The sequence below is a fragment of the Amaranthus tricolor genome, chromosome 10 (assembly GCF_026212465.1).
Source record: "Amaranthus tricolor cultivar Red isolate AtriRed21 chromosome 10, ASM2621246v1, whole genome shotgun sequence".
NCBI lineage: Eukaryota > Viridiplantae > Streptophyta > Magnoliopsida > Caryophyllales > Amaranthaceae > Amaranthus > Amaranthus tricolor.
In genome coordinates this window covers 7,208,298-7,265,823 of record NC_080056.1, presented here as the reverse complement: position 1 = coordinate 7,265,823, position 57,526 = coordinate 7,208,298, and the positions used below count along the sequence as shown (strand labels likewise).

Here is a 57,526-nt window from a genome sequence, read left to right as displayed (position 1 = left end):
TTTGTGGCACTTTAATGTTTGATCTAGTGGTGGGTTTAGGACAATCAATTATGTTTTGTGATAAGTCAATTTACTAATAATTGAGATCAATTTACTGTAAAAAGAGAGATTAAATGTAAAGAAGGATTCTTGATTAAAGTGCGACTTTTATAAGTCAATGAATACGAGAGGAACAATATTGTGAGAGATAGAGTGAACGGGAACAAGTAGGAGAAAGGGAGAAAATCATTAAATGTTGACTCAATAAAATAAAATGAATCATGTGCTAAGTATGTGATGATTAACAATCCAACTTAATGGTTAATAAACAGAATTAATAAGTAATATGTCATGTAATCCTATTTATATGAGAAACAACATTTGAGAACAATTTATGGGACCCAACTAAAATGCGATTTTGAAAAGTAAAAGACAAGCTAAGAATCAGAACACTAGCTCCATTTTTGTTCTTCCCATTTCTCCGGTGCTTTAACTCTTTGGAAAAAATCCTTGTTGCTCTACAGACTACAGGTAAATTGACCCGTTTGTTTCTTTCCCTCAATTTGATCCATAAACACTTGATTATAATCCAACATTTTAGTCACCTAGTTTTTGATTGATCTCCATTGATCATCATATCATCTTCGTAGATTTGAAACTGATTCTCTAAACTCCGCATTCCTAATCGAAATTTATCTTTTGCATGTTTACTTTCTCTTATCATTGTTATTCTCTTTTCGCATTTCTGTAATTTTCTCCTTTTTTGATGTTTGGATCAGCTACGCTTCAATTCTACGATCTCTGCTGAAAAGGGTACCTTTTTATCTCAATCATATTACATTAATTTGATTTTTAAGCTGGGATTCTAAGTCTAATTCTTGATTGCTGTTGAAGTGTTCATTCTATTGGATCTGATAAGATAATTGTTCTTTTTTTGTAGTACTAATAGAATTGGGTTTGAGATTTGAATAATTTTTGATGAATTATCATTGGGTTTTGTTTGTACAGTGTTTCCCTCATTGTTTTTAGCTTTGATTTAGGTTTATGATTGTTTTATGATATGATAGTATGAAGGCAAATTTGATCTTGATGGTTAATTTTATGCTTAGTGTTGGAACTTGTAAAGCTAGTTGTTTGATTTATTGATTCTGTGCTATAAGAATGTGGTTACTATAATTGTGATTTGTTTGAAAGTGTTGATGAAGCCCTCTTGCATTTTTCTGCTGGTAAGTTTTCAACTAAGAATAGATCTACAGGTTGCCATGGTGCAAAACCAAGGTTGCATCTGTCACGTTGTAAATGTTTTCAAAAAATATGAACCGATATTTCTCGCGTTTTAAAGGTGTACTTAAAATACATGTTTGGGTAGATTCGAGGGATATCTTATGATTTGGCCGATATTTGGGGTTATGATAACTGCATCACTCTCGCAACTCGTTACTGCATCACCGCTTACCAAATTTTTGCACTAGGGAGTGTGCTTAGAGTTTTTCTATCTCTTTTGGCATGTTTCAACTTTTGAATGATGAATTGGTGGATGCATTGTCTGATATATGGTCTTTTTTATTACTCTTAGGAAAGTTGGATTCTTTATGATTTCATGTCATAAATTGCTTGTATCCTGCTGATTTTGAGCTGTTGATGGATCTTGTTCTTCTGGCCTGAATAAGGTTTTTATTGATCAAAGCTTCATGATGTTTGCATATTGTGTATCTTTGTAGGTCATAGGTTATGTATATTTGGATTATCTATTCCTTCATAGTTTCCGGGGCTTGTTACGGCTCATCTTGGCACAAGATGTATTTTTTTTTTCATAAAAATGCTATGATTTACAGCTCTACAATATCCTTGTCGATGTCTTGAGCCTGAATGATTTGCTATCTTAGTAGTGCTTTAAATTTCTATTAAGGAAATATTGATTTTCTTACTAATGTGTGATGTAATTGCTTGGTACAGTTAAAGAAAAAATGGCGACAACCGTATTTACCCCAGCTTTAGAACAGATTAAGGAAGTGAAAACTGTGGAGGGAGACATGTTGACGAAGCCTTTCTTGGATGCTTGCAAGCATATCCTTCCTGTCATAGGTCTGTTAACATGCTGTCTTGTTTTCACTGTAATGTATTTTACAGGAACAACAGAAGTCAAGTGTTTGATTTGCTTATGCTAGCTGCTTGTGCACAAGTAGTAGCTTCCATCTTTCAGTTCAAGCTACTTCTATATGTAGTACACTTCATTATTTTTGGAGTAATGTTTATATTGTCCCAACTCCCAAGTACCAACCCCTGATAATTAATGAAGGATACACCATGATTCTTTATGACTCTATAATGGGATGTACATCCCCACAATTTCTCCATTCCTCATCCTACGTAACATCATCATGAAAATTCGCTTTTAGTATAAACAACAACCTTGTTTGGAATTTGTGAAATATTTTATCTGGAGGGATGATTATCTAGGAATAAATGAGTTGCTCTTTGCTGATCTTGTTCTCCTTAGTGACAACATATCTGTTTATGAAGATCCTGTTTCTATATTAATTGCTGTTTTTTAAGTTATTAGCTGTTGTAACAGTGTATCAGAGTGAAGAAAGAATTTTTTGTGTTTCTTGTTTGTCTTGTTACCTCATGTTCCCAATGTTAGGTTGAATATTTATTGAATTGAAAATATTTTGTCAAATGCAGATAAGTTTGGTGCTGCCATGGCATTAGTAAAATCTGATGTTGGTGGAAATATTACAGTAAGCTACTTCTCTCTGAATTCCTGTACAATCCCACCCCTCTTATATAATCTACTTTTTCAATCTGTTATGTAGTTGCTTAAGGTTATTACTTCTGTAGTCTTGTCAAATATGAGGTTTGTTATCTGGCAAAGTGGATTATTGGCATTGCAATTTTGTTAGTTAGATTTGTATGTACTGTTAGTCGTAAACGGAAGTGACCCTTTTAAAATTTTGGTTCAGTGTAATCGCCTTCATACGCCTTTTTTAAAATGTTATTTCTGTTTTGATCTCAAACCTGTTTTGATCTTGAAACCAAGTTGAAATTGACAAAAACCTGTTTTGTTCATGTAGTTGACCCTTATGTTGGGATTAAGATTAAGGCTTTGACATTATTGTTGTTGTATATCTTTCTCAAATTGGCATTGATTAGGCTTTTTGTTGCAGAGATTGGAGAACAAGTACAACTCAGATCCAGACAAATTTAAGTTTTTGTATAGTATGGTACAGGCAGAGGTTGAAACTAAGACAGCTAAAGGCTCATCCAGCTGTACAAATGGTCTGCTATGGCTGACAAGGTATCTTGTTCTATGTACTTACTTTGTTGCCTCTTAATCTGAAGGATACTTAATAGTCTAATTCAAACTGATGAGAGTTTATTAGTTTATTATGTTTTACTCCTTCCGTCCACCCTGATTTTGCTCCATATATTGGGGGTGTTTGGCAAAATAGCTTATAAAGCAATTTTAGCTTATTTTGATTCAATTAGAGGGTTTGATGGTCAAACCAGCCAATGCTAATGTTTGGTAAACCGGCTGGTTGAAACAACTTTAAGCTGTTTTTGAACAAGCAGCTCATAGCAGCGGTTTCAAAATCAGCTGGTCAAACCAATTAATAAAATTAGCTAGTCAAATTAGACACTAATCAACTATCAGCTACCAGCTATCAGTCATTTGCCAAACACTCCCACTATTTTGGTCCATCCCACACGGTTTGCCTCATTACCCCTTTTGGACATAGTCTCACCTACAATACCCCACTAAAACCTACAATTTATTTCTGTCTTTTATATTAAAACAATAAAACCTATATTTACTTGTCTAAAGGACATGACCTCCCCCACTAGAATCTCCATTTTCTCTCTTCTCCTTGGTTTGTGTACAAACCTCCATCGGAATAATTCCATTGATGATCCATTGCAATCTAGAAAGCAGAAATGTAATTGTTTTTTGTATTAATAAAATTCAAGAAGTACAATGATAATGATACAAGCGTTTGAGAGGCTTGGACTCTCCCAAGAATGAGTTAAGAACTCAACCTAAAAGGCTAGAATGTATATACAATATTTCTGATGTCTTTCCCCTTTCCCCTCTTCCTTATTTATACTATTCTATACTAACTACCTAATACTAAAAATACCCATGATATACACAATGTCAGAGGAGTACATGTTATACCTTTTTATATTCACACCAAGGTATTGTAGAGACACGTGCCTGTACCTCACATCCTTCACCCTTTACTTTCTCCATTGATTCATGCTCTACTGAATACAATTGTCTCGATCCTTGCTACTTACGTTCTATAACCTCCATGTGACGAGTAAATGGAATATCATGATAATAAGAATAGACTTCTGTTTATCCTGTGCTCTTTCTTTTACAATAGAGCTTTACGATATTGTGTTTATTTTGTAGAGCTATGGATTTCTTGGTGGAACTATTCCGCAACTTACTCGAGCATGCAGATTGGTCAATGTCTCAAGCTTGTACCGACTCCTACGGAAAGACCTTGAAGAAATGGCATGGGTGGCTTGCCAGTTCAACTTTCACTGTAAGTTTAGAAGCCTTCTCCGTTTTCCATTTCCACTTTCATTCTATGGAGTTTCTTGCCCTCTATGAACAATTGTCTAGTTGAATGTTACTTCTTGATTTTTTTTTGTGTAGTTTCTTTTAAGTGAATGAAAAGTTTTATGCTATTCGATAAATATTTGATACTAAATATGGATACAAAGCTTCGTTATCATTGGCACACACCCCCACTATATGGTAGTATGCTTTTCATTTTACAAATGCTTTCATATAGCTCGGCCGAGAGAACTCGGCTGCATTTTCTTCCTTGTTCACGATAACCCAAGTCTCCAATTTTATTGCAATTGCACCCAGGCTGAACTACCAACTGTTTATTTAATCTTGTTCTTATTTCAGGTTGCTATGAAGTTGGCTCCTGATAGGAGTAAGTTTATGGAGGTCCTGGGGGGTGATGCCGTCAAGTCTGATATTGAGCAATTTTTGACAACCTTTACCCCACTGCTTCAACAGAACCACAAGTTTTTGGTTAGTTAACTGCAACAACTTACAATTTTCTTATTCTGAAGTCAATGGGTCTTTCGTTCCCGTTATTCAATAATATACACTGACCGTAGGTGGACGGTTCCAGTTCCAAGCGGTCTAGCTAGCGAGTTGGACCGTCAGTTCAACATTTTGATTTTATTTGCTTTAAATATAAATATAAAAACATTACAAAATATTAAAATAAACCGTGATATATCTTTGTTGAGTATTATCGAAATTCATTGCATGTCAATTGTCATTTGAAGATTGACTAAAAAGAATAAAACAAAAATAGTTGTTAAATAAAAGACAAAAAAATGATAAAGTTGATTAATTAACAAAAAAATGAGGACTTGAACCTTGTATCCCAAAGGAATACTAAGCTATTATGTAATTAAGAGGATTATTGCATAATCAAAGATATTAATTAGAGAGAATAAGTAGGGAGAAGTAAAGACTAAAGAGAGTAAGAGAGAGTATAGAATGGATGATCTAATTCATCATATTTATTGAACAATTCCCAAAGGCTAGTTTACGACTCTATTTGACATTTTCAATGAATCGCCCGGTTCAGTTCCATGGGGCGGTTTCGGTTTGGTTCACCCAATTCGGCGGTTCACGGTTTTGGTTTTGTTAGAGTCCTATCAGTTTTATTTTTGGAACCACCCGTTTCCAGTGATTCGAGGTCGATTCATGGGCGGTTTGATGGCGGGTAACTGCCTGCCTCATGGCCAACACTAGTCATTGCATTGCCTCTATGCTACCAAGTTGGCTCTTGCTTAGGTGGGGTAGGATTTTATTTGGGGAAGGGGTTTGAATCAGGACTGTATGTAATGTCATTCTTGTGTAACATGGAGATTGTTTCATGTTGAACCTTGATTACAAACGCTGCATACGTAGAGTACTTATAATTTGATGAGCCATTTTATGTCAGTCCACTACTATCCCAAACTAAGGTTTATGTTTTGTACGTTTCCGATATGATTTGGTTGAATGTTTCTGATCTAATAAGAATAGGTAATGGAATAGAAGGGAAATTTATTTTAACCGCAAGCACACAGTGTACGTGTAGCTAATAGGCTAGAATAATAATTTTTACTTCTCTCCAATTTTACAAACATTATAGAAGAGTGGTATCTAAAACTGCTAAAAACTAGAATTAATTGGTCGTTCATATAATATGGCTAAAGGTTTAGGATATCGAGAAACATCCAATTTGCATATAGTCAACAAACTACCGAGAAAACCTTAGATATGGACTGGAAATAAATAAAAATCGGCTGATCGTGGGATGTATACCGCGAAAGCGTCCAGAATCGTGGCAGCTTAGTCGCCGCTTCTGCATTACTCCATATTGTTGACTCCAGGAACTAAGCGGCGACTTGTGGCTTTCTTTCTGACTTTGATCTTCTTTCGGCTAGTTAGCGTTGAGTCGTGGTTTTATGGCTATTGCTTAGCGGCGACTCGCTGCCTACACTTTAATTATCTACTCCCCTTATCTTTACATGTTAGGGGTCTTAGACTATTTTTCCATGCCTTCACCTTCTTATCATCGGTTAACCTAACATATGTTCCCATTTCACCTCAAAACAATGACGAGTTAGAAAAATCATCATCAAAGGTGAAACTACTCAAAACTTGATAAAAATTATACAAGAAAGCTCAAATACATCACCAAAAAGGAGGGTAAATGCCATGAATGAGTGCAAATAATTGCACTTATCATGGAGAATCATGTTTTGTCTCATTCCAAGCATGTAACACGTTTCCCAAGAGATCGATTCTCTCTGCCCTTCCCTCAGCGTATCCTTTACCCAAAAAAAGTAGTGAAAAAAAGAATATGAAATGAGTGATAAGTAATAAGTCAAAAGATTATTGCCAAAAAAGGTTAAAAGATAACAATTTCATTATTGTGAAGCTTTGTTCAAGATTTTTGATGTTGATTCTTTCTTTGTTGCAGGCTAGTGTGGGATTGGATGAACTGAAAGCTTCTTAATGGACAAAGGAGCTACATGTGCTAAGTTAGAAATATACTCCCTCTGCCCCTTTACCATATAACTCAAATATGTAAGAACTTTTTGAGTCAAAGTAATGGAGGGAGTATTAAGCTGGTAACCTAAGAGACTTTACCTATGCGATATTGTAATTCCTTGTTCCTGTTTAACATTTCTCAGTCACTTACCGCTTGTTTTACTTAAGATAATCAAAATTTTAGCGAATGCACTTTGAATTATGTAATATGAGTATATTACCCTTCACGAATCATGATTATGAAGTTCAGCGAAAACTTACATAGCTGCTGAGAAAGTGGTTTAGTTGGGTTGTCGTCCCCCTGTCCTGCAATCTCGATAATGAGATCTGAGTTTAATGAATACAGAATGAGGAGGGCAAACTCCTTGTTGGGCGTAAGATTGATCTGATTTGAAACTGAGCCACAAGACGAATCCATGATAATATTATAGAGTGGGCTGAACTACGCATTTGTGGAACCAACTCGATTATCATTCTTCTATATTATAGTACCTCCTATTCACAAGTGTCTCTTGCTTTTGGACACTATTTATTTTTTACTCCTAATTTATATTTTATTATTAATCTATAAATTAAAATATAGTCAAGTAAAATCTTGTTTGATTCATCTCAATGCAAGAATTATTTATATCAACTTTTTATAATTTATAATTATGCATAATTAGAGATATTAAAGATTGAATAAGTGCATTGAATAGAATGCAAAAAGCATAATAGAAAGGAATATAATAATATGATTTTTATTTAAATAATCTAGGCTATGACGTAAGCACACATTTCTCCGTGTACCCAATTGAAGATATGTTTCTAAATATATGCGCATGCAAAATCAATATTAAAAAGGGAAAAAAAACCCTAGATGTAAAACCTCAAAACAAACGCAATCAAATAACACCAAAGTCAATGCATGTTTCGTCCTTCCTAGGCATTCAAGTGAAGATTTGAGAATTTTTTGTTGAATCTTAATAAATAAAGATAATAAAAATGGTAATTCTAGCTAGAATTGGAGAAGAAGCCTAAGACTAAAGTTGAGATTATAGTCTTACGATGAATTAGTATTAAAAAAAATCTAGTATATTAGGGCTATTTATAATGTATAACCTCTTATAAGTCATAAAATAAAAATAGAGCCACTCAAAGCAGGAAAAAGCAAATTGATTTTTTGTTGGCCGCCCGAAAAACAGATTCGAATTTTATGTACGAAACTTAATCTTTGAAAGTCGTGAAATGCGGAATCGGCTTTTGGTCCACCCTAAGATAAAGTCGACTCAACTTTATCTTGTGGACAAAAAGCACGAATTTTTCTCTTTCACTTCTTTGTATCCCTTAACTCCTGAAAGTTAAGGCTCATACATAGCATTAACACATCTGATACCCACACCTAAATCTCGAACAAATCATAAGTATTTAGTTTTTTTTAAAAGGATCAGAAATACATAGTAAATTTATACAATATTTTTAATGTGAATTACGCTATCAAAAGTCTTTGGGGCTTTTTAATAAGTATAAGGTTCAATCAAACAGTAAACAAGAAAATAATTTAAATTTTGAATTATATAAAAATAATAATTATGTTATTAAAACATTAATTTTATATAAACTGTCGCCAAAATAATATGTACAAATATATATATTATTATTATCTTTTATTTTGTTACATAATTTTTAATTTAAAATATCTTATTATACTCGATACTCACTAATAAGTATTTTTTTTTCTCAATAATAACATACTATTTGAAATTGATTTATATTCTCATAAACGAAATTGGGCATTTGTTACCAAATCTTGATAATAATATAATAAGAGGGATATTTACAACTTTTTTTGTGTAAATTGGGCATTTGTTATTCTCAAATAGAATTTACGAATTTTTGTGTCAAACTTTGATTACGAATTCTCATCAATCTATAAGAAAAAATATATTTATGATGAATTTTATTAAATTCGTCTCAATATATACTTTTTAAATATCAACTTCTTAGAATTTTTAAAAACACAAAAACATTTGAAAACAAATGGGGGAATAATTTTAGTTTATTTCTAAGAAAGCTGAAACAAATAGTTTTTTCTTTCTAAAAAAGAAATAATTTTTTCCTTTTTAATGTTCAAGCTGTCAATGCAAATTGAACCAAATAAATTATTATGAAATTCAACAAAATGCCCTCCATTATTTTGCATAAAGTATTTGAAACAATTTATTTGCATTTTGATTTCCCTACCTCTTTTTAATTACTAATAATTATATGTTTTGTCTATTAATAATAATAATAATAATAATAATAATAATAATAATAATATAGAGTTTGCTTCTGTTTGTTCCAAATTCTCTATGTGCTTCCATTTTATCAAAAACAATTGTCCCTATTCTATCAGTTTTGAATAATTTTTAATACTTGAAGGTTAAAATATATAATCAAATCTTATTTATTTGCCAATTTAGGGCAATTTTGATCATTTTCAAGGTGAGAATGCCACATTTTCATTTTTTTGCATTGCTATAATTTATTTTTCTAACATTTTCAGCATAATGACATGACAATCATTTTATTAGAAATGCATCTATCAAAAGCTTTTTTCATATTTATTTAATACAAAAGATTACATAAATGAACATATTTGAATAAAAAATATATAAATTTTTTGCATTTTTTTTGTTTCAGGTACAACAAACGAATCATAGAAGGAATGGCGAGAATCTAATCCGAATTCCTTCTAAATATAGTGGTATATATTGGTAATAAAACTTGATTCTTTAGCATATTATATTAATTATTTACATAGATGATTGTTTATATGCTCAATGAAACATGGAAACACATTTCATAAAACAAGGAAAAAAATTAATAAGAAGTCAACCCATAAAAACAAGGAGAAAATATGTAGGAAATGTTCAAACATCTCCATATTTTATGAAAAAGTAAAATTTTAAATTTTCTTTAAATATGATTTAATAATTCTCTTGAAAGTCTTCGTGGATTCCACTCCATAAAAATGGAATCAAATAATCATAAAATATCTAATAAAATCTATTATTAGAGATTTTTGCTAACATAACTTGAAGCTCTTTCATTCATTATTACAAGATCTTGTTTGGTTGTAAGGAAAAAAATTAATTTTTTTTAATAAACCCAAGAATATGATGAAATTTTCTCTTTTATTTTGCAGGATTGAGATTAATAATTAGTAATTTTTTTTATTGAAATTAAGAAAAAATAAAAATTGGGTATTTTGTTGATCAATCAAAATGTCAATGAAGATGAAGGGACTTCTTAGAGGTCTAAGATACATTTCAACAATATTTGGTATGTATTAATTTTTTTGTTTTATTTTAATTTATTTTTTTAATAATTAATTTTATTTGTTTTTGCATGATATCATATGGAAAATAATTCTGTTATCAGGAGATTTTACATTTCCAAAAATATTATCAAAAAAATGCAGATGAAGAACAAGAGCAAGAAATGCAAATTGGGTTTCCTACTGATGTTAAGCATGTTGCCCATATTGGATGGGATGGTCCAACTGCTAATTCTCCTAGCTGGGTAATTATTTATAATTTATTTCAATTTTATTTTAAATCATAAATAGATTATTTGTGCTTAATTATATGATTAATTATAAAATTTTCCATCATTTATTTGTTTTTTTGTAGATTAGTAGTTTTAAAGAGGGAGATTCAGAAGGAGGAGGAGGGGGAGCACCTGTAAATGGTAAGGAAATTATAATCAAGTTTTATGTTTAATAATAATAATTAATACAAGTTATGTTCCAATTGTTATAATGGGGTGTTTATAAGTGATTTAACCGGCTTATTTTGTTGAGTTGATTTTAAACACACTGGTGGTGGTAGCTTATTCTAAATCAACTTATTCATACCAAGAAGTTGTTTCAACATAAATAAGCTATTCTAAATTAGCTTCTTTTCCTTTTTGGGTAAAATTCACCGCATTCCTCTAGTTTTCTTTGAAGGGAGGATGGATATGGAGTGTTTGCCATCTTTCCTCACCTAAATCCTGTTTAGAGACGGGATACTGGATTGATAACGATGATGACGATGAATGTAGTCAGAAACTAAAATTTGATAGATTTATGTCTAGGTGATCAACAAAATATCACTAGGTCGAGGGACCTACGGCCCTCAATAGGCATAGACACGCCGCCCCTTGACTCTCCCTCTCGACGAAGGTCAGAAAAAGTCAAAGGGTCGAGGCGTGCCAGCTCATCCTCAACTACTGACTCTCCTAAAAAGTCAACATCAGAAAACAAAACAAACCAACAAGTGGGTTCTGGCTTAGAGGGTGACTCAACCTCATCAGCAAGCACAAAGTCCACCACACGGCGGAAGAAGCCTAAGAGTGGCCCATCCAGCGGGCAGTCCTCTTCTCGGGCTTCAACCCGGTCCAAGCCATCCAGCATTTTGAACTTCTCGGATCCTGGGACCGGAGGAGGAATCAGCAGCAGTAATAAGCCTATAAAATCAGCACCAGGCGCAGAACAAACCGAAGGTCGTAGGAATAAAGGCAAGGACACATGCCAAAGTTCTGTTCTAAAAGTTTCATCAGAGCAAGAAGATCAGAAGTCATTGGATGATATTTCTAGAGGAATTCATGCTATGTGATGATATTATTAGTTCTTGTGATATGTATATGTTTTTGTAGACCAAAAAGAAACTTATTTTTGTCAAGCTTTGGTGTAGATTCTCAACTATTGCTTTGCAACAAGAGATTGATAGTTGTATACTTGTATTCTTTAATTGAAGAAGTAAATAGAAAATTAACCATCTTAGGCATGACTCATTATTCATTTAAAGCACATGTAATTTTCCCACCGAGGGTCATTCTTGAGTCGAGAATCTCACTGACCGCAACTTGATAGAATCATTCTTGAGTCAAGAGTCTCACTGACCGCAACTTAATAGGGTCATTCTTGAGTCGAGAGTCTCAATTACTGTAACTTGATACGGTATACTTTGCCATCATCTCCAAACCCTAAACATCAACGATCATCCTGTTTTCCTTCGTTACTTTTTGCTTACTTTCAGGCACAGTTATAGACACATTACGCATCAAATTGAAAGCTTTTCATACGTAGGTTAACAAATTCAAAGGGACAGTGAAATTAAGAAACAAGAATGTAATTAGAAAGGTAGCCAAAAGGAATTATATAACAAAATACACTTCACAATTCACTAGTCAGTCATACAAATCTGTCCATACAGAGTACATAGGTGTATGTAACTCTTAATATCGTCGAACAGTGATAAAGGGAGTGGAACCTAGATTAGAGTCTTGGCCAGGTGATAAAGACTCATTAACCAACTTTTTCACACAAGAAACTGGGGTTGTAGGAAGCTTGTTTTCCAGGGGAGTGAAAGGATGAATACTAGGAGTTTGAGCGCCCTTGGCCGGCCGCAAACATGCCATGTGCCCTCCCAGTTGGTTGTTGCATGTCGGTAGTTTACTCGCTTGAACGGTTGCTTCCTTTTCTTTCGAGATTGGGGCGCCAGTAGGGTCCTACATATACACAGATAACATGTGGTTTTGTTAGATCAAAGTAAAGCATGGCCGTCGATTTGCATGGACAAAGCGGTTTACCGCACAGGGCCCTATTATCAGAGGGTCCAAAAAATCCATTTTATACTTATTTGATTTACTATTTTAATTACTATGAACACATATGTAAACTTTTTTACACGAGCAACCAAGTAATAAAGAGTCGAATATTATTAGTGTAACAAATGGAGAGATTTTATCATCATATACACATATAACATGAAATTTTGTTGTTAAGGGGTGTTGTATGGGACGGGCCCAAATTTAAGCACTTACCCGACCCATTTTTTAAGGGGTATGTGCGGGCCGGGTTGAATACGAGTCAAGCTTAATACGGGCTCAACCATTAATAATATGGAGGGGCTGAAAACGAGCTTTAATAAGGGCTTGAGAGAGACTAACATTCAATTAAAACAACCCAATTTGATTCTAACACTCGTCTCTTACTTCGATTTTCCAAATTAAGAAACTAACAAAACTTTAGGGCTTGTTCTCATTGTTTTTATCACATTAAATTTTGGTTCAATAATTACAATGATGATTTTTTTAGTTCAAAGATTTTTATGTACTCCTAGTTAACTTTAATTCTCCGAAGATTTATTGTTTATTACTTTCTGTTTAGTAAAAAATTACGTGAGCGTTATTGTTTATTACTTTCTGTTTAGTAAAAAATTATGTGAGCGGGCCCAGCCCGGTTTGGGCACAATGGACCCGATCTGTTTTAAGTCATCGCATTTAACAAAGCCCAGCCCAACCCAACCCAACTTTCATTTAAGCCCTTAAAAATCCGCCACGATCCTTATCCGGCCCAATGCAGAGGCCTAATGTCCTTCAACAAGAACAAAAGGAATCAGATAATCCATGAATAAACGTCAGTAAAAACAGGAAAAACATACCCCTAACAACAGAAAGGTGAAATCCTGCTTGTCAACCCCAAGATGGATATCAATAAGTTTCCTCAAATCAGCCAAGCTAGCATCCTTAGCAATCTTAAGTTTGGTGATGAATTTTCCTGGGTTATCCTTAGTTACCTCCCACTTAACATATACCTCAATCAGAACACCATTTTCAGTGTTCGGTAATGGATTCAAGTTTTCCTTCATAGGCTCCGGTGTGGTAGGATGTGCACGAACAGGCGTACTAGCAGGAGACGCTTGTGAACGAACGGGTGTAATAATCGTAGCATTATCATTCTCGGGTGTCGATTTTTCTGATAGATTGTGTTGTGAAAGTTCCCTGTAGTTTCCACACAATGTAAAGATGTTCTGAATTCGGGTTTTCCTAGACGAGGGCGAGAGGTGAATCTCGTTCGATATAGGAGATGACGAGACTTTCTTTTCGTCGATTACATTCTTTTCTACCTCGTCATCCTCTTCCTCATCCTCCTCAAAAACCGTGCTAAGATACGTTTTATCACCAAGCATTGGAGTGAACGAATTGTGCACCCCACCGAGCACATTCGAGGGGTACTGCCCGATGATTTTCACTTCGCAGGTATAAGATTCTTGATCGCCCGTGTCCAAGTCCATCGACTTCTCCATTCCGAAGTCTTCCTCAGCATACACTTCCTTTAGCCTTTTAACAAGACTAAGGCTTTCTAACTCGACCCCGCTTCCATCACTACTTCCACTACTTCCGTCCCTAGAACGAGATAGCTCAAGTTCCATTTCCTCTAACCTTCGCCTCAACATTTCGACTTCTTGTTGTTGCCGTTGTATTTTTTCTTCCATTCGTCTTTTCTCCAACTCGACATATTCGTTAGCCATTCTTTGACACTCTTCTAGTTGCTTCTCGAGTTCTTTTCTCATCACCTCCATACGCTCATTCACCTTTTCGTTGATCTCCTCCTCACTAGCACCCGAGACTTTTACTCCTGCCATCTGCTCGAGTTTTATCCTTAACGTTGAAACCTCCTCTTCTTTTTTCTGAAGCAACTTCTTCGCTTCACTGCACTCTTCCTCTCTCTGCTTGTTTTCAGTTTGTAGCTTCAGAATAAACTGATCCATTGCAGCAATTCGTGACCCCATAATCACAGCAGAAGAATCCTCACCGTTGATCTTATCATTCACAGGGGTATGTGGGCCACGAACGATGCATTTTGCTTTCGCTCCATACTCGAGTGTAGAGATTGTTTTATGCATTTCTTTTGGGTCTGGATTTGCACATAAGATCATCAATATCTTCGACTTATCGTCCTCGAATGAATCCTACATCAATAGAACATAAAACAATACCAAATTTCTTTAGGTGAATATTGTGAACACGAACCAATATTGCAGAGGCGTATCTAGATTCGGGCTGGCATGGGCCATGGCACGGGTCATGAGAAATAAAGTAGTATGTTAAACTGATGTTCAGTGTTTGAACCCACGACTTTTTATGCGCTTTGACAAAGGCGGTTCCAGCTAATTACACCAGGCCAATGAAAGGTCATATAATATTGGCCCAGGAAATAAATATTTCTAGATTCGCCCCTGCAATATTGTGAACACGAGAGAAAACAGAAAAAAGTTATATTACCTGCAAAAGCATAGTCAGCTTGCTGTCTCTGAATGGTACATGGGAATCACCATTGGCAATAGATTCGACAACTCTTTTCAACGCTGTATTACCTTGATTAATCTTTGCGGTCTACACAAGTACCCGAGAGACTTAAATTAAGCAAGCAGTCGACATTTACTCCTTCCGTCCCATTGAATTTGCTACACAGCTTTGATTCACGTTATTATGTAGCAAAATCCAAGGGCCGAGGAGTATTTAGAATTTTAACACAGAAATTTATATTCACAAATCTTACCTGCATTTTGGCCTCAAAGCCAACCTGACCAGCTTGTTCTATGTTTTCTGATCCTGCCATATCGACAAGCATCAGCCTTCCACCAACAGTCGGGGCATCCAAGATTATCTGCCACGGTTAATTTTACAAGAAAATGTTCATAAACTTGGTCGAGCAAAACGAATTACACAACAAATTGTATAAACGGTGTGTTATAAAGCATACAAACCATGCAGTGGCTCCGTGAACTTCTGTCGTTGCAATTTGTGCTTCGGACAATCCTTCGCTTCTCCACTTTCTGAATCTCCTTCACTATTTTTCCAGCCTCGTTTCCAGATATGAATGTTGCATTTTTAGCTTTCTTTCCCATCACTTCTAGTTTTACCTGGAATCAGGGTTTTCAACATGAACTTTTATTTCATGATAGCAGGACAAAGCATCACATTTAATAGCATGATTGAGTTAAATACTATATGAAGACCTTACTCTACACTCCTGATTTCAATCCGATGAGATCCATCTCATGATAAAGTTACTAATTATTAATAACTAGAGTTGGGTCGTCATCAAATCCTTCTCAGACCATGATCATAAGCTTCTATGAGTGGAAAATACCGCGTATGATGATGACGAATTGATAATGTTACTAACATAAATCACAAATAACGCCTAATAACCAAGGCTAAACAAAAATAATTGCACCAAAACATAGCATCAAGTCTATGTTAGTAAACCCTTCTCAGACCCTGATCATAAGCTTTTATGAGCGGGATATACCGAGTATGAAAATGATGATGTTACTAACATAAATCACAATTCACACACACCATTCTTATAACAAAGGCTAAACAATGATAATTGCACCAAAAACATAGCATCAATTCTATGTTAGTAAACCCTTCCCAGACCCTGATCATAAGCTTTTATGAGCGTGGATATACCCGTGTATGATGATGATGATGTTACTAACATAAATCACAATTCACACAGACCATTCTAATAACCAAGGCTAAACAATGATAATAGCACCAAAAACTTAGCATCAAGTCTATGTTATGCTACTAACATGACTCACAATTCACACACCATTAGATCATACTATAACAAAATACTACAAAGCTAGCCTGCCTAAATAAACAATTCAAAGTTATAATCAACAATTCAAAAGAAAAGACAAAATTTTCAATAGAATTACCTTAGAAGCACTGCCTTTGGACCAAAGATTAAATGATCCACCACCTTTATCACAAGACAGAAGATCATAAATCTCCTCATTGTAAATCTCTAGGACAGAAACTTGCACAAACATTCCAACTCCATTACCATTTTCTTTCTCCTGCAAAATATCTTTTAAAGACTTATAAACAATCCCAGGTTGCTTCAAGCACCCAAACATGGTGTGACTTTTACCCGAACCCGTTGGCCCGTACATCATTATAGTACATTTAGCACCCATTTTGACCCCAAGAATCCTACTCTCAATAAACTTCTTATAAAACCCTTCAAGATCATCTTCCTCAGAGGAAGAAACTCCATCAAGAGTAAAATCTCTATACCCAATTTCAGTTTTGACCCGAATAGTCTGGTGATCTGGGTTTACTTGAAAGACGCTAGAAATGGGTTTTTCATCTTTAACTGATTCGGGAAGATTCCTAATTCTTCCGATTACTTCAACAGGATGTTCTGGCGGTGGTAAATTAGGGTTTTGATTAGGGTTTGGTGAAGGATGAGGAATTTTTGAGGAATTGAAATTTAAACGTTGTTTAGAATGTGGAGTTCTTATTTGATTAAAATGGGTATGATTTGATTTTGAAGAAGATGATGGTGTTGGAGCCATTGAATGCAATTCGTATCACCAAAAATAAATGTTAAATCTTTGTGAAAGTTTTTGACTAAAACAGCATTTCAAGATTGATTGTAACTGTTCAATTGAATTGGGATTTTTGATGGGTCAATGAAAAAAAGATTCAAAGATTGTTTATTTGAGTGTTAATGGCGGAGAGAGAGAGAGACAGAGAGCTGAAAGAGTGAGAAGGGAAAGAGAAATGATTGTAACGGCAAGATTTGCATTACTGGAAAGAGAAATTGTGAAATGATTTCCTTACCTTATTTTGAAACAGAAAATAGCCGTTAAGGTTTTTTCTAACGGCTATATTTTTTGGCCATGTTTGTTTGAAGAGGGTAATTTAAACATGTTCTTCGCGGTGCCCGTGTGTGCCTTTGCTTTGCCGGTGCACCTTCAATTCATTTCCTTTATTTTCTTAACTTTTTTTGATAAAAATTTTTAAAAACCTAATTTTGTTGCATAGTTGGGTTTAAATCGACTCAATGATTTAAATGTTTTTAAAAAATCTCATCATTCTAATTTTTCTCAAAAATCATTTATCTATTTCTTTTAATTTGGTATTAAAGGATACATGTTGTGAGAAAAAAAAAAATAGTACTTTTAGTAGTAAATTCAAAGAGACCGGGAATATATAATATATATTTTATTTTTTAAATTATTTTTAAAATATGATCAATATATCGATTTAGATACTTCAACAAAGAAATATTGACTCAAAATACGAAAATAGACTAGAAATATAAAAAAATGTTCACACTCAAATCGATTATACCAACACGCTCGAACCGTACGAATATTGTCGAATCAAATAAAAGTCTATATTGAAAATTGTTTCGATTGAAAAACCAATTGGATTCGAGAATGAACCCTAAATTTTTATAATTATCCGAATTTGAATTGGACCTATTTGAATCAGCCACTCGAAGTTCACCTGTTGGAAATATGTCGAGATCGAAAATAGCAAAAATCGAATTTGAACAGAATAAACTACCCAAAATATTTAAATTAAACTTGATTTTTTAGTAATCGAACCTCAAGATGAAATGAATTTGATCATCAACCCTAAAAAATATAGCTAAATTGGATTAACAAAAATTCGAAAATGTTAAAATTCTCTAAATTTGAAATTTTGATCTATAAGTTTTCTCAAATTGTGTAAAACAAATTTTAGCCTTGATAAATAACAATTTACATTGATTATAATTATTAAGAATTCGAAAAAAGGCTCAAGAAAACAATTTTTTAAAAAATTTTTCATTGTTTAAATGTCATGCTTTACTTATTTTCGAGGATAAACCTTTAATGTATTAATGTAATTTTTAGGAGATTTGGCAATTTCCTCCCTTATGACCATGGCCTGGCCTTGAGAAAAGGTATATATGTATGACTTTGTATAGGGTTTTGAATGATATGACTTGAGGATTTTAGGCTTTGAGAGACAATGGGTTCTTTAACCATCACATCAATCAAGTATTGAACTATTTTGTGTGGTAAACTCTTGACATACCTAATCTTTATGCTTTAGACCATGTTTAGGCATAACGCATTTTATTGTGCACTTGGGGATAATGAGAATGGATTGAATTTGTATTTGAATAGTCACTTAATTGAGTATGGGGATGCTAATTTCTTAGCCCTTTCTTCTAATTCATTCTATATTATCATCGATTAGCCTAGTGATGATGAGAATGAGTCAATTTGTGAGTATAAAGATTTTAAAGAGTTTTGTATGATACTGACTCTTTTGTTGAGACCTTGGTGGATTCTTTTGTTGGTGGTGATCCCTATGAGTCTTGTGGTCTTGTGCCCCTTAATGATGAGACTCACATGAAGAAGCCTTACACATCTATTATTGATGACCACTTACAGAGATGTCTTGCACTTTAATGTTGCATACGTGATTAGCACTCTAAAATAGGAAAAATAGAATTCAAGGTGGGCTATATTAGCACCTCTACGTTTGTTGCGTTGCCAATAAATCTAGAGGTACCTAAGACAGTGAGGATGAAAAAATAGAAAAAGCAAAAAGTTTTAAGAAAACTTTTAAAGAGAGATAAATTTTCTTCTCATTAACTTTCAACGACTTCCTTCTTGGAGCTCACTTTAATAACATTCTAAGCCATGATTTGTTTGGTGTAATTATACAAAATGCGTCTTTTTGTTTACTAATTAACCGTAAGAGTAAAGTTGTCTTTTATTTTTCTATGTAAGTTATGCTTAGTAAGTTTTTATTAAGCTATTGGTTAAGTAATTTTTATAAAATTGCAATCTAAATTATATAAACCTATCCAATTACACTTGAAATTTCTAGGAATTCATTAATAAATAAAAGAGATAGCGATGTTATATCATAAATATTAAAGGTGTGCAATGGAGCAGTGCCAATTAAAAGGCCATAACCTAGCCCGTTTTCAAAGGGTTGATCCCGGAAAATTATCTTCAAAGGTCGAGCTTTTAATCGGTTGTACCGTAAAAATATTAAAATGTCTTTTAACTAAGATTATAAAAAAAATTCATTTAGCAAGGGTCTCGATACAGTGGTGTATTTGCTAGTTATTGTCGAGTGATTTAGTAAGAGCGTCAATAGGAGAATTTTGTTAATGACTGATTTTGCAAGTCTCACCAAGTGCATTCTCTTGATGTTGATCTCAAAATTTATTTCAAATTCAGAATTGCATGCAAAACATGTTTTTGAAATGGTAATTTATTTTCCTCCTAATCTTGCAGCATTTATTTTTGAATTGCAGATCACAACCTCAATGACAAAATGGATCACGAGATCAATTTATTTCTCGATTGAAAAATGAATATATATATATATATATATATATATATATATATATATATATATATATATATATATATATATATATATATATATATGGGATGGGCTGGTCAAAATATTTTCTTGAACTGGCCAAATTCGTTAGGAAATTGCCCTGACCTGGCCAAAAAGAGAAAAGAGAAAAGTTTTCATGCAATAGTTTTTTTATAACAAAGCTAGCAAATTTAAAGAGGAAGGGGTATTTTGGCTCTTACTGCTTTAATGAACTGAAAGGCTGAATTGAACAGAAACAAGAGTTACCCTAGTCATTGAGTAGGGCAAAAACAATTATCATAACCAGTTACAATTACAACATCGTACAAAATTTGGTCTTGAACCCATGGCATTCTCTGTACATTTGTATTTTGAGAATTATGTATCTCAAATATATATCATACAAAATAAATATACATTTAACATTTTAAGCAAGTCGAGAGATTTATTACAGTTCTATAGTTTAAGAGATGACGAATACTCTAAGCTCACCTCTGTCTCCTCTAGTGACACGGGTATCTGCATCCATATACGTGACCTCAAAATCACCACTTCCAGGGTTCGTTTGAGGCCGGAGTGCATCTGGAATACGAGGAACTTCTAGTGGAGGTAGCTGCGACAAGTTTCCAGTTGTCTTCACGGTTGTTTTTTCAAACACGATCTTAACCTTCGAGGATCCTAACCACATGGAAAAAGTATATATCTTTTCTTAAAACACAACCTTTACTTGAAAACACAAACTTGATTTAGATGATGTTTAAGAAAAACAACCTATGAGTTCGAATTTGTGTGCTAATGTGGCAGTCACTTCAAGAGGTGGTAATGGCCATGGAGCGCCTAGTTCAATCTCGACAATATTGTCAAAATCTTTGCTAACTACATCGATTCGTTGAAACACCTACACAGAAGAACAGCGAGTAAATGCAACGAAGTACAAGCTAAGTTTTGACTCAAGTACAACACCAAAAGTTAGCAATTTCACACTCCTTCACCCTGGATAAATGATTACATATGTAGTATCATATCAAGATGTCCTTAAAAGTTCACCTTTCCTGGAATAGTTTTGGACATTTGGTTTATCATAAAATTTCCGCTCTACTTAAGCAAGGTGATGGAGAAAGGATAAAAATTGGGTGTGTTGACTTGAGTTGGCTTTTTTTGCAGGCTTTTAGCTTTTGATTTTTTAGTTAGTCAAACATCAAAAAAAATTATTTGGTAAATAGCTTGTAGGTCAACTGAAAAGTTGATACCCCAAAACAAAAGGCTAGTATTAGTATCCTTTTCATTAGCTTTTAGCTTATTGACACACTTTTTGTTTAATAAATAACTAACAGCTAACAACTAATTTTTACCAAATATCTCCATAGTAGTTGCTTAAACAGTTGACTTAATAGCCTACAAATTAGTCAATACACATCCAGTCAACTGCAGTCGAAAGCCATCGCGAGCAAAACAGACCCGTAGCCCATATACTACACATATGATTTTGTACAAGCACGTCATATTTGTAACCGGAGAGACTGAGTTTGACAAATGACAATAAATTCTAGATTAAGAATTTGAAGAGTCAACCCTACTGGTCTATAAAGAGACAATTTAGCAGTAAAATGGAAGTATGACTGGCAGACCTGACCAAGGGTGATCGGAAGAAGCCTTCCAGTGGGAGGTCCTGGACGGCTCCCACCTAAAGTGCGAGATGAGAAAGCACTGCTATATATCAGTTTCCATCTTCCTTGGAGTTTATCAAGATCAGATGTGAGGTCTAAAGGTCCAGCAGCAGCTTCAAGCTCTCGTGCAGCATCATCTGCCCTCCTCAGATCATCCTCACTAGCAGCAAGACCTCTATTGAGCCCAGATACAGCACTCTGTAGTAAATAGTAAATCATACACAAAATGAGATTAAAATTAGGCTGTCAACCTTACAAATACATATGTGAATTGGATGCAAGAGGTGATCAGGCACAGACATAGAAGAGATTGAATACAAAAATTCAGAAAACTCTAAGCAATTGTTCACGACTTTACGCTGTATATTGATCTTGTTTGAGAGCGAGTGAGACAAATCACATCCCCAAGTTTCTCGAGAGTGATCCAAGTGCTTTTGTGAAAAACCAGATGAGAAAACAAGTTATTTCTTGGGTTCAAGCCATTGATTGAAGAGAAGTGTTCCTTCTAAAATTACTTATTTCCACATGTATTTTGAGAGACATCTCTCTGAATTCGGTGCAAAAGAAAACCTCTAACCCATTTCCTTGAGCTTGACAACGGTAAGGGTCCTTCAATTCTTGGCAACGCCAACAGGTCTCAACCCTTTTATATGTTCTTTTATGTTTTCTGTGTTCACCTTATGTGAGGGTTGTGCCCCTGTTTCAGTTTCCCGTCTGTAGTCATCTATTTGATGATTTGTCCCCTCGGTGATCTAGACTTGTTATTTTAGATTTGACTTGTCTTTATCGGAGTTCTAGACTTTTTTCATCTTGGTCTAGGATCTTTATTGCATGTCTCTAGGTGGTCTTTTCATTTGATGAAATTAAACAACAATCGTCGAAGCTGCTGGAGAGTTTCTTAATGTTGCTCCCCTTACTTCTTAATTCCTATCATTTGTGCTATCTTGATGAATATTTGAAGGACATCTGCTCTCAAAGATGAAGGTCACTCTTTTGAAATCAAAGAACTCCAATACAGCTAAACTTAGTTACATGAATTCCAAATAATTTTCAGTGTTCCCCTTGTTTCGTTTTTATGAGGTGAGATAGAAGATTGTGATAAAAAAATTAAGAATCATATAGTAAGATATTTTATTATTTCTCTTCACTAATATTAGCTGGTTCATAAAATGAAACTTAACTTTAAGGTGGCAATTCATCTTGATCAATAATTTTAAAAATTGAGAAGACAATGTCCAAGCCCTCCGGAAAGGTTCATTATTAGCCAAACTTGGTAACTTAACAAAAGCTTTGAAGATTTAAATGTGGAAGGGATTTTAGACCCTATAAATTAGGACATTGGAAAGGAGCTAGCATAGTTAAAGATGTTGTCCTCAATATCAAAGGATCCTAATTTAGGCAAAGTGTTGATCTTGGATTCCTGGGATGAAGCTGAATAGTGTGAATGTTCTGCTTGACTTGAAAAATGATTAGTCTTTATTCAGAAGAGCATAAGAATTAGAGGCTTAAAGAGGATTCAGTAGGAACTAGGAAGTGAATCTCGATAAAGGGAGCTCAAAACAATGAGAAGTTAAAGTGAAGATAAAGTTAATGAGTCGCATGACATCTCTTTGTGAAGCATATGGTGTGAAGCACTCAAGAACAGATTTACCAATTAAAGTCAAGCCAAGACGTGGCTTTGTCTAATAGCAACATCTTAGCCATTATCTAACATTTGAATATGAGCAACTAGAATTACTTATACCAGTGTCTAAAAACTTGGTTGACACCATATATTGGTTTATGCAATTAGATATTATTCTTTAACTAAGAACAACTAATTAATAACATTATTCTTGTTCATTGCAGAGAAAGTAATTATTTCTAAATTAAGAACCTCTTTGCTTATTTACCTTAGCATAGTACTGGTTAATGAGAAGGGGTAAGAAAAATGTCAAGGACATCAATATTTTGACTTAATAATTTCCTACTTTATCAATTTCTTTCACATATTAGCTACCAAAAAGACCAGAATAGCCATAATGGCTGAGTTTGTCAAAGAGTTCCTTTAGACAACGGTTGTTGTACATCATCCCCGAATGACACTCTTAGTCAACTTCAAGGACAATGAGTGACCAATTTGTGTATAGATACTCCTTAAAAACCTTAAATACTGACTTGAATAGCCAATAGCATCGCCATGCCTCCAAGAAATATGAAGCCTAGGTTTTAGGTTTTGGGGCAAAATTGAAGCCCAAACCTGATATACATAGGTTTTGAGCCAAGCTATAGCAACTATCGGTTGTTACTACCATCACATGGTTCTCTAATCTCCTCATGAATTGCAAATTGAAGAAAGAAAACTAATGGTCGGTTATGGGCTACTTTGGTGCAATTTTGAGTGAATCGTGAATTTAAATACCAAATTAGCCGGCAAAATATGTTAAGTTGTTTGTTATAATCCCTCAAATTCAAATGGCCCAACTAATTACTATAAAGCTTTTCTTTCTCCTAAACCCACTAGCTCATATTATTGGGTTTTGTCAGAATTTTTAAGGAATAGGACATGAAAATCCTTATCTGATAAATTGAATTTACTGGACTTCTAACTTCTTATCAATCTTTTTTCTTGCCTGAAACTTGTTTTTTCAAAATGATAAAAATTACAAAAGAACAAAGCATCTTAGATGATAGACCAAAACCAGCATCACAACTGCAAAATCAGCATTCAACCTTATCAACTTTAGACAATATCAATATTACTATACATATTTAAACCCTCCTCAACGAAAACCAAACCCAGGTCCTTCATAAGGGAAGTGGTACATGCTCAAACTTCACAAAAAAAAAAAATTAATAAAGAAAACATCTTAAACCTGATTGAATAAATTAAGTAAACCATTATCATCACCATCCCAAAAACTGAATAAGGTCTGAAATTTCAGAAAAAACATCTAAACCCTAATTGAATAAATTAAGTTAACATCATCATAATCATTAATCACAATCAAAAAAGTAAACAAATTAAGTGGAAGCAGAATAATTAGATCAAAATGAAAAAAAAAAAAAGGAAAGAAAATTACCAACAATTTGAGCTTCAAAGAATCAATGAGTTCCTTGTAGTCAGGAGAAGGAAGCGGCGGCGGAGGAGGAGACTCAGTTACAGATACTTGAAGCTTGGGATAGAATCTTCTTCCATTTTGAATGGTACTCACTTTAAACGATTGAAGTTTTCCGCCATAACTAAGAAAATCTCTAGAAGGTACTACAGATGAACTTGAAGAGGACGATGAGAGAGTAAGACGAGTCTGAGAAGCAGGAGAGAGGAGTAAAGCCATTGTTAATGGCTCTGTAAATGACAAGGTGGTTATAGGCTTATAGCGTTATAGGAGGGTTCTTGATACGATTTAGGATATCCAATTAATTTGATCCATGAGTTTCATTCATTAAATTAATTTTTATCGAAATTTCTTGTTTTTCTGGAATGTTCTAGGTGCTAAAGATACTCCCTCCTTTTTAAATGAAGTTAAGGTAAACCCATATGAATTAAGAAAAAAATAAAATTTTTTAATAGTAAATATATTATTTTATTAAATAATAAATTTAATTGAGAAAAAAGTAGTAACTATAAATATTAATAAATATTAAAAAAAAATTAGTGGAAAAAAACATGAAAATCACAACTATTAAAAAATATTTTTGTAAAAAGGTGTTTGGCAAACGGTTAATAGTTGATAGTTGATAATTGATTATAGTGGCTGATTTGATCAACTGGTTTTATTAACTTGTTTGACCTGCTGATTTTGAACCGCTGTTATTAGCAGTTTGTTCATAAACAGCTTACTTATAACAATAAATTGTTTCAACCAGCTAATTTACCAAATATTATCATTTGATCGTTTGACTATCAAAATTTTTATTGTACCAAAATAAGTTAAAATTGTCCAATAAGCTATTTTGTCAAACGCCCCAAAAAATTAGTAAAAAACATATAGAGACCGCAAAGTATATAAAAAGTGTCAAAATAAAGATAGTGAAAAATATTTAAGAACCATAAATAATTAAGCATTATTAAAAATTAAAATGAATATGAACAATGCAAAACCACCGCACCAAGTTCATTGGTTGGTAGGTTAAGACTTAAGCAAGATAACGCATCTTTCTTTGTAATGGGTCAAGTGGTGGAAGCTCAGTGTATTTTCGAATGGTAGATCAAAAGAAATTTAAAACCAACGAGCAAACTTATTTTCCTAGATTAGTTTTTTATAATTCATAAAGAGGTTTTTACATAATTTTTGAGTTTAGTATGAATCAATATTTAAAAACGTACTAACATATTCAAGCAATATCAAGTATAAATAGCTATCATGGGAGGTCAAGTACACCTTTTGGGATTGTATTTTCCTCATCCAAAACCTAACATTTTATGCTCTAAGTCAAAGAAGTCTTAACCACTATGTACTGATCGCAATTCGCAACACATGTCATAACAATATTAACAAGCTTAAACATCCTGTAACACACCAATAAACCATTAAGCCCTAACCCTAAAGACTAACTCTAAAATTTCATTGTAAATTTTTTTATTTATGTAAGAGTAAAACTCTACTTTAGACATCAAGATAATTACAATGAAATCTCACTTAATTATGAATTAGTAATATTTTTTTAAATAATTTTAATTTATGAATCATGAAAATAAAATTGCTCCTTTCTATTCACCCTAATACTTCCATTTAACCTTTGACACTGTTTATCAATCATTCTTAACTTTTATTTTATTTTTAATCTATAAGTTATAACATAATCAAGTGAGATCTTGTTTGATTCGTTTTAATGTAAAAAAATTCATATCTACGTTTTAAAATTTCTAATCATGCATAATTAAAGATATTGATGATAGAATTCTATCGACAAACATGCCAAGTCAAATGATATTATTAGGGTGAACAAAAGGTGTAAAATACTCTTAGTTCTGAGCATAGATATGAACTTTGAAGTGTACGCCCTTCGTCTCACTCATTTTGCACTAAGTAACATTTTGGTTCATCTTCACTCATTTTGCATTATTTATAACTTTTGCTAATAACCCATCACTTTATTTTAAGGAAAAATTACCGTAAATAATACAACATTTTGTTAATTTTTCTACAATAATACCAACTATTGATTAACTATGAATAATACCAACTTAAAGGAGTGTTTTTCATGCAAATCTCTAACATGTTAAAAATCAAATTATAGGTGATTATAAGCTAAAAAAAATTGGTAATTTAGTTAACAAACTAAAATTGGTATTATTCTAGGAAAACACCCCCTAAGTTGGTATTATTCATGGTTAATCAATAGTTGATATTATTGTTGGAAAAATATCAAAAAATTAAATTATTCACGGTAATTTTTCCTTATTTTAATCTCATTCATATATTTATTTTCAAAAAAAAATCTAATCCATATATTTCAACAACTTTTAATTTCATAGATAGAATTAATTAACTTTCTTTATTTATCATTAATATCAATTTATCTCTTTAGTGGTAATGACCAGATCGAGAACATAAAGGGGTAATTTTTTCAAAAATCCAATTATTGTTTTGTCTTGATGGTCAAAAGCTCTTGCTTCCACCTGGAGTTGAGGAATTAATTAATGGTCAAAAATTTGAAAACCATCTTTAAAATTAAAAATAAAATTACAAAATTAAAAATCGCGGTATTCTTTAAATTTAAACTCTCAAAAAACCCTTAATCTCCCGCTCCTCTTACTCCAATTCACTCTTTTTTTCCTCTTTCCTTTTTCTCTCGCCTACTGTTTAGTTTTTACCCAATTTCTCTTCTCCTCCACAAAAATCCCCATTATTCTTCTCCATTTTCTTGTTAAATCCGATTCCCCAAATTGATTATTGATAACGAACCCTAAATTTAATTAAAGATGTCAGCAACATCAGTTCGGCGAATCAAAGAACGGGGAGGTGCTGGAGGAAAGATCGCACTTTCAGTACCCACTAAATCCAAACCTTCAACTCCGAATTCCGAAAAGTTATCTGTTATTACAAGTGGAAGGAAATCAATTGGAAAGGAAAATCCGAACCCTAATCCTAGATCAGTTGCTAGAGTTTCAGGTACAGCTCAAAAGCCGGTGATTCGGCAGATGCCCAGAGTTTCTGATGTTGAACCCAGGTCAAGATCTCGAGGTAGGAGCCCTAGTCCTTCTGATTTTAATCGAATTTTGTCAGATATGCATAGAACTAGGGTTTCTTGTAGTGAAATGAAAAAGGATGTTTCTAGTTTCAAGGGAGGAGATGGATTTAGGGTTTTAGATAAAAAGGGTTTTAAAGAAATGAATAAAAGAATAGTTGAAAAGGGTGTTAATGGAGGTAGGGTTTCAATCGACCGGAAAGATAATAATAAAAGTATTGGTAAAAAGGAGGGTAATTTGCCTTCCATTAAACAACCTGCTAATGATATTAGTAATTCAAGAATTGGGCGTGCTAATGAGATTAATGAAGATGGAAACTTTGATGCTATTGTAATGGAAAATGTGAATCCAAGTGTTGTTATGAAGAGTAATGGTGGTTTGAATATGGAGAAGTGTGGCGCAGAGTTAAGCGCAAAAGGGTTGAGTGTGAAAACCACCATTTATTCCAAAGGTTTGGATGTTTCTAAAGAGAAAGGAGTAAATGAGGAGGGTTCTAGTAGTCGTATCGGTAATAAGAATGCGAGTAAGTTGCATGAGAAGCTCGCGTATTTAGAAGGAAAAGTAAAGAGGATTGCTTCGGATATTAAGAAGACTAAGGATATGCTAGATATGAACAATACTGATGCATCTAAAGTGATACTTTCGGATATTCAAGAGAAGATTTCGGGTATTGAGAAAGCCATGGGGAATGTTATTGTTGATTCAAAAGAGGTTGTAACAGCTGATTGTTCTATTAATTCTGATGATTTGAAATGCAATGAGAGTGATGGGTTATGTAAAACAAATGATGATGATCACGACGTGCAAGCTGATTCTTCACAAGTACCTGTGAAAGGGTTAAACAGTGAAGAACTCGAAGCAAGGCTTTTCCCTCATCATAAATTGTTGCGAAATCGTATCACTCAGAAAGTGGCACAATCTAGTTCCCAGATGGATAAAATCCATAATAATGGGTCAAATTCCATGAAGGAATCTGAGAATCATGTTGACGAAGATCCTATAGAACTCGCTTTCCTGGCATCCTTAACTAAGATGCAGCCTGAAGTTGATGTAAAAGAGGTAGAAGTTACAATGGATTGTAAGGAAGTTCAGGAAGCAGGTGATACTGAAAGTTCAACTGCACGAAAGCGTTCAGGTTCATGTAGTGTAAAAAATAAGGTTGAACTAGAATTGGAAGCTGATGAGAAACTCGATGAATTTGACGAGCAAGAGAATAAGCAGTCGATGATGGTCGACGAGGACAGGGATGACGACTCAGTGTCCCAGTTAATTGAAATTGGGCGCAAGACATCTACAGGAGGATGGTTTGTCTCAGAGGGAGAATCAGTTCTTTTAGCTCATGATGATGGTTCTTGTTCTTTCTACGATATTGCTAACCACGAGGTATGCCTTCAAAACCCAAAAACTCAAACTCAAAACTTTTCTTTTGGATAATACAAAAATTACTGATTAAATTGGATTTTCAGCTTTTGAGTATAGCACAAAATGCAGATTACTTGTGGATACTTACTGAAAGTGCCCTTGATCTTTGTTAATTCTTGAATTTTCAGAAATTCCAGTAGTCTTTTATTTTAGCCGACTCCGATCATTTGGGGTTAATTCTCTGGCATTGTTGTTATCGGTAGAGGTGTTCATTCGGGTCATTGGGTTGATTTCGGATTAGTTGTTTCGGTCTGTTCAAAATGGGGTTTTGTGTCCACGTTAAATTTTACATAATTGTAAATCCATTTTTAAGTCAGGTCAAATCGGGTTCGGTTACAAAGTTGAGTGTATTTCGAGTTATTAGATTTGTTTTGAACACCTCTAGTTGTCGGTAGTGTGTCATTTGAAAAATTTTAACTTGGATGAATATCTATCTCTTTCCTTCTTATTGGAACATGACAGAAAGTGAGCAACACTCATGAGTTACATAATTGAACAGCAGTGTATGAGATGCTATAATACTGCCATTTTTGCAGGAAAAAGCTGAATATAGGCCACCAGCAGGAATTTCGGAAAACATGTGGAGGGATTGTTGGATAATTCGTGCCCCTAGTGCTGATGGTTGCTCCGGAAAGTATGTGGTGGCTGCATCTGCTGGAAATACCATGGACTCAGGGTTCTGTTCATGGGACTTCTACACCAAAGATGTGCGAGCTTTCCACATCGAGGACAACACAACCAATCCTCGAGTAGCACTAGGACAGTTAGCTGATAACATTATGTACAGAAGGAATGCTCTATCAAGCGGCATGTCTTCTGAGAATCGACAATGGTGGTATAGACCTTGCGGACCCTTAATTATTTCAACTGCAAGTTGTCAGAAATCTGTTAAAGTGTTTGACATCCGTGATGGTGAACAAATTATGCGGTGGGATGTTCAAAAGTCAGTACTACCGATGGATTATTCTAGTCCATTGCAGTGGAGAAACAGAGGAAAAGTTGTTATAGCTGAATCAGAAGCTATTTCTCTGTGGGATGTGAGCTCACTGAATCCCCGAGCATTGTTATCTGTTTCCACTTCTGGTCGTAGGATATCCGCTCTTCATGTGAATAATACCGATGCTGAATTGGGTGGAGGTGTTCGTCAAAGGTTTGTATCATACTAATTTCACCAAAAATTTCTTATGCATAAGTCGGTATTTCCATCTATTGCTTTGTCATGTTTGTTGAGTAATAAACTCTTTTTGGAAAATACAATGCATCGAGTTATATAGAGATAAACAAAGTGTCAACTTATGTTACTTGGACTCGGGTACTGATGTCGTATACCTGTACGTGTCCAGTGTCAGATCGTCTAAATATTTAATTTTATGCCTAAAATGAAGTCTCTAACTGCCATACCAATGTCCGAGTATCAAGGTTCAGACAGGGGTACGTGAAGCAAAATGAAGAGTCCGAATAACATAGGTATCGACTAAATGTGTATTCTATAACCAAACTTATCAGCTAAACTTGTATATAAACTCACTAAAGTATCGATCTGATGACCTGATCTGAACCTATTGAAACTTGCTGGTAACGCTTGTGGAAAGTTGTCTTATATAAACTCGCTAGCCCTAATATTCAATAGCTTAAATTGAATCGGTGACTATTTGGTGTGCAGAGTAAGTTCGTCTGATGCAGAAGGAAACGATGGAATCTTCTGCACTGCGGACTCCATCAATGTCCTTGACTTCCGTCAGCCATCTGGTATTGGACTTAAGATCCCTAAGATTGGTGTAAGCGTTCAGTCCCTCTCCTCTCGAGGGGATTCAATATTCCTTGGCTGCAGTAGCGTTATCTCAGCAGTAAAGAAACAGGTGCAATCACAGGTTTTACAATTGTCTTTACGTAAACAAAAGATCGTGAGCACGTATAAGTTACCTGAATCGAATGCTCATTCCCATCACAAGGCACTGACTCAAGTTTGGGGTAACTCTAGCACGGTTATGGCTGTTTGTGGACTTGGGTTGTTTGTTTTCGACGCTCTAAAGGATGATGGATTGCCTTCATTTGTTAGTGACTACACTAGTCCACAGTCTGCCATCGAAATTCTAGGACCGGATGACTTGTATTCGCCATCATTTGATTGTGTTTCTTCTCAAATTCTGCTGATTTCAAGAGATCGTCCTGCAATGTGGAATCACTTGCAATAAACACGATGTACTATAGAGTATCTCACTCGTTCTTGTAAAATAAATCGTGTATTTTTGTTGAGTACAACTGTGTTATTTAGCGTTCGTGTTTATGAGCTGAATGAGATTTTAACGACGTTTGCTTGTGAGTTTTTAATACATGGCTAGTGTCTTGATTGATGTTTTTTCATAACTCGTTTCGAGAACTTGTGCGAGACGATCTTTGTTAAAGAGTTGGGGTCATCAACTTTCTCTCTTAGGGGGTGTTTGGTATTGGAAAGAAAAAATGTAATGGAAAGGGAATTGATAAAGAGGGGTAAGGGTACAGGTATGGATTATGGTTATTTGCTGTTTGGTATAGCCATGTAAGGGAAACACTTGTTTACCTTTCCCTTGTTTTGTTTTGATATTTAGTTACTTGCTTAAATTTTTAGCGTGACATTGTAAGTAACAAATCAAATGAACAATATATATCAAAAAATTATACTAAAGCCCCACATTTTCTTGCTTTCTTCAAGCATTATCCTTCATTTCCTTAATAAAATTCAACATAATTCAAGCCTCAATAAAATCAAACATTATTACAACACTTCAACTATTAATCTGCATTATATTATAACTAGTACTTTTCATTTTCAGAATGCAAAAGTGTATAAACTAGAAAATAAGCACCTAAATACAAGCACAAGCACAACCATTAATGACAACTATTTAACTCATGTATTTTAATAAGACCATTTTCACCTTTTTTTAGAAGATCGAGCACATATTGTTTCTTGAGGTTTGAATGAGCTTGATAAAAGATTTGGAACTTGTGCTCTTAGGCAATGAGAATTGTAGCTACTTCTAAAGTTTCAGAGGGTGAGACGCCATCTAATTTCATTACCTCTTCCAAAACTTTATTCACTTTTTCATCCATCTTCTACTCTCTCTCCTCGGCTTTGGCCCATGCGCTAGCCATCGTGCCAAGATTAGCATTAATATTTTCAAAAAAAATTTCGAAATTACTTGTAGCATCATGGAGAGAAGAAACCAATTTATCAACATCACTTTGAAGAGTTTTCTTTCCCTTTAATTCCTTGAGCTTGGGTTTTTTTGAAGATGTTGAGTTATCCTTCTCTTGTTTGATCGAATGCTTCTTGGATTGTATAGAGTGAGTAGTTGACTGACTTCTTGAATCCGCATCATCTTCCCCATCACTATCTACAAAAATTGGCTTCTTTGCAACTTCAATATCTATAGTGTTGATTGCTCCCACAAAAGACTTGCTCTGATCACCCGTGGCCTTATCTTTAACATAAATCTCCTCAAGAATGTCATAGTAAGGAAAAGGTACTCCATACAATCCTTTAGCTTTCTTATGAACCTATTCCATAAAAATAATGAGATTGCACAGATTTATAAATAATGAGATTACACAAGAAGTTATCAAATACTTCCAACATTATCTTAATTGGATGAGATGATTATTAAAACAACTATTGTTTTTCACTCTATTAACTGAGCTTAGGACTGTTCTTGCACACAGGATATAGAAAATGTATCATATAGTTCCAACATTATCTTAATTGGATGAGACACCATAAATCCAAGAAGGCCAATTCAAACCAACAACCAAAGCAACATCAATAGACAATTGGTGTAGATAGCAAAAAAGCCGAAGTAGATAGCAAAAAAGCCTAGAAAACTTTACCTTTGCCCATTCATCAAACACCTTGCAACATCTTCTTGTCGGCATCCCACCCAAAACCTGAAGTAGATAGCATCTCAGCCAGTGCACTATACTTCTTTGACCAATGTTTGATTCTCGATTCGATGTGCAAAAAAACCTTCAAACCATAACTAGGAAGCTCACTGTTAATCAACTCTTCCAACCTACTCATGTAACTATTTCTAAAACCACCATCACCTTTCCACTTAGAATCAATAGACAATTGGCGTAAATATTTTATTAGCATCGAATCTTCTCGACACGTCCAAAAGCGCTTATTCTTGCCCCTCCTTCTACTACTTTCCTCTTGGCTAATAGTATTCACCTCCATCTTAAATACCAGCAAAATACATTACAAATTGTCATTTTCAATTGTTACAGTTAGTTATGGGTAGAATTTAAAAGGTAAAAATTCATATCAAGTGAATAAAAGTTTGGTACTTTCATACCTACTTCATATGCAAAAAATCAAACAAAATAGGACATGGGTAACCAACTAATAGTATCATCAAAGTAATTTGCATTTTGTTTATCCAACATGTTTAAAAATCAAACAATCACACAGTACCAACCTTTTCTAACTCTTGCCCTCCAAGCATTAAATAAATCTTGAGCTAACGTATTTCTATAAGTAGTCCATTGATCAGAAGTTGCAATTCTAGTAATGTACTCAACTTCATCATCAAAATCATCATCCGAATCATTATCGCTCAATTCCTCTTCCTCTATATCATTTGTGGGCATTACTTTCCTAATTAAATTGTGAATAAACAACAAGCCATCACAATGCGACCTTAAGTTCGAATAGGAAAAATGAGGGGCTTCTAAGTATACTCCATCTTCCTTTAAGTAGCCCAAAACACCTCTCAATTACATTTCTTGCTTGAGCATGTTTCATATTGTAATACTCTTCAGCAGTTTGCGGTTGTTTATTTGTCCATTCCTTAAGATGATATCGTTGCCCTCTATATGGAGCAAGAAAACCCTCACAATTTGTATACCCCCCACCAACCAAATAATAATAACCTTCAAATTTGTTAAAATTGGACGATTAAAGTGAGTTTTATTAACTATATAATTTCTTTTAAAGATATAGATTACCTCTAGGAACTCTAAAGCCATGTGGCCTAGAAAGAGCATTGCAAAGGACACGGACATCATGTGCAGAGCCTTCCCAATCCAGAAGAACATAGATAGATAGCATTTTGGGTGCACAAACACCCAACACATTCGTAGCAATGGTACCTTTTCTTGTCCGGTATTTTCCACGTTCTTGGGAATGTGCATTTACATTAATGTAGGTACTATCTGAGGCTCCTAAACAATTCTATAAAATCAAAGAAAAAAATTACTTCTTTAAACACAAATAACGTTATTGTAGGTAAAACTTAGATTTTAAGGCGATAGTACCTTAAAGGGTTTCCACCTTTCATCTTCACATTCTTCTAATATTGGTGTGGGCTTGTAAAGCAAATGATCGTGCAACTTAAGTATAGCCCTTAAACACAAGTTGAATTGATGACTCACAGTTTCTCCACTTCTTATGAAAAAGTGAGCAATTGATCTATTTTTTTTATGGTGAGCTAAAGTGTACAAAATAATGGCAACTATCTCTTCAAGAGACATATTTTTTTGTCCGAGTGAGGCCTCCAATCTCCTTAAGCATCTCACAAATGATACTAAAAGTTCGCCTAATAACACGAAGTTCACTTTTGCAATGTATGTCACTCTCTCTAATTGGATGATACATGATTATTAAGCGCAATCTTTTTCTATCTTATTTACATTCTATCAAGCGAATACCCCTAATCGTAGAAACACTCGTCATGTACCAAACCCAGTACATCATCATAACTACAATAACATTTAAGATAATCAATTGGAGTTGTTTAAGGCTTCTTTTTCTTCGTATGGATTGTGTAGGCATCATCATAACTACAATGACATTTAAGACATATAAACATATAGGGATGGTAGTAATAATCATCAAAATCCGAGAGCATAAAAGACAATTTAAATAGTAGAATAAGTAGTAGTAATAATCTTAGTTTAATAATCTTAATTTAATAATCTTCATTGTTATTAACAATGTCAACGATTTTCAGTTAGTTGTATTCCATGCTATATTCTGTGTGCTATTCAATCAACTCATACTCTTGGTTACTGTACTTTTGAGTGTATACCCATCAATAGACAACAATCTTGGTAATGTATATCCATTAAACTCAGCATGACAAATTAGATTGAAAGCATGACATATAAATTTTAACTAGAAATCTCAAATAGGAAAACAAAAAACAAGGCAGTACTATTTTGAAAAGAATGACATTCACCAATTTCAACTTCCAACACAATAACTTCTTTATATGGCTGGTATTATCTCATGTTCTACACAAAATCTTACTCAATTAACAAGCCAAAAATGAGACCAAATCATAACATGATGACCATAACACTCTAATCAAACAGTGAGAAATCCATATCTTCATCCTCAAACCGATTAAATTCTCTTAATAGCATCATCTATTAAACGAGATAGAAGAGGGAGGGGGAGAAGGTCAAGCCACTTCCTAGCTGATTATAACACGATTGAAGTTGAAAGGAGCAACAGATCCAAGTGAAAGAGAAATTGTCTTCACCGATTAAATTCAGCATTTTCAATTAAATTGAACAAAAATTGAAGAAAATCAAACACTTACATGAGCTGTGAAGACTGAAGAAGGAGAAGTTATACTAATTGCTCTTTAATACTCTGCCATGGAAGATATAGAAATGAAAAAAAATGAAATTATGTAGTTTCAAATTATGGATTTCAATTATGAAATCATAAATGATAAGTTTGAGAATGACAAGGTTTGGGTAGTCGTTCTCAAATTCTCAACTTTAAGTACTTTAAAAACAATGGTGTGACATTGATCCAAATCCAAATTTGAAAATTTTTGATTTGCCAAATAATAAATTTGAGCCAATTTTAAATTTCCAAATGAAATCATTGTTCCCAAACATGGCATTAGGGATTTAAAATTGAGAGTTCAAGAAGAGGAGAGAGAAATTGAAGGTTTTATGATCTGGAATTAGGTATTCGAAGACACAAAATGGGCTGAAATAAAGTGTTACCTCTCCATAATAGGCTGAAACATTTGAGGGGATGAGTTACTTGTAGGAAACGGATTGGGTTTTTAATTTTTTATACCAAACAAATTGTAAGGGATTGAGTTAATCTATTCCATTACCAAACCCTTAAAAACCCATATTCATTCCATTGGGATTGCTCCATTCCCTTTGGTTATGTGAGCTTTTCACATGATTTGAGGCATTTTGTAGTTATTTTCTTCACAATCTAGGGGTGTTTGATAATTAACTGTTGGTTATTTAGTTTGTTTGTTTGACCAGTTTTTAGCATTGACTCTTTTATTAATTACTCTTTGCGTTTTTAAATGTTTTTCCATCAAGATCATCATCTTCATCTTATCCAGTGTATCCTGCTCATAGAAAAACTATGAATAGGGTCTAGGGAGGGAAGGAGGGAGACTACTCATATTCATAAAGAAGAGCACAGCCAAAAGAGTCTCCCGGCTCGAGAAATGTTTTTCCATTTGGAATATTTCACCTTAAGGAGTGAGAAATTTGATCAATGTTTTTGAGACATATTTAGAAGATAAAATATATCCATGTGGGATCTCGTTAAATTCGTCTTAATGTATACTTTTTATCATATAGTTTTTGTAAATTTTTTTTATGCGTATTAAGAGTAACTAAGACTTAAAAGTTGCTTTGAAAATTATGCAAAAAATAAATGAGAAGAACAAAAAAGAAACTTGTTTGTGGAGGTGTTTAGTAAAATCAAACTTTTGGCTATCAGTTGATTGATAGAGAAAAAAATGAGCCAGATAAAGCTATTTAAATTAGCCTTTTGATTTTGCTTTAAAATGTTGGCCAACACCCTAAATTTTTATTTTTAGTAAAACACTATAGTTACCAAAATAAAGATTTTAAGTTATTTAGTAAAGTAATAATTTTTATTCAATCAATAATGCTTATATATGTGATCATATAGGATCTAATTATTATTAGTAATAAAATAATTTAATTAAATTACACATCAAAGTTTGTTTTTAGTAAAACACTACAATTACCTAAAATAATCCAATATATTTTATGCTCATGACATTCAACTTCTTCATTTGTAACATAAGAAAATAGTACTAATTAAATTTGCAATCTTTTCTAAACTATGACTAGTGTGAAGTGTCCATCAAATTTACTTTATACTCCTCCGTTCCACTATACTTGTTATATTTTACTTTTTACGCAATTTAATGTGTTATTTTGAGCATTTATATATTAAATTATACACATCTAAAAATTATAAAAACTTAATATTATGAAAGTACGCGATTAGACGATTCAAACAAGATCTCACTTGCCTACAATTTTTCTAACACATTAGCCACAATATATAAAATAAGTTTGAACAATAAATAGTGTCAAAAATTATTATGTAGAGAAGAATTCAGAACGGAGGTAGCAGGTATTTGGTGGAGAAACCAAGAAAAAGGAGATAAAAATCAATGTTGTGGGGGTGGTGCAAGAAATGTGTAAAAGAGTAAAAATGTAAATTAGATATATGAATGAAAATTCAAGAAAAAATCGTTACTAAAAATAAAAGTATAATAAATATAATAAGATGATTTAAAAAGTAAATTGAGATTTATGACTAGAGAAGTATAAACAAACCATGGTGATTTAACATGGTCGTTAACCTACTACTATCAAGTATACTAACAATAATTAATTTAATCAACAAACTTGCTAACAACTCTCAGCAATCCATGTATTAGGGCTACACGTAAAGCCATTAGAAGACTCACGCACATTCCATTTTACTTGGATTTTTTCCCAAATTATATCTTAAAATTGTATAGGCGTTTTCTCTATTATCTTTTTGATACATGGTAAGCTGTGAAGAGATAATAAGAATTAATTTTATGATCTTATTTGAAGGCTTTAAATCTCTTAACAACATAAAACATAATTGGGCAGATATTTCGGAGAATCATATCATTGGTTAACGTAGTGAGACTTTTTTTTTTTGAACTTTGTAATACAGTTCAATTCTCACTACAAATAAGAAGATTTATTTTCCTTTTTCTCTTAATCCTAAGCTATCCCAAAAAAAAAATAGATAAATCGAAATACTATATTGATATGGTTGTTTTTTTTATTTGGATTAAGTATAATTCACCAACTTTCCATTTTGTATAGATATTAATTAAAAGAAAACACACACATATATCCACACTGCCTATTAATTTCGTATTCATATGTGTCCCAAACCCCTAACTCGAATTGCTTTGAACTTTGTTTGGAAAATAAAAATTTTACAAATTGTTGTATGAAGCAGTTTCACTGTGAGACGTAATCCATACATGGGTTATAAAGGCCAATTTATGCAAATTATAAAAATATGTTGTCATTTAGAGCGTATAATGGTCATCGAAAATGATAACTCATTAAATCAAATAAATAAATTAAATAATTAATAAAGTTAAATATCCCAATATTGCAAAATTATTGTTTTGTGCAAAAGTATTTTTGCGGATCGCGAGATTTCAAGACAAAGTTTTTGTTTTGAAAATTGCTCAGGTCGCCGCGACTCTCGCACTGGTTTTTACAATGTTCGTTTTATTCGGTTTTGTTAGTTATGCAATAACTACCTACGATTATTATGGTTATCTTAACTAAATTATTGGGATGAATTGATTTAATATCGACATTGATTCGTGAATCGATGTTGCGGTTCATGAAGTGACATTACTTCATGAATGGTTGTATGCTTTTCTATAAATATAGAAAGCATGTGTAAGTTATTATCTTACATGAGATGTACATGGAATATCCATGCAAATTATGATTTTTTTTCTTCTCTAGTACTTTACATAGAGAACTTGCAATCCTCCATTGTAAATTTTCGTTTCTTTTTCCACTTAAGTTTTCTTATGTTGTTCTTAGTTCCTTGTACTAGGAATTTAGTGTAATTTTTTGTATCTCAGGACATATTTCCGATTTATATTCCCAAGCACCATAGTAGGAAAGAAATGATGTTTTAGGAAAGAGCATCTCGCCTAGAATTAATATCAAGTTCACATACAAAATCTTCTTGTTACAATGTTCGATATATGGTGTTCTCGATGATGAAGTTCACATTTAGTGTATGTAAAGCAAATGTTTGAACTTGTCATATGTTTTGTAACCTACTAAATTTATATAACTTTATTTTATATGTTTGATTAATAAAATTAAAGTCACATTTAAAAAAAAAAACTTCTTAATCTATAACTATTTCACATAGAAAGAGTCTTTTATAAGAGTAGCTGAAGAACTTGCCCCTTTTATCCCTACTCTTGAATGTCATTAATTACTTTTATCACGGATTTAATCGTATTTATTATTTTTCTAAAATAATCGATTCTTGTATAGATTGATTATTCAGGCTACAAACCAAAAACCATTAACCCTTTTCCTTATAAACCAAGTTTTTTGTCTTTTAACTCTTTGGCATAATTTATGGCACATGGAAAACTTATGAATACTTGCTTCATTCGGTTGGTGACCATTTTTAACTTATTGTTTCCTAAAATGGCATCTTTGACCCTCAAACCCCCAATGCTATTTTTGGTTGCTAGCTATTTGAGGATGAAAAATTAATATACATAATTAATGAGTATGGTTATTGATGTTATTTGCAAGCTAATGAAGCTACATTAAATAGGGTTTTAAGGATGTATGTTTGATTTTTGTTGTTTTTTTTTTTTTTGAATTTTTTTCTTTTTTCAGCCTATTCTATATTTTAAGTAAAAACTCAAAAAACTTAAGAGGGGTATTATCGAAGTTGCTTCAAATTATTGGTATAGAAAAACTATAATAAACATGTTGAAACGATATTCTTTTTTCGGATATTTACCACTTTAGTGCTTCAATTGTCGATAACACTAGGTTTGGATTGCGGGATTTTGAGGAAAAAGAAATAAGGATTAAGAGATTTATTTTTCTTGGACAAAGATAATAATTTTGGAGGAAATGATTTGAAGAGATTTTCTTTATTAATCACTAGATAGATTTCCGTGTGAAACACGGATGCTATAAATATTTACTGATATTATTTTATAAAATTAATTTATTTACAACATAAATTTAATTATTAAATTTTTATATTTATTATGATATTATTATTATCAAAGTGAATAAATTATTTACTATACAAAAATATTAAAACATATACTCATAGTAATTATTGATAATAGAGAAAAATAAAATTTTTAAAAGTCTTCAACTAACTTATTCATTATATGATGATTATTTATTATCTAAGTTAAAATAAAGATTTATATATATATTTATTTTTTTGGTTTATATAAGAAAATATAATATTTTAATAGATCATCACATATAGTTATAATTAATCAACAAATATTACATGTTTTGATGAGTTATTGTTTCCTTAAATATTAAAAGCTTTCCTATCAATAATAGAAAAATGACAGAACACGTGTGTAAAATCGTTTCTTCATTAGTATATTTTATTGATTGATTATTGATGTTAATAGACATATATCCACGAAAAATTTTGGAAGGAAAATATTTTTTTTCTCTCCAATATTTTATGTTCTTAACAAAAGAAAAACTTTCTTTAAACTATTTTCCTCTCCTTTCTCTTCTCTCTCTTCCCGAGGCCATTTCTTTCTTTTATTTATACTCTCTCCAATTCAATTTATTTATGTTAAAAATAATAAAAAGATTACTTAAAATAGTAGACTCATATGTAATATTAGGTATTTTTAATATTAAAAAAATAAGAAGACCACCTAAAAATATATGTTTTAAAATAAAAATGAATAATAGAGGTGGATCATTTTCTAGATAGTGACTTCACTATAATATAGAAATATTAAGTTAAACTATATATAGCCTCTAAAAACATAAAAAGAATCGAATTAATAGAATGGAGAATATGAGTAAATGGAACGAGGAAAGAATTAAATAGGTACATTACGGAGTGATTACACTAAATTCATATTAAATTTATTCATCATATGAAAAGTAGGGAGAAACTTTTATATAGATTTTGTGCACACTAAAATATTGTGCAATTATCTTAACACAAAATATTGGTTAGCAGAGTGAAAATTAAGAAATGTAAGGTGAAAAGTAAAAAGTTGTACTCAATATATATATATATATATATATATATATATATATATATATATATATATATATATATATATATATATATATATATATATAAAGGGTTTTTTTGCGAATAATAATAAAGCAATATACAACTTCAAAAATTATCATTATTGTTAACTTAAAATATAGGAGTAAGTACCACAAACAAATAGTGAAATTTTACACATTATTATTGAATTACTAAAATAATTTTTGTTAGGTTGACGATAAAATCATGAACAACACGAAGAAAAAGTGGAATTGAACAAGTGATTAATTATTTAATTGGAGTGGAGGCATGTTATTCAAATTTCATGTGCTATAAATACACAAATAACCAAACAAAACTTTCACCATTCAACATAAAGTTTTGTTTAAAAAAAAAGAAAAAAAAAATGAAGGGAAAGCAAAGTCATCCAAGATTAAGGACATCATGGGAGAACAAAAGTTATGATAATCAAATCATCTCTTCGTCTGAAATGGACTCTTTAGTCAGTATTTGTGAAGCTATATTTCCTCCCGTTGATCTTCATCATGATGATCATGATCAATCATTCATCAACAATTCTATCAAATCCTTCTTTCAATCTTCTGCTTCTAACAATCCCATACCTAATGAGGTAAATAAATACTCCCTACTTAATTAATTTTGTTGAATAAATCCTTCTTTGTTTCAATTTATTATGGATTGATTAATCATGGACAAAGTGCTAATTACTTGACTAATAGTTTAGTTATCTTTAGGACATGCTTGGATTGAGTGTAAATTTTAAGGGGAAATAAAGTCAAACTACTGAATTAATAGCAAATAAAGATACATTTGAAATAGTTAAGATAGTTGTGAAGAAGGTAAAATGAACATGAAATAAAAATAATAAAGAAAAAAAAAGATAATTTCCCCTATTATGGAGGTAATATATTTCCCCACCCTCTCTTAGGATAAATATTTACCCTACAAAATTGAAAGTTCCCTTCATTTTCATTACTTTGCAACCATTTTTTCACCTCTACAACGAACAAATTTTACTAATTTTTCATTTATCAACTTTATTTTCTTTCTTTGACTTTTTTACCCCTTAAATATTTACACCCAATCCAAACATGACCTTATTGCAGCTGATTTTTACTCCTAAAATTGATTAAAACTGATATAAAATTTAGTGATTGAAAGATTTTTATTGATCGAAACCGACTATTATCACTGATTGTGTTGAATTTTTAATTGTAAATTATAATTAAATTTTACTGTTTAAAATTGATTTTTACAAATTGCAACTGATTTTTACATAGTGAAAATAATTTCTATGGATTATAACTGAATTTTACCAATTAAAACTAATTATTACAATTAAAACTTATTTTGACTGATTGTAAGCTAAATAGGGCCTTAGTGGTAAAAATAATAAGAAGCCTTTCATTAAAAAAAAATACTTAGAATAATTCAACATTTTTATGATTTTTCTACGATAATCCCACCTATTAATTAACCATAAATAACTTAATAAACGAATAACTTGCTATAACAAGTTATATTCAAGAAAAAAAGAAAAATAAAAATAAAATGTCAAAAAAAGGAACTAATTTATCATCTTAATGTTAAAAATGATGTTGGATGACTCAGGTAGCTGGGGTGATGAAGGACAAAGGAATGGCAGAAGCAGTAATATTAGCAAGGGTAATATTATGGTTGTTATCAACAAGATTAGGGACACTTTTGTTATGTGGGTCCCTTTGTTTTGGTAAAGAATGGCCATTCATCACCAAATTCTCTCATTTGCCTACTCATAAAAGAGAAAATATTCTACAAAATTGGTCAACTCACACATTTCTAAGCCCACTTAGACTAATCTTCTTTCTTCTCAAGTCATTGTGCCTCTACTTCTGTTTTTCCTTGGTAAATAATCTTCCCATTAATTTCTATTTACATTTGCTTTTTTCTTTTTTTATAAGCTTGGCCGAGGGAGAACTTAATTATCTAATCGAGACATGTCTCGTCGTGAAACCATTTCATACAAGAATTTGTGTAAAATGTTATCATAGTTAGTCAAGTATAAACTTTCACACAAATTTTCAAATTAAATGGTTTCACGGTGATACCATCTCTATTGGTATTGCCTAATGTACCCTTATTGTTTTCAAGTGATCACTTATAATCTTAACGGCCTGTTTGATTGTTGGTATTATATGTTGGTAATTGGAATGATTTGTAGTGTAAATTTTTATTAATTGTTTCATTCCAATGATAAGAAGAAGTTGATAATAATTTTTTTTCATAACTTTTCATTACCACCTAATACCACAACTCTGAATGATAATGCAATGAAATCAATTTTGTGAAATAAAATGAGATGATTGAAGTACAACAAGTATGACCATAAACTTGTTAAGAGATTTTCACACAAAAATGACCATTCTCACCATTAAATACCGACTAACAAACAATAACTGTAGAGTGATCGCTTATAATTTTAAAATGATCATTTATAATCTTAAAATAATTACTTATAATCTTAAAGTAATCAAATAAATAAATAGGCTAATTATATTGACCCGCATGATGAGACAACCTTAGAAGACTTGTTGAAATCTTAAATTAATGAAGTATTTCATTTGCTATGCTTTAGAGTTTAGACTTTAGAGTACAATTTGTTTAGTCCCTTTCCTCTTTTCTTGTTTAAGTAAATAAAAGATATCATTTTAATAAATCTTTTGACTTTGATTAAATCTATTAATGATTTAGTGTAAATACATTGAGTTTACTTATGACTGGAGGATGAAGTTTGGACATATTACCAATTCATAATTAATTTTACACTTATTCTAAATCTATTTTAATAATTATAATGACACTAAAATAAATAATAATGTTAATTCTCTTAAAGAAAAAAGAAAACTTTTAACTAAAATAAAAAAATACATAACATTATAATATCACATGTATTACATCAAAATATAATAGCTCTTCGTATTCGTAAAGTGACGACGAGGTGAGTATTTGTAAAAAGCTTTTCTAAATATAATATATTTATACTTCCTTCACACCTTTGAAATATTGAAAGTGTTCTTTATCTTTACCTTTAATTCTTTATACTTTCTTCTTAAATTGTACATTTATTTAACATACAATTAACATATTGTACCTTGTTCGGAATATTGAGAGTGTCCTTTATCTTTACCTTTAATCCTTTATACTTCCTTCCTAAATTGTACATTTATTTAACACAAAATTAGCATATTGTAGTGTAAAATCGTAATAATTCTTTGACATGATAACGTCTAAGGACTGTCTCGTAAGATTTGGGGGCTCTGTGCCAATTTTATCTTATAAACTCTTACGATTTAAGAAAAGAAAATTTCAAAATATTCATATATGATAAGATCTCTCAATTTATTAAACTAATAATATTTGACTCTTTATTACTTTGTTACTCTTGTGTAAAATAGTATATATATGTTCGTGGTAATTGAAACAATAAATCAAATAAGTATAACAATTAATATTTGGGCCCCTTTGATTTTGGGGCCCTGTGCTGTAGACTGCTTAGCTCATGCTTATTGACGGCCATTAACTTCTGGATATATTCCTTTTATAATCAAATTTTAACATCCTGTAGAATTAGTATAAACTTATGGCTTTTTTTCTTTATTAATCAATCAACTCCAATATATATACATAGCTAACCCTAGAATTACCTTAACTTAGGCAACTAGAATTTTAGGAAATAAAATATAAAAGATAACAACAACAAAAATTCCCACACAATATATTATTCCCAAAATATATTATACCCACAAAATATATTATTCCAATACCCCCTCAAGTTGGAGCATGAGTGTCGACAATGCCCAACTTGGAGAGAAGATAGTCAAACTGTGACTTCCCAAGAGCCTTTGTGAAGATGTCAGCCAATTGAGAAGTAGTAGGAACATACGATAGAGAAATCAAGCCTTCAACAATCGCATCTCGAACAAAATGACAATCAACTTTAATGTGTTTGGTTCATTCATGAAAAATCGAATTCTTTGCAATGTGCAAAGCAGATTGACTATCACAAAACAATTTGATTGCCTTTGGGTGGTGCACGCCCAAACTCAACAATAAGCCCTTAAGCCACTTTAGCTCACAAGTAACTACCGCCATGGAGCGGTATTCAGCCTCTACAGAAGACGTCGACACAGTGGGTTACTTTTTAGTTTTCCAAGAGATAGGAGAATGCCCGAGAAACACCAACCAACTTGTGATAGAGCGACGAGTAAGAGGACAAGCCGCCCAATCCGAATCACACCAACCTTGTAAGGTGAGATCACTATCAACACTCAATAAGATACCTTGACCCGGTGTACCTTTCAAATAACGAACTACACGTAGAGCTGCTTCCCAATGTTCACTGCGGGGCTCTTGCATAAACTGGGATAAGATATGAACGGAGTATGCTAAATCGGGTCTAGTGATCGCAAGGTAAATCAAACGGCCAACAAGCCTACGATACACCTCCGGATCCGCAAGATGTTTGCCTGTGGCACGACCAAGCTTGTGATATCCAAAGTATACTTCTGTTGGCACAAAAAAAGGCCTGAATCAGTACGAGCAACTTCTATACCTAAGAAATACTTTAAAGGACCAAGATCCTTCATTTTGAAACAATCTCCGAGATAAGCCTTGAAACCAACAAGTGCAGCGGATTGATTCCCAGAAATAATAAGATCATCAACATATACTAAGACATTAATCTGAACAATGCCTTTAGTATAAGTAAAGAGAGAATAATCAGAGTAAGATTGTAAGAAGTCGTACCCTTTCAAGGCTTCTACGAGCTTGGAAAACCAACACCTCGAGGCTTGTTTCAACCCATACAAGGACTTTCTCAGACGACACACCAATGACGAATCTGAACTCTCAAAACCGGGAGGTAAGTTCATGTACACCTCCTCATCAAGATCACCATGTAAAAAGGCGTTATGAACATCCATTTGATGAAGTTCCCAGTTTTTTGAAGCTGCATTAGCAAGAAATGCTCTAATAGTAGTCATCTTTGCGACTGGAGCAAACATTTCACCATAATCTATGCCTTCCTGCTGATGATTATCAAAAACAACCAAACGAGACTTGAGACGTTCAATATCACCATTAGACAAATATTTTATCTTGTAGACCCATTGAATCTCTAAAGCACGTTTATCGGGAAGAAGGTGCTCTAAGGTCCAAGTCCCATTATCCTCCAAGGCTTTAATTTCTTCCTGCATAGATTGTCGCCAACCTTCATGTTTCATTGCTTCTTTAAATGATTTCGGATCATGACCACTAACAACAGCTACCAGGAACTTACAATAATTCACAGAAAACTTGTCACAATTTATATAATGTGCTAAAGGATAAAGCATATCTGAAGAAGTGTTGGAAGATGGAAAGGAGGGGGACGGATTTTTAGCAAACACTGAGTGAGTCACATAATCACGAAGAAAAATCGAGGGAACTTTTTCCCGAAACCCACGCCCCAAAGGCTAACCTGCTGCCTCTCTGTCGGTGTCAGTGGCCTGGTCTCGGTGCACTGTGGCAGCTTCGAGCTGATGCTGTTGTGCAGAGGCGGCCTCATCCGGCGGGGAGGCAGTAGTAGGGTCACCAACACTACTCATATTCTCACTGTCACCATTGTGCACATCATACACCACATTTCAATGTACTCCTCATACTCTACAAAATCATCATGTATATCATAAGGCAACATAAAACCATGAGACTCAATATGAACATCTTCCGGTGTAGCAAAAGGGAACACATCCTTAATAAATTTGACATCCCGAGACACAAAAAAAACTTTGGATTCAAGGTCATATAATCTTCACCCTTTCTTCCCAAACGGATAGCCGACAAAGACACATTTTCGACTCCGACTAGCAAACTTATCTCCATGAGTAATCTGATTATGTTCAAAACATAACCACCAAAAAGTACGAATGGCACCAAACATAGGAGGTTTATTAAAGAGGATCTCAAATGGAGTTTTATTTTGTAGCAATGGAGTAGGAGTTCGATTAATTAGGTGAGCCGCAGCAAGGATACACTCACCCCAAAAATAAATTGGTAATTTGGCTTGCAATCTCAAAGCTCGCCCAGCTGACAATATATGTTTATGCTTTCTCTCAACCCCCTCCCGTTTTGTTGTGGAGTACCCACGCATGAGGTTTAGAAAATAATACCAGTAGTATGAAAAAAATCACGTAAACAATTAAACTCCGTACCATTATCTCTTTGCACAATTTTTATGGTTTGAGAGAATTGTCTTTCTACCATAGCAACAAACATCAAAAACATACGAAAGACCTCCGTTTTATCATTCAACAAATAAATCCAAACAGCTCTAGAATAGTCATCAACTATCGTCAAAAAATAACGAGCGTCGCACGATGAAACATGTCTATATACGGGCCCCATAAATCACAATAAATTTTTTTCAAAAATTCTAGATGCTTTATTGTCACTCAAAGGAAACCTATCTCTTGGATGCTTAGCACGCATGCACACTTCACATCCTTTATCTAAATAATCTTTGCTACTTACGGTGGGAAGCAACTTAACTACTTTCTTGGAAGGATGACCCATACGCCGATGCTACAACTCTAAGTCAGACTTTGCAGCAATAGCACTCACATGATGCACCTAATCCGATTTGCTGAAATAATACAATCCGTCCCTCCTAGCTCCTGTTCCAATTAACTCATTCGTTTTGTCCTATATAGCACACATATAAGCATTAAATTGGACAATACAATAAATGTCATCAATAAGTTGTGAAACTGAAAGTAAATTACAATGCAAATTAGGAACATAGAGCACCCAGGTGAAGGTGATTTTATCTGACAAACAAATAGAGCCAACAAGAGAAGCCGACACTGCTTCACCATTAGGTAACCCAACCGGACACTCAAAGTTTTTGGTGTCAAAAAGCCAAAATTTTTCTCCAGTTACGTGATGAGTAGCTCCTGTGTCAATTATTCAAGCGGTATCATCAAACTTACCATTCAAACGATTATCGAAAATTGTAGCGTTGCCTATTTTTTGTGGTGGTGGAGGTGATCTCTCACCGCCGATCATGCTGTAAAAAAAAATTAACAAGGCTTTGATACCATGTAGAATTAGTATAAACTTATGACTTTTTTTCTTTATTAATCAACCAACTCCAATATATATACAAAGCTAACTCTAGAATTATCTTAACTTAGTCAACTAGAATTTTAGGAAACAAAATATAAAAGATAACAACCAAAAACATTCCCACACAATATATTATTCCCAAAATATATTATACCTACAAAATATATTATTCTAATACATCCACATAATTTGATCTTGATGTAATAATCTGAACAAGAAAATTTCTCTAAACATGCTTTTCTAATTGTATTTTAATCGTTAATTAATCACTTAAGGTCTAATATAGTTGATCATGTTGAGCAGGTGGATGATAACGCTCACAATGTAGCATGGGAAGCTATAGACTATAAACCGGAAACCACAACCACAAACAACACCGCAGTCAACAAAGACCGGCCACTAGAAAAGGGCATCGTCGAGACCCTTTATGAGACTCCGTCAAGCCTTATCCGATCCCTTACAAACAAATCCCTCAGTGTCGAAGAAGACCCGACACACAACCTATACAAGATAAAGTGTGATGTTGTGATTGTGGGGTCCGGTTGTGGAGGAGGAGTGGCTGCAGCAATCCTCGCTGAGGCGGGGCAGAAGGTGGTGGTTCTCGAAAAAGGAAACTATTACACTGCTGATGATTACTCGTCGCTTGAGGGTCCCTCGTTAGAGGAGCTTATGCACCAAGGAGGGATGATTCCTACTACTGATGGCTCGGTTATGATACTCGCTGGATCGACTGTTGGTGGTGGGACTGCTGTCAATTGGTCTGTCGCTCTAAACACCCCCGATCCAGTTTTGGAAGAATGGGGCAGGGAGTATGGACTAGGTTTGTTCAGAAGTGCTCGGTATAGGCTTGCTATGGAGTTTGTCGCACGAAGACTTGGTGTTACGACAGGGTGTGTGAAGGAAGGGTTTCAGAACCAGGTCCTGAGAAAAGGGTGTGAAAATTTAGGCCTAGATGTGGAACTAGTCCCACGAAATTCTTCGATGGCCCACTATTGCGGGTCTTGCTACTATGGATGCAGATCCACAGATAAGCAAGGAACTGATGTAACTTGGCTCGTTGATGCTGTCAACTCGGGAGCAGTGATCATTACCGGCTGCAAAGCTCAGAAGCTTCTCCTTACCGAAAATAGTTGTAGGAGAAGCAAAAGATGTGTTGGAGTAGTAGCGAGATCTATAAATGGAAATATCTGTAAAAATCTTCAAATCGAAGCTAAAGTGACAATTTCGTCTTGTGGGTCATTGATGACTCCTCTGCTACTGATGTCAAGTGGACTAAGGAATAAACAGATCGGTAAAAACCTCCATGTGCACCCGTCACAGATGGTTTGGGGGTACTTTCCACCCGAGGGAGCTAATATAGAACTAGACGGGAAAAGTTATGAGGGCGGACTCATCACTTCTGCACATCGAGTGTTGCAAGATCGAGAGGCTGGCTCGATGCCTAGGGCCTTGATAGAGACGCCTGCTATCGGGCCTGCTTCTTGGGCTGCTCTGTGCCCATGGGAGTCAGGCCGAGATATAAAGAGACGGTTGTTAAGATATTCTAGGACTGCTAACTTATTTGTGATGGTAAGGGACAAAGGGTCAGGAAAAGTCATGTCAGAGAAGAGGATTAGCTACTCGTTAACCAACGAGGATAGGGAAAATATGACGACAGGGCTGAGGAGAGCGTTAAGGATTTTGATAGCAGCCGGGGCTGATGAGATCGGGACATATAGAAATGATGGGCAGAGATTGAAATGCAAAGGAAAGAGCGAGGAGGAAATAGAGGAGTTTATAGGATCAGTTTGTGCCACTAACGGGCCTATGTCAGCTCGGTTGTGGGCAGTTTACTGCACGGCACATCAGATGGGGAGTTGCAAGATGGGAAGGACAGAAAACGAAGGTGTTGTTGATGAGAATGGGGAAAGTTGGGAGGCAGATGGGTTGTTCGTTTGTGACGGAAGTGTTTTGCCTAGTGCAGTTGGGGTTAATCCTATGATCACAATACAATCTACTGCTTATTGTATTGCTAAGAAGCTTGCAGAGTGTATGAAGAAAGGTCAATATGAGAACTAGTTGGGTTTCATTCCATGATCACTTGTAGAAAGCATGAATAATACCTTAGGATGCATAATGAGTAATAGTGTAAGAGGTTCTATTGTCCAAATATTACCCAAGCAACTCTAAGGAACAAATTGAGAACCTATATAGAAATATTTTTTGATCGGTTCTTTTACTGGCGTTTGGTTGTTGGTACTAAAAAGTAAGGTTGTTCCATTCATTTTTGGGCCTCAGAGCAAAAGATAAAAAAGCCCGTTAAAAATTGAAGGCGTAACTAATAATATAATACACCTTTTGTTTTTTATTGTTGATATTTAAACTACTTTATAAAAAAAGCACTAAGAACTCATATTACTTAGCTAAAAATGTAAGTTATATCTAAATTTAATTAAAATTAATATCACGTATATACATAAAATAAGTTTTTTGGCCCTAAAAAATTCGGAGCCTTGGGCAGTAGTTCGCTTTGGCCTTACTAATCGACGGCCATGCTAAAAAATGGTATGAGAATGACTTGTAATGTAGATATACCATATAATTATCATGGTAATGGAACTTGGATTATGAAAAATAAATTTATTCACAATTTTCAATTACCACATAGTAATTAAGTACCACATTTCTATATGGTACTCCTAATGTCGAAAATTGAGATGATTGAAAAACAACAAGTATAACCATTAAAATAATTAAGATGTTTTCCAATTAAAATTACACAACTTTTCATTAATATTTCTAGTATTTAATATCCACCATGAAGCGAACTCTTAATGTAATTTGCATGAAATTTGATAGTGCATTTCCATTTAAAGGAGCACCAAGATACACTAATTTAACAACATTAGTTTTCATGCCTTGTACAATATATTAATCTAGAAATATTTTTCTTAAATGATACCAAAATTTTTTAAGGATACCAAAATTTATTTTATATTTACAAATATTAAATCATCAATAAGTAACAAATTAAGTCACTTTATAGCTTTATTTATTTATACAATTTATGTGCTAAAAAAGCTTTTGTAGTCTATAGGGCCAGTTTACAACATGTATAGGTAATCACCGACGGTCTAATAAGGACGAGGTGTTACATACTCGACATTAAATTACCGCTTTCTATGCTAGGCTCTCTTTATCTGGGGTCTTTTTGACCACATTTCTTGTACGCTCTCTTTGGAGAAGTATAGATATAGCTTGTTTGTCTTATATCCTCTAACCCTGCTACTTAACAAGATTTAATAGATATGATACATTATGATATGATACTTATACATATATATTGACACATTCCTACATAGTAAATTTATTTTTTTAATTTTAAATAGAGTAAATATAATGTTTAAAAATTATCAGTCGACAAATAAAAAAAAAACTTTTTAATAGAGTGCATATAATCAAGCTTTAACTATTAATTTAAGTTTTTAATTTAATTAATTTTTTAATTTAGTATCAAAAAACAACATAAAATAATCACAATCTATTAAAAAATTATATATTGTATTCACATTTTTAATCCAACATCTCTTAGTATGATGAAATATAATAGACTAGTCCTAAACCATTCTAAAAGTATGAAGTGGACCATGTTTCAATCTCATGGGTATATCAATTTCAATTGGAAAATGTGAAATGCTTCTCACTGGTCATGACATTCTTGTAATTTGAGAGGGAAAAACCAAGTCTTTCTTCCATTTAGTCCTTCACTCAATCAGTCTTAACTCTAAGAGATTCTAAATCTAAATCTAAAATAGAAAAAGAAAAAAAAATGAAGATTCAACTCTCATAACTTTTGAGTCTTCAGTCACCATGTCACCTACCCCTCTTATTGAATATACTTGCATTTCTTTCTTGGTCAACCCCTTTCAGGTTTTGCCTTTCTTGCTCTCTCAGACATTTATACAAACACATACCGGAAAACTAAGGAAAGAAAGAGATATACTTTGATCTGCCATGTCTGAAATTGTTACTGAAGCTTGGAAGAAGTACCTTTTGCAACTACAACTAAACCCACTTAGAACAAAGGTCAAAGATTCTATCTTTTTTTGATTTTGGATTTTGATTTGAGGTGTTTTGGTAAAAAGTTAACATGTGTTTAATTTTGATTTTTGTTTTCTGTTTTTGGTTATGATTTCAGGCTATTACTGCTGGAGTTCTTGCTGGATGCAGTGATTTTGCTGCCCAGAAAATTTCTGGGGTCAAAAAGTTTCAATTTAGGAGACTATTCCTCCTTATGGTAAGTGAATACTGATAACCCTTTTCCTATTGATATCATAGAATTAGCTACTCAATTGTACGTTTTGATTTGTTTGATTAGTTATAAGTTGGAAAAAACAACCTACACTTGATCCCAAATCGAAAAATTAGAGAGAGTTTGATTAACATATAAGTTTGATGGATAACTCTCCTATTATCAATCGGTTTTAGGATAAAATTTTGAGTTTATGTGCAGTCCACTCTCCTCTGATTTTGTGTACAAAGACCAATAATAAATTTATCATGGGTTGTTCTATGTCCCAATACTCAATAGCGCCAAAAATTTATAGTTTTTGGTTTCAAATTATAATTGACAAAAAAAAATTTCAATGAATTAAGCGTAATTTTTATTTACGTGAAGTTGGTGATTATGTTTGCTACTAAAGGTTAATCGGATATAACCTCTTTGTTATTACTAACAAGTGTTGTGCGTGTCTAGAAAAAATTTATCACCTGGGCCAATATTATATACCTCTCATTGTGTGAGAGAAAATAAATAAAAATCCATAAATTGGCTTGGTGTAATTAGTTGAAAACGCCTTTGTGGAAGCATATAGAAGGTCGTGGGTTCGAACACTAAACATCAGTTTAACATACTACTTTATTTTTCATGACCCGGGCCATAGCCCATGCCAACCCGGGTCTCGATACGCCCTTGAATTTACAAGTGTAAGGTTGCATACATCTGACACCTTTAAACAACGCTTAGGAGGAAGCTTACTTAATGGCAGTAGGTTAATGGAATGTTATTATTATTGCAGTTATATGGGTTCTTCTATTCTGGACCAGTTGGGCATTTTTTGCACAAAATGATGGACAAGATTTTTAAAGGAAAGAAGGGAAATACAACAGTAGGAAAGAAGGTAAGAGTGCCTATTTCTCATTTGTTCTTGGCTTGGATTTTATGAATTCTTATGTGGTCTACATATTGATCTTTGTGAGCAGACAAATTCTGTTTTTATGTTGATTTTCCTGAAGTTTTTTTTTTTTCATTTCCTTTGTCAAGGTTTTACTGGAACAATTGACAGCTAGTCCATGGAACAACTTGTGTTTCATGATGTATTATGGTCTTGTGGTTGAAGGTAGGAGTATTTCTTTTGTTAATCTTGAAACTTGAAAGTGATGTTAGATGAACATTAGTAGTCTCTGTTGGATTTATTTAGCTTATTATGATGGATGATGTCCTGTGATCCATCTTTCAGTTTATAATGACTATATAAAAATGGCTTATTAAATCATGTACACTTTTTATTTATATGAAGTTGTACATGATATTTGCTACCAAGGGTTTATCGGAAACAACCTCTTTATTATCACTAACAAGGTTAAGGTTGCGTACATCCGACCTACCCAAACCCCATTTCATGGGAGACATTTTGGTGAACTTAAGTCACCCATCAAGTATCCTAACATATCTTATCAAAGTGTCGTTTGAAAATGAGAATTAGAAGAGTAAAGAACACCTGAAATGCAAACTCCTATTGGTTTGAATTGTAGTTCATTTTGGTGTCTTTTTAACTAAAGGGACTTTACATGCCTTCTCTTTCTAATAAATTTTGGGAAAGAAAGCAAACCTCTTAATTTATGTGGTTTAATTCCATAACCCCAAAAGAAAGTTTAGAATATAAATTGTGTTTTTGTTCACATTTTATTGATATGTTCATTGACTTCTTTATTCTATCAGGAAGATCATGGTCACTGGTAAAGAACAAGGTCAAAAAAGATTATCCTACTGTACAATCTACCTCTTGGAAGGTATTCTATGCTCTTTTATCGAATGACACTTCTTTATCCCGAGTTGTATCAGAGAATGTTCTTAATTATGAGGATTACTTATTTCAACTGCTTATCCTTTGCAGTTTTGGCCGATTGTAAACTGGGTGAACTATCAGTATATGCCTTTGCAACTTCGTGTTCTATTTCACAGCCTCATTGCCTCTTGCTGGTGAGAACTCTTGTATCTTTTGGGAGTAATGGTTTCATGATTTATTATTTTCGAAAATATAGTGCTTGTTATTTGGGGTTCTAGTGGACCATATCCCTCCTGCCCTTTTCTTGAAGGGGGTATGGGTATGGGTATGGTTTGTATGTCATCTACCCCCGGACCCTACTACTTAGCGGGATGTACTGGGTATAATGTTATGGTATGGTATGATATGGTATGGCGTGACTAACTCATACAATAAATTTGGCATTCTTTTTATGCACCATAGTTTGAGATGAGATCACAAGGTTGTGCAGTTTTAACCATTATCACACAAAATGAAATTTGATTCGATACATGAAACAAAAATCTGGTGTTTGGGAAATTTTTTATAAAAAAGAGTTCAATAAAAGCTAAGATAAAGCCATAATGGTGTCCAAATACGGTGGTTTGCTGTGGGGTGTTTTTGTTGGGGATAGTTCTGTAGATTAGAGATTTGTAACAACATATAAAAAGCCCGTACCTAGTTGTTGACAAACCGAAAAGCTACGATTGGAGTTTCCAACCTCGTTCGGTACAAACGGTTCGTAACTTGGTACTGCACTTCAATGGTATTCACCTAAAAGCCTTTGTTAACTTATTAGTTAAATAAGACCCTTTTGTATACATATTACCTCTCGAAGACCCATATCTGAACTTATTAGCTTTCATCATGCTGATTGCTGAAAAGTATAGTTCTGATTGACATGGCTAACTGATTAGGAACCGTTATCATAATTCTTTACACCATGTTTGAGACGACGAGACAATAAGGTTTCATTGTTATCGTCTAAAAGGTGTTACTCATCTTAGCTTTATAGAAAAACGACCTGATTTTTCCTAACTCTTTCTAGGGTGAAATTTACAAAGCTTTTGCATACAACTATATACGTGCAATATTTCCAAAGTATTTTTGTTGAAGTGTCCATTATTACTCACATGTGAGTTATTCCTTATCGGAGAAAGAAAAGAAGATATACTACTTTATAAACTCGACTACTTGAGGAGTAACTTCTACTTCTAACAACTTGTTTTGATGAACTCTTGTGGGAGATTGTTTCTTGGTGAGATGACCTCAAACAAGGAGTCTATATTCTCATAATATATATGAGATGGGCTAACCCATGTATGAGGCACGTCTCTCGGTGAGACCGTCTCATATAACAATTTGTTATTGGTTTTAGTAGTGAGTCTACTTTTGGCTTATAAGTGAGTTACTTCTTATGCTCCTTGTTTGGGCTGCACAGGCCTATTTGCTAAATTCTATCAATTTTTGGCCTGAAGTTCCGCCTTAATCAATTGCATCATGTCCGGAGTTCAGTTTTCTTTGATTTGTTGTATGCTCATGTTTGATTTTCATATTCCATACAACTTAGAAATTACTTGTATCACAAAACAAACTCATGCTTGGTTTTTTGCTTGCTTTAATACAGGGCAATCTTCCTTAACCTCAAAGCAAGATCTACCGCGATCAAGAAAGCCTAGCTTGAGACATAAAGCGGTATATCATCTTCGCGTTGATGAGTTTCTAACTGTTGGAAATCAATTGCCTGATAACAGCTTGAGGAGTTGTAAATTCATCTATCATATTGAAGATATATGTAGTTGTATTATTGAGAATGATAGTAGATTGTTTGTAAGCCTATCTCCAAAACCCAAACCATTGCCCTGTTTTCATGGGACTTTTGAGCTTTTTTTAGACAATGTGGGGACTGTAATAAGAAATTGTTGATCATTACTTTTTTGAGATGAAAGTAGGTTGAAAATCGGGTTTTATTTTAGTTGGAGTAAGTATCCCTTTTCTCATGTCTCGGGTTCGATTTTCGTCTGGTTCTAGCATTTCTTTAGTATACCATGTAATCAAAAAAAAAGAAATGGAAGTAGGTTGGGAAATGTAGATAGTCCAGGCTCGGGTTCACCCAAAGCATGGCGCGACAAAACACGAGAACCAAAAACATTGGTCGGGGTGGTTTTCGGATACAAAAAGGGGAAATAGCATGACACGACCCATGGCATGAGAGCACTTAAGTTGGCCCAATCAATATGACACGTAATATGATATATAAAATTATTATTACATAAAATACAAATATATTATTATCTAAAATAAATAAATAATACAAACATACATGTGTAAATAAATAAATTATACATATATGACATACAATCATTTACTTGAATCATTTCATGTTTAATTCGAGACAATTGCGTAACTTAGTGTCTTGTTAATAAAATTAGTACTTTGCCAATTATCATTTTAGAAACTATCAAATAAACTTTTGTTTTTTTAAGGGACATATTTTAACTTTTGCTCGGGCCTTTAGAAAAACCAAAGACGTTTTGATCATTATATTTCTTTTTTCTTTCCTTAACTTATTTCTTTTTAAAAGACCATGTCTAATTAGATCAGTTCATAAAAAAATGTAAAATAAAAATATGTATTAAGCTTTAATAGACTATACCTGAGAGACGGTCTCTCAAATGTTTTTACGCCAACTATAATCAACTGGGTGTACTAACTACCGTTACAATAACATCATATGCACCTTAACTTCACTCAATATGCGCATTATACGAAATTGATGATGTCGTCTTTCCTTATACATGCATCAATAAAAAAATTTACACCCCATTTAATTAACGGTACTAATTTGTGATAATGCTAATGAGTAATGAT

The 57,526-nt window shown here is 33.4% G+C and overlaps 8 protein-coding genes across 13 annotated transcripts; 5 read left to right on the top strand and 3 right to left on the bottom strand.

Annotated features, from left to right (window-relative positions):
• Positions 1-361: 361 nt before the first annotated feature.
• LOC130825654 (glycolipid transfer protein 1) lies at positions 362-7,303 on the top strand. 2 transcript variants are annotated; one of them, XM_057690982.1, is made up of 8 exons: positions 362-510; positions 759-792; positions 1,936-2,064; positions 2,665-2,720; positions 3,147-3,277; positions 4,397-4,532; positions 4,907-5,035; positions 6,993-7,303. In XM_057690982.1, the coding sequence occupies exons 3-8, from the start codon at positions 1,947-1,949 to the stop codon at positions 7,026-7,028; spliced, it is 606 nt and encodes a 201-aa protein (XP_057546965.1). In that variant the 5' UTR covers positions 362-510; positions 759-792; positions 1,936-1,946; the 3' UTR covers positions 7,029-7,303. The 2 variants fall into 2 exon arrangements, with proteins under 2 accessions (XP_057546965.1, XP_057546966.1); XM_057690983.1 differs by lacking the exon at positions 759-792 and having other exon boundaries at positions 377-510.
• A 2,592-nt stretch (positions 7,304-9,895) lies between these two features.
• On the top strand, positions 9,896-11,896 carry LOC130825653 (CRIB domain-containing protein RIC5-like). 5 transcript variants are annotated; one of them, XM_057690978.1, is made up of 4 exons: positions 9,896-10,369; positions 10,469-10,609; positions 10,725-10,777; positions 11,153-11,896. In XM_057690978.1, the coding sequence occupies exons 2-4, from the start codon at positions 10,503-10,505 to the stop codon at positions 11,683-11,685; spliced, it is 693 nt and encodes a 230-aa protein (XP_057546961.1). In that variant the 5' UTR covers positions 9,896-10,369; positions 10,469-10,502; the 3' UTR covers positions 11,686-11,896. The 5 variants fall into 5 exon arrangements, with proteins under 5 accessions (XP_057546961.1, XP_057546964.1, XP_057546959.1 ...); XM_057690981.1 differs by having other exon boundaries at positions 9,898-10,369; positions 10,720-10,777; positions 11,153-11,892; XM_057690976.1 differs by having other exon boundaries at positions 9,898-10,369; positions 10,509-10,609; positions 10,720-10,777; positions 11,153-11,891.
• Positions 11,897-12,204: 308 nt separating this feature from the next.
• On the bottom strand, positions 12,205-17,468 carry LOC130825651 (kinesin-like protein KIN-10A). The gene is made up of 6 exons (XM_057690975.1): positions 16,591-17,468; positions 15,625-15,780; positions 15,417-15,524; positions 15,140-15,250; positions 13,516-14,826; positions 12,205-12,580 (listed from the first exon to the last, which is right to left on the bottom strand). Exons 1-6 carry the CDS (start codon positions 17,230-17,232, stop codon positions 12,308-12,310), a joined length of 2,601 nt encoding a protein of 866 aa, XP_057546958.1. The 5' UTR covers positions 17,233-17,468; the 3' UTR covers positions 12,205-12,307.
• A 2,837-nt stretch (positions 17,469-20,305) lies between these two features.
• On the bottom strand, positions 20,306-25,237 carry LOC130825650 (plastid-lipid-associated protein 6, chloroplastic). Its single transcript, XM_057690974.1, has 4 exons — positions 24,789-25,237; positions 21,688-21,924; positions 20,831-20,957; positions 20,306-20,737 (listed from the first exon to the last, which is right to left on the bottom strand). The coding sequence occupies exons 1-4, from the start codon at positions 25,041-25,043 to the stop codon at positions 20,523-20,525; spliced, it is 834 nt and encodes a 277-aa protein (XP_057546957.1). The 5' UTR covers positions 25,044-25,237; the 3' UTR covers positions 20,306-20,522.
• Positions 25,238-27,449: 2,212 nt separating this feature from the next.
• Positions 27,450-31,983, top strand: LOC130825649 (KIN14B-interacting protein At4g14310). The gene is made up of 3 exons (XM_057690973.1): positions 27,450-29,284; positions 29,860-30,473; positions 30,987-31,983. The coding sequence occupies exons 1-3, from the start codon at positions 27,635-27,637 to the stop codon at positions 31,516-31,518; spliced, it is 2,796 nt and encodes a 931-aa protein (XP_057546956.1). The 5' UTR covers positions 27,450-27,634; the 3' UTR covers positions 31,519-31,983.
• Positions 31,984-33,989: 2,006 nt separating this feature from the next.
• LOC130824779 (protein ALP1-like) lies at positions 33,990-39,450 on the bottom strand. The gene is made up of 5 exons (XM_057689798.1): positions 39,360-39,450; positions 34,994-35,143; positions 34,619-34,899; positions 34,310-34,535; positions 33,990-34,234 (listed from the first exon to the last, which is right to left on the bottom strand). The coding sequence occupies exons 1-5, from the start codon at positions 39,448-39,450 to the stop codon at positions 33,990-33,992; spliced, it is 993 nt and encodes a 330-aa protein (XP_057545781.1).
• Positions 39,451-41,785: 2,335 nt separating this feature from the next.
• On the top strand, positions 41,786-50,898 carry LOC130825648 (long-chain-alcohol oxidase FAO1). Its single transcript, XM_057690972.1, has 3 exons — positions 41,786-42,057; positions 43,059-43,331; positions 48,894-50,898. The coding sequence occupies exons 1-3, from the start codon at positions 41,833-41,835 to the stop codon at positions 50,646-50,648; spliced, it is 2,253 nt and encodes a 750-aa protein (XP_057546955.1). The 5' UTR covers positions 41,786-41,832; the 3' UTR covers positions 50,649-50,898.
• A 1,319-nt stretch (positions 50,899-52,217) lies between these two features.
• LOC130825647 (peroxisomal membrane protein PMP22) lies at positions 52,218-56,871 on the top strand. The gene is made up of 7 exons (XM_057690971.1): positions 52,218-52,655; positions 52,768-52,866; positions 53,648-53,749; positions 53,893-53,968; positions 54,571-54,641; positions 54,746-54,831; positions 56,283-56,871. The coding sequence occupies exons 1-7, from the start codon at positions 52,584-52,586 to the stop codon at positions 56,332-56,334; spliced, it is 558 nt and encodes a 185-aa protein (XP_057546954.1). The 5' UTR covers positions 52,218-52,583; the 3' UTR covers positions 56,335-56,871.
• The last annotated feature ends 655 nt before the right edge of the window (positions 56,872-57,526 follow it).

Coding starts and splice junctions, on each gene's coding strand:
- LOC130825648 (XM_057690972.1), top strand. CDS start 41,833: ATGAAGGGAAAGCAAAGTCATCCAAGATTAAGGACATCATGGGAGAAC. Junction 42,058..43,058: donor ACAATCCCATACCTAATGAG/GTAAATAAATAC, acceptor TGGATGACTCAG/GTAGCTGGGGTGATGAAGGA. Junction 43,332..48,893: donor TCTACTTCTGTTTTTCCTTG/GTAAATAATCTT, acceptor CATGTTGAGCAG/GTGGATGATAACGCTCACAA.
- LOC130825653 (XM_057690976.1), top strand. CDS start 10,312: ATGTCAATGAAGATGAAGGGACTTCTTAGAGGTCTAAGATACATTTCA. Junction 10,610..10,719: donor CTGCTAATTCTCCTAGCTGG/GTAATTATTTAT, acceptor GTTTTTTTGTAG/ATTAGTAGTTTTAAAGAGGG. Junction 10,778..11,152: donor AGGGGGAGCACCTGTAAATG/GTAAGGAAATTA, acceptor AAAATTTGATAG/ATTTATGTCTAGGTGATCAA.
- LOC130825649 (XM_057690973.1), top strand. CDS start 27,635: ATGTCAGCAACATCAGTTCGGCGAATCAAAGAACGGGGAGGTGCTGGA. Junction 29,285..29,859: donor ACGATATTGCTAACCACGAG/GTATGCCTTCAA, acceptor CCATTTTTGCAG/GAAAAAGCTGAATATAGGCC. Junction 30,474..30,986: donor GGTGGAGGTGTTCGTCAAAG/GTTTGTATCATA, acceptor TTTGGTGTGCAG/AGTAAGTTCGTCTGATGCAG.
- LOC130825650 (XM_057690974.1), bottom strand. CDS start 25,043: ATGGCTTTACTCCTCTCTCCTGCTTCTCAGACTCGTCTTACTCTCTCA. Junction 21,925..24,788: donor CTTTGAAGCTCAAATTGTTG/GTAATTTTCTTT, acceptor TATTTACTACAG/AGTGCTGTATCTGGGCTCAA. Junction 20,738..20,830: donor ACACAAATTCGAACTCATAG/GTTGTTTTTCTT, acceptor CCATGTGGTTAG/GATCCTCGAAGGTTAAGATC.
- LOC130825654 (XM_057690982.1), top strand. CDS start 1,947: ATGGCGACAACCGTATTTACCCCAGCTTTAGAACAGATTAAGGAAGTG. Junction 4,533..4,906: donor TTGCCAGTTCAACTTTCACT/GTAAGTTTAGAA, acceptor TTCTTATTTCAG/GTTGCTATGAAGTTGGCTCC. Junction 5,036..6,992: donor AACAGAACCACAAGTTTTTG/GTTAGTTAACTG, acceptor TCTTTGTTGCAG/GCTAGTGTGGGATTGGATGA.
- LOC130825651 (XM_057690975.1), bottom strand. CDS start 17,232: ATGGCTCCAACACCATCATCTTCTTCAAAATCAAATCATACCCATTTT. Junction 15,525..15,624: donor GTTCACGGAGCCACTGCATG/GTTTGTATGCTT, acceptor TAACCGTGGCAG/ATAATCTTGGATGCCCCGAC. Junction 14,827..15,139: donor AGCTGACTATGCTTTTGCAG/GTAATATAACTT, acceptor CTATTGATGTAG/GATTCATTCGAGGACGATAA.
- LOC130824779 (XM_057689798.1), bottom strand. CDS start 39,450: ATGACAAGTTCAAACATTTGCTTTACATACACTAAATGTGAACTTCAT. Junction 35,144..39,359: donor CATTGTAACAAGAAGATTTT/GTATGTGAACTT, acceptor ATGTCATTGTAG/TTATGATGATGCCTACACAA. Junction 34,900..34,993: donor GGGTATTCGCTTGATAGAAT/GTAAATAAGATA, acceptor TCGTGTTATTAG/GCGAACTTTTAGTATCATTT.
- LOC130825647 (XM_057690971.1), top strand. CDS start 52,584: ATGTCTGAAATTGTTACTGAAGCTTGGAAGAAGTACCTTTTGCAACTA. Junction 52,867..53,647: donor GGAGACTATTCCTCCTTATG/GTAAGTGAATAC, acceptor TTATTATTGCAG/TTATATGGGTTCTTCTATTC. Junction 54,832..56,282: donor AGCCTCATTGCCTCTTGCTG/GTGAGAACTCTT, acceptor GCTTTAATACAG/GGCAATCTTCCTTAACCTCA.